At 32.3% G+C, this 62,308-nt stretch overlaps 3 protein-coding genes and 1 pseudogene across 4 annotated transcripts; 1 reads left to right on the top strand and 3 right to left on the bottom strand.

Annotated features, from left to right (window-relative positions):
* Positions 1–3,238: 3,238 nt before the first annotated feature.
* Positions 3,239–5,411, bottom strand: LOC11432474 (probable disease resistance protein At5g43730; annotated as a pseudogene).
* Positions 5,412–22,239: 16,828 nt separating this feature from the next.
* Positions 22,240–40,142, bottom strand: LOC11431978 (uncharacterized protein At3g06530). Of its 2 annotated transcripts, none has more exons than XM_024784194.2 (39): positions 39,784–40,142; positions 39,444–39,657; positions 39,254–39,349; positions 39,046–39,166; positions 38,796–38,957; positions 37,666–37,833; positions 37,477–37,532; positions 37,281–37,370; positions 37,045–37,193; positions 36,698–36,780; positions 36,477–36,608; positions 36,275–36,349; positions 35,313–35,481; positions 34,286–34,419; positions 34,055–34,135; positions 33,447–33,630; positions 33,209–33,306; positions 32,954–33,112; positions 32,525–32,660; positions 32,099–32,232; positions 31,849–31,915; positions 31,601–31,760; positions 30,692–30,761; positions 30,344–30,508; positions 30,194–30,259; positions 30,003–30,107; positions 29,597–29,686; positions 27,566–27,777; positions 27,282–27,480; positions 26,990–27,172; positions 26,715–26,810; positions 26,545–26,612; positions 26,117–26,462; positions 25,223–25,438; positions 24,253–24,900; positions 23,774–24,165; positions 23,199–23,454; positions 22,746–22,916; positions 22,240–22,629 (listed from the first exon to the last, which is right to left on the bottom strand). In XM_024784194.2, the coding sequence occupies exons 1-39, from the start codon at positions 39,941–39,943 to the stop codon at positions 22,414–22,416; spliced, it is 6,327 nt and encodes a 2,108-aa protein (XP_024639962.1). In that variant the 5' UTR covers positions 39,944–40,142; the 3' UTR covers positions 22,240–22,413. The 2 variants fall into 2 exon arrangements, with proteins under 2 accessions (XP_024639962.1, XP_003617510.2); XM_003617462.4 differs by having other exon boundaries at positions 36,477–36,605.
* Positions 40,143–43,119: 2,977 nt separating this feature from the next.
* On the top strand, positions 43,120–46,241 carry LOC11442267 (purple acid phosphatase 18). The gene is made up of 5 exons (XM_003617461.4): positions 43,120–43,401; positions 44,216–44,884; positions 45,335–45,523; positions 45,614–45,702; positions 45,839–46,241. Exons 1-5 carry the CDS (start codon positions 43,249–43,251, stop codon positions 46,056–46,058), a joined length of 1,320 nt encoding a protein of 439 aa, XP_003617509.1. The 5' UTR covers positions 43,120–43,248; the 3' UTR covers positions 46,059–46,241.
* Positions 46,242–46,319: 78 nt separating this feature from the next.
* On the bottom strand, positions 46,320–58,851 carry LOC11433021 (uncharacterized). Its single transcript, XM_024785037.2, has 4 exons — positions 58,756–58,851; positions 56,244–56,364; positions 54,190–55,779; positions 46,320–48,173 (listed from the first exon to the last, which is right to left on the bottom strand). Exons 2-4 carry the CDS (start codon positions 56,245–56,247, stop codon positions 46,552–46,554), a joined length of 3,216 nt encoding a protein of 1,071 aa, XP_024640805.1. The 5' UTR covers positions 56,248–56,364; positions 58,756–58,851; the 3' UTR covers positions 46,320–46,551.
* Between the last annotated feature and the right edge of the window lie 3,457 nt (positions 58,852–62,308).

Genomic DNA, 62,308 nt, shown 5'->3' with positions numbered 1-62,308 from the left:
CATAGAGCATGGTATCCTTAAAGGATTCAAATGATCTCGGTAGAGCACACAACAAGAGTATAGCCTTGTCTTCGTCCTCAAGTTGCACCTCAATGTTCTCCAAACCGTCGAGGATCTTGTTGAACTCCGCCAATTGCTCCATCACGGTCTTTGACTCCACCATCTTGAATGAGTAGAGTTGTTGCTTAAGGAATTGTCTATGAGCCAACGACTTGGTCATATACAACGATTCCAACTTAGACCATATCGATGCCGCGGTTGGTTCCTTCGCGACATCCCTCAAAACTTTGTCCCCGAGGCACAAGACAATGGCGCTCCTCGCCTTGTCCACCATCTCGGTCTTCTCCTCTTGTGACATGGTGTCCGGCAACGCACCTTCACCCTTCAAAGCTTTCTCACACTTTTGTTGAATCAACACCGCTTGCATCTTCACCTTCCACAACCCAAAATCGTTGAGCCCGGTGAACTTCTCAATATCTCACTTTGAACCCATGGTACACACTAAACCAAATCACTACCGTTGCCCCACGGTGGGCGCCAATTGTTGTGAATCCCCGAGCCTCCAAGGCCGGATCGAACCACACCAATACAAAGAATAATGATGTGTGGAGCGACGGAGAGTGGTAACCACCAAACAAAGTTTATTGTGCAAGCAAGAAACAACAAAACACCACCTAGATCTAATCTAGGAACCAAGTGTGAAACACAAAGCAACAATCACAAGATAAACAAGGAGGGAAGAAGAAAACAATAAACACAAAGAGATTGTTCACCCAGTTCGGTCCAAACTTGACCTACTCTGGAGGAGAGTTTGAACTCTCCAATCCACTATCAAATGAGTTCTTTACAAAAGGGATACAAGAGGTTACAAGAAATTAGTTTGACAAGTTCACTATGAACAAACCCTAATTTCTACCCCTTTCCCAATCTCACCAAGACACTCAATGATTCTCTCTACAAGGTGTTTCCCATGTTTTCAACCCGAGAGATACTCTAATCAAAGAACCCTAAACCCTAGAGCTTCCCCTTTGATTTCCCAAGTCTCTCTCTTCCAACCTCTCTCTTCAAATCTGCACAAGAACACTTAAGTACTAGTCTTCCTCTGTTCCAATCGTGTCACGATTTTCCCAATCGTGTCACGATTTGCGTCCGTCCCAAGGAACGACCAGTCCTTATCAAGGATACTTAACGAGCAAGTTTCACGATCGTGTCACGATTTTCCCAAATCGTGTCACGAATTTGCACCCTGCAACCCTAGCTCACGGCACCTCCAATCGTGTCACGATTCCAAAATCGTGGCACGATTTCCCTGTTCTTCCAGACCACAAATTTGAAGACAATCTCAACAATTCCAATGGTGATGAAGAAGAAGATCTTGAAGCTTCCGCATCAGAAATTTCACGTTCTTCCGCTTCTCAAGAATTCGTTTTCGGTAGTTTTGGTGGTTCAGTTTCCACCACTGCTCCTTCCCCGTGAAATTTATAATATTTACCTTTTTGAAATAATATTCTAAATTTAATATCATTAAAGACCCTTATTTTAGACCAAGAAAAGAAGACCCTTATTTTATTACATGATGATTCTTCTTTTTTTTTTTTTTTTTTTGAGGGATTTACATGATGATTCATGAAAGTGTATTTATTTTTTATAAATGGGAATAATTCAACCCAAACCCAATTGTTGTTCTTAATTGAATAATACAAATCCAATTAGCAATAAAAAAAAGTTGCAAGTTGTGAGACAATTACGGATCACTTTCATTTGGGAAATAAAAAAACTATAATTATTGATTCTAGAAACTTAATTCCTATTGGACTTACAAAACTTTAACCCGTTTTTACTTCAGGTTTTTTTATTGTAAAATTTTGAAGTTTTTACTAAACTAGTCCATAAAGCAATTTTGAAGTTTTTACTAAACTAGTCCATAAAGCAACGGTGTAGCTACATAGATGTTCACATTTGGGAGATTTATATGCTATCGAATAGGAACCATGATATTTGAACAATATTTTATGTATAGTGTATTTTACAAAGTTATCATTCATCTGTGTTAGTAGAAAAATAAATTAGAAGAAATTGAAAGGGAGAAATTGCACTAATTGAAAGAGAGAAAAAAAAGCATTAACGCTTCGTTAATATAGTAAAATTACACATTAAAATGAGACATTCTTTTGGACTCAGATGAACCTCTACCATCTCTTGCTGATTCTAAATTTGTTGGCTGGAAAGAAGAAAAAAATAAGTAAGACAATGATTAGCAATATCAAAGTACTCAATCATAACTAACAACATTTTATTTCATTTTTAATCGGCTAATAATTTTATTAGCTTCAACACCACAAGATGTGAGTAGTCGAGGAACAAAGTAACAAGATACAAACAAAAGAACAAAATACAACATTATATGTCCAACTCCAGCTATGGACTAAAACATAAAAGCAAAAAAAAAAAAAAAAAAAAGGCACATTTGACATTTCATAGGTTATTTCTTTTTTTTGTGGTGTTTAAGATTTGAAACATGCATTGTCCTTATCAACTGAGTTAAACTCACGGCAACAGAACATAAGTTATCTCTTTAACGAAAGATAAAACAAGCCAAACTGTATTTCATATAAGTTATAAGCTGCTATCATAAACTAACTTGGAGAGATTATGGAAATTTGTTGAAACAACTTATGACACCAAAGTGCAGGGGATGATATGATGACAGTCATGGAGCCATTCCTTTATGCTGCCAGTGTTGATTTAGTTCTTGCTGGTCATGTTCATGCTTATGAACATTCGATACGCCTTTTATAGTTTAGCCTTTATTTTAATCTCTAAGCCCGATTTAATGGAAATTTAATGAAAGATTGGATCCTTACATCATTGTTGTTTACAGGTACATAAATCCACAAACAAAATGTTCAGAATTCCGTGAAGCCAGTTTCGATCACGGTCAGCAGAGGATTGTAAACGGTACTCATGCCTTCAGGAGTTGGGCATAGGAATGATAATGATGATGAGTCTCTCTATTAAGGGTCAATATATTCTTTCTCGATGTATAATTTGGTAAATCTATTAACTTACAAGAGGGAATTCAATCATGTAATAAAAAAGAGGCAATTTAATCTGGTTGCAAGAGAGACTTTGTTTTTTTTTTTTTAATGGCAAAATATATATTATATATATATAAGGAGATTAAATCCCAATATTACACCAAAATGAAAAAATAAAAACACCAAAAACCCTTCAAAGAAAAACCACCAACACCGCCAACAGTGATCAATTAGGTCCTCAATAGTGATTTTACTTCAAACGTTCAGGTTCCACCACCACTCAAGATCCGGTCTATCGGAGGAGACATCACAACAGCCTAAAAGGACCTGAGTCACAAAGTTACAAGAGAGACTGTAAATGCAAAACTGTACAATTAACAAAGCAAATTTACATCCAAAATAAGGACCACCGTTAGATCCTTGACATAAGAACAACTTTTAGATCATTCGAAAATCCAAAAACGATTGCCAACCAAATCAATTTTCTATATGTTTCGTATTTGCAAACGACTTTTAATATTATTGGCATCTTCCACAATCTTTTGGATAAATTCATATTCATATCCAGTCTCGTAAGTCATTCCAGACAAATTAGAAACTTCAAGCAAAGCTGACTTCCATTTTTGTACTCTCTCCGAGTCTATTCCAAACTTTTTTTCATGTTGAGCCATGTCTTTGCCATAACCTTTTCTCAAATGCCTTATGTCTGATGGCTCTACTTTGTAAAAGATTGGCCAAACTAATTGATTATTCCATTTCTTACATTCAAGAATCTTCACAAGTTCATCAAGACACCATGTGGAATTTGCATAGTTTTCAGACAAAACAATAATTGAAAGTCTTGTTGCTTCAATTGCATTTCGAAGAGAATGTGAAATTCGGTCTCCAGTGTGCAATCCTTTATCATCCATGAAAATCTTGAATCCCCCTTGGGATAAAGCTTGAAAAAGACTACCTGTAAAGGAGTAGCGAGTATCCCCCCCTCTAAAACTGAGGAACATCTGCCATTGATCCGTTGAATGTCTCAAATTGTCTAGTGATTTTTCCCATTCTTCCAATGATTTACTTCTTAAGGAAGACCCTTCCTTAATGATTTTTCCTGGTAACCTATCACATTCAAAAGCAACTTCACGTGCCACATTCAATAAGTCAAATGAGGAGGAGTGATCCTCTTCGAGAATGCCTGAATGTTTTTCAAACAAAGTCGAAGCTTCCTCTGTAGATAATGAATCAAGTAAAATCTCCCTTTGACAATGCATTAAGTCACAATATTTTTGGCTACGTGCGGTCAAAAGAACCTTGCATAGATTACTAGTACAAGGAATTCCTACATCCCGTAGGTCAAATCTTGCCCGAACATCATCAAAGATCACAAGTATAGGATGATCCATATTTTCTATTGTGGATAATATTTTTCTTGCTCTTTCAGCTTCACTGTTTCTATCAAATCTTATATTCAAGGAGTCAGCAATTTCATCTTGCATTGCTGTGATATTTGGGTTTTTGGTCACATTGACAAATAAAATCTCATCAAAAATATTTAAAAACATGACTTTCTCACCCATTACTCTCACCAATGTAGTTTTACCAGAGTCACGCCTACCGTACAATCCTATTATACGACAATTATCATCTTGCAGTGCTTCCAAAAGTTCATCTGAAGCCTTCTCTGTCGACTTGAAACACTCAAAATTATTTCCTAAAGAGAAGTGTTCTAAACTTGGAATTATAATTGAAAATGGATCAAAATTACATTTCTTATTTAGTGCTTTAATGTTTTCCTGCAAATTATTAAATTCAATCCATGATGGTGGTTTTGATTGTACTGCAAGATTCTCCACTTCTTGTATGATTATGTCTGTTTTTTTTAGCCACTCAAACACAACATCTCTGACCTTTTCAGTTTTAGGATCAATTGCTTCAACTTTTGCATGCACACGATCGCGATTTGAATAGAGTTTGTTCTTTTGTCTTTCAACTTTCATATAGCCTTTGCTAAACCAATCAGATACAGATTTATTTCCATCAACTTCATCTACCACCTTCTTTACAGCATGATTTACAAGAAGACAACCATACTGAGCAACAGCATAGGGGTTTTTTCCTGCTGCAAATTTATATTAATAGAAACATCTAAATCAGCATAATTTCAGCTTTGTTTATAGATTAACTTATGACAAAATAAAAAATTCAGAGTTATGCTTTTACTTCTTTTGAGCATTATATGAAACAAATAAAGAAAAGAGTTGAAGTGAAAGAAATTGAACTCACACATGTTTGCAGCAAGCAGAAAGAATTAGCTTGAAACTAGAAAGGAGTGAAATTTGAATGATTGTCTATTAGCTTGAGTTAGCTTTATCCATCTATATATATATACTTGACAATATCATAAAGTCCACGTAAGTTTTGGTTAAAAAGTGGCCAAGTGGTTCTTAAACATTACGATGAGTTGAACAATTCAATTGTTCCATCACATTAATTACATCAACTCAACTATTAAAGGAAAAACAATACAAAGTTGCAAGTACTATCCACTTTCATTTGGGAAATAAAATAAAATTCAGACATTGCATCCCACGGCATTGACTGGGCTATATAAGTACATAATTTCTTATAGCATCATCCTTTTTGTGCGCTCTTTAGAAACTCAAAATTCAGTCTGAATTTTTTTTTATTTTAAAATTTGAAATATGTTTTTCCGTCATTTTCAAAGAGAAAACAAATAATCATGATTGTTTTAGCTGCGGTTTTACGGTGACTAATTGTCTTTCTTCAGAAATTTTACATGAATAGAACAAAAGTTATTCGAAAATAATTTGAATTTTATAATATAAACTCTTTTTACATGTTTCGAATCTCTCATATGCTAGTAATTTATGGAGAGAAAAAAAACATATATAAACCGAGTCATTCAAATATTTAGATTTGAACACGTCATCTAAATACTTCGAACCTCTTTTGTGCTAAAAATTTAAGAAAAAAATATGAAATTTATTTTTGACTCAAGAAAGGTTTGAAGCATGTAAATAAGATGTTTGGATCCTAAAATTTAAATGTGTGGCAACACTTGTTTTCGGTTTGGATTCTAGAATCCAAAGATGTTAAAATCTTGACAAATTAGCTAACCACATTTCAACGTGGCTAAACTTTCTCCCTAAAATTGTGGAAAAATTTAATCTACAATTTCCCATTGAACCAAATAGACTTGTTATCTCTTCAATTGCAATATCAAGAATAATGCTATTGAATGATCATGCACCAATAACCATTGGAAATCTAGAATGAAAATAAAAATAGTGAATAGCAACGAACCAAATGTGAAATGGGAAATGCGAGATATATATCCTGAACAGTTCAGCATTCACCAAACAGACATTTGCAAAATAAACAAATAAGTGTATGAGTGTCTTGTGTTCATTGTTGTTTTCTTATAGGCAGATAATAAAGGTTAGCTGGGATTAATGTTTGAACATTCTTTATCATAATTCCACGTTGTTGATAACTCTTTCAATTAAAGTTTTGAAGTTCACTTTGTTAATCAAGAAGGAATGTTAAGGTACATAAGAGATGTCAAGTAGGTATTTTATCTGAAGGTAGATTAAGTTTTGGTTTTCGGTTTTAATCCAATTCTGTATTTTTTTTGTGTGTAAAATAACTCAACCCCATAATCCCCTCACATAATTTTAAATTTTTTCAAATAACAAGTAAAAGACTCCTTCATTCGCACAGCTCGCATAAATATAAAAAATAATTACATTAGTAATATTGTGAAATGTTTATAAATGAAAATTATCACCATTAATGTAATGTCTCTATTAAAAAAATATATGCAAAAATTCGGTAAATATTTGCGATGCACAAATTGTAGATTTTATTTAACTATATCTACAAAAACAAATTTTTATGAAGTGATATGAAATGCATAAAAAATGTATTGGTATGAGAAATTCGATATGATAAAATTTTAAAACTATGATTATTTTCAAAAAATCAACATTAATGTAGTGCTTTTATTAAATATATTTTGTTATTTTATATGCAAAGCACTGTTACATATTTAAACTGCGCCCGTTGCCAATCTTATGTGTTTATATCTACAGAGGTAAATTGTATGTACCAACATGATAAAGTTTTGAAAACTCGTCGTTATTTTCAAAATATCAAAATTAATGTCGAGTTTATATTAAATATTTTTTATTTTATTTGCAAAACACCGTTACATATTACAACCGCACCCGTAGCGGATTTTATGTGCTTATATGTGCGGTAGCCATTTTTTATGTGTCAATATGAGAAAGTTTTGAAAACTTATGACTATTTTCAACATATCAACATTAAATTCTTCAACAAAAAAGATTGGCATTAATGTAGTGTTTCTATTAAATATATTTTATTTTATATTCAAATCACCTTTAAATATTTGCACTGCACTTGTTGCAGATTTTATGTGTTTATATTTGCGTAAGTAAATTTTTATGTTTTAATATGATAAAATTTTGAAAACACATGACTATTTTTAAAACATCAATATAAATATAGTGTTTATATTACATATTTTTCATTTTATTTTTATATGTGAATTAGTGAGATTAAAAGAGATGAACATAAACTGTTTTCCTATATCTATGACATAAGAGATGAGAAAAAATGGTTGTCCTGTGGGAATAATTAGTTTTTCTAAATTTATTTCATAAAAAATTAATTAAACTTATAATGTTCTTAATTTTATTGGCCTAATGGTTATTTTACAAATAAAAAACTAACGAAACTTTTAAACAAACGAACAAACCTTTAATAGCGAGCAATAAAATTTACTAATAGTCATATGGTGAAACACTAAACAAACCTTTATTTTTTTTGTTTATCCTTCAAAGTCTAAAACTAATTCCATATATTTTCCAAATAAAAAAGCCAATTAATTTCCTCTTTCTTCTCCTTATTATTCAATTCCATTTAATATATATATATATATATATATATATATATATATATATATATATACATAATTTATTTTGTTTATCACTTCCAATCATAAAACTAATTCCCTTTCTTTTTTTCAATTAAAAAAGCCATTTTGTTTCTTTCTTCTCCTTATCATCTGATTCCCTTCATTTTATATACTTAATTAAAAAAAATAGTTCACCACTTCCAAGCCTAAAACTAATGCTCAATATTTCCACTACTTCCACTATAAAAAAACTAACATATTCCTTTTTTGAAAAATAATTATTTTTTGGTTTATATACCAAGCTTAACTAATTCCCTTTATATCATGATTTTGCATATTTATCACTTCCAAATCTAACTGATTCCCTATATCGCCATTTTGCGTTTACCACTATAAAAAAATCAATTGCCAGCAAAATTTCATAATTAATCTCAATTTATTCGTAACTTCAAAAAAAAAATTGCAAACAAACTCATCGATACTCATGTTAATAAATTGGTTTGTTTATTTTAAAAATATAGGAAATTAGTTAGGATTGGAAGTGATTAACAAAAAAATTAAAGGTTTAAATATGACAATCGTCCTTGTGATTTGGCCTAGTTTTGATTTTGGTCCCTGTAAAAAAAAAAATTGAAATACATCCCTGTAATTTTTTTTTGTTTGAAAAAGGTCCTTGGCCCCACTATTCAGCTGATTTGGCATGGTTTTGGCCACGTGGGAATTGTTGACTATGCAACTTTTGCCACGTGGCGCTGACGAGACATGCCACATAATATTAAATTTTTTAAAAAATAAAAATTCTGAAAATTGTTTTTAAAATTAAAAAATTGGTGGATTCTAGGGTGAGGGTTCAATTAAGTTCCTCACCGGTGGACTATGAATAAAATAACGTTAGATTTAATTAACGTTTAGATTTTGTTGAAAATTAAAAATGAGAACAAGTTTACCTTGCTACACAAAATCACGTTCCTTTCCTTTTCTCTTCCCCATCTGGTTCCTTTCTAACCAAAACTTCTGCACAAGATGGTTGCTGCCATAGATTATTTTAACCAAGACACACTACAACATAATGCTTTAAGCATTAACTGAAGGTGTGTAATGGAATATGGACTTGAAATAATGCGATTGTTCCATATGTTTCTTCTTGTTAGTTTGTTTTAATTCAAGTTTAGTTTAGTGATAATCACAATCAGAGATTAATCACATTTTGTTTTAGTTTGTTATGAAGATTGTTACAAGTTTGTTAGAGGCTAGTAGATAAGATCTAGAGTTTATTACATTGTTTGTGGTTAGATATTGTATATAAGCTACCTCCTTTGTACATTTTCATATGTAGAATCAATAAGAATCAACTACAATTTCATCATAATTTTCTTCTCTCTCAATTCTCTCTCTAATTCACAAAACCTTAGAATCAGAAACTGCTTCTAAAACTGCTTCTAAACAGAGCTTCTGAACAAGCTTCCGCTTCTGGTTTTCTGCGCTATCAAATTGGCATCAAGTGCCTTTGGTTTCGTTCTAAGGGGTTATCAAGATCTTCAATCACGCAATTTGTAGGAAGAAACGCTGAAGGAAACACCATGAATGGTAGCAGCAGTTTCAACACACATCTTCCAATTCTTGAAGCACGCAATTGGGAAAGATGGAGTGCAGTGGTGAAGAATCTGTTTGGAGCACAAGATTTGCTTGAAATTGTGCAGAATGGTGTAGGTGAATTAGCTGCGAATGCCACTGAAGTACAAAGGAACGCACACAAGGAATTGAAGAAGAAAGATTGCAAGGCTCTGTTCTTGATTCAACAAAGTCTTGATGAAGGAAACTTTGAAAGAATCTCAAAATCACTGAGTTCAAAGGAAGCATGGGACATTCTTTCAAAGTACCATGAAGGTGATGATAAAGTGAAATTGATTAAGCTTCAGTCACTGAGAAGGAAATTTGAACTGATGCAAATGGAAGATGATCAGAAGATTTCTGAATACATCTCTAAACTCATCAATCTTGTGAATCAGATGAAGGCTTGTAGTGAAGCAATCACTGATCAACAGATAGTTGAAAAGATTATGAGGACCCTATCTTCAAGGTTTGATTTCATTATGGTAGCAATTCAGGAATCAAAAGATGTTAAGACATTGGAGATTGAGGAGCTGCAGAGTTCATTAGAAGCTCATGAATTGATGGTTTCAGAAAGAAGCAATGAAAAATCAATTCAACAAGCCCTGCAAGTTCAAACTATCAAGAAGGATGATTATGATAGGAAGAACTTCAAGAAAGGGAAGAAAAACTCTAAGGGAGGAAACTGGTCTAAAGGCAAGAACAATGGATCTGACAAAGGTGAATCTTCAAAGGAAGGAAATTCTAATCAAAAGAAGAAAGTTGATAAGAAGAAGATTCAGTGTTTCAAATGTGAGAAATTTGGACATTATGCCTTTGAATGTTGGTCTAGTAAAGGAAAGCAATCAAAGAATGATGAAGAAGAAGCCAAAATTGCTCAAGATGATTCAGATTCTGAGTCATTATTCATGATGGTTACAACAACTAGTAATGAGAGCTCCAATTCAGAAAGTTGGTTCTTAGATACTGGTTGTTCTAATCATATGACTGGAACTCAGACATTGTTAAGAGAAGTGGATTCTAGAAGAAACACAAAGGTGAAACTTGCAGATCATAGAGTCTTAGTTGCAGAAGGAATGGGGAACATTGCTATTGAAGGAAAGAATGGGAAAGTGGCAATAATTGAAGAAGTTCTCTATGTTCCTGGAATGCAGTGCAACTTGCTGAGTGTAGGTCAATTCATTCATAAAGGATACTCAGTTACTATGAAGGACAACACCTTTAAGTTGTTTGATAATCATCAAAGGTTAGTTTTGAAAACTCCTCTTGCAAAGAATAGAACTTTTCAGACCAATATGAAAGTTGTAGAATTGAACTGTTTATCTGCTATGGTAAAAGATGAAGATAGCTGGTTATGGCACTATAGATTTGGTCATCTCAATTTTAGAGGTCTTAACCAATTGGTTGATAAAGAAATGATTCTGGGAGTGCCTAAAATTGAGATATCTAACACAGTTTGTGATACTTGCTTGTTGGGAAAGCAACCTAGAAGTGCATTCAGTTCAAGTTCAGCAAGTAGATCAAAGGAGCTACTTAATGTTGTATATTCAGATGTGTGTGGTCCTTTAGAAGTTCCTTCATTAGGGGAAACAAATATTTCATCAGTTTTGTTGATGAGTTTAGCAGAAAACTCTGGTTATATTTGATTAAGGCCAAAAGTGAAGCATTTGATATGTTCCAGAAGTTTAAAATCTTAGTTGAAAAACAAAGTGGTAAATCCATTAAGATTTTAAGAACTGATGGTGGTGGTGAGTATACCTCAAAGGTGTTTGAGAAGTTTTGTGAAGACAACGACATTGTGCATGAAGTCACTGCTCCTTATACTTCACAACATAATGGTTTGGCTGAAAGAAGGAATAGAAGTCTGCTTGACATGACCAGAAGTATGCTAAAGATGAAGAAGATGTCTAATACATTTTGGGGAGAAGCAGTAAGAACTGCAGCATACATCTTAAACAGATGCTCCACTAAGAAACTTAATCAAATTCCTGAAGAAATTTGGTTAGGATGCAAGCAGTCAACAAAACACTTGAGAGTTTTTGGTTCATTGTGCTATATGCATATCCCTGATGCAAAGAGAATGAAGTTGGGGGACAAGAGTGAGCCTATGATACTGGTTGGATATCATGAAACAGGTGCATACAGATTGTATCATCCTCTAAATCACTCTATAGTGATTAGTAGAGATGTAAAGATCTGTGAAAATGAAGCATGGGATTGGACTAAGAAAGAGAAGAGTTCCAGTCACACAATTCCCACAATAATTGAAGATGATGATCAAGTTGAACAAGTTCAACTTGATACTGAAGTTCAACCTGAAGTGCATGTTGAAGAGAATCAAGTCACTAGAACTTCAGTGAGACAGAGATTTGCTTCAACTAGATTAGCTGGACATGAAGTCATTCCAGATAATATAGTTAATGAAGAAGGAGAATTTGTTCATTTTGCACTATTAGCAGATGCAGAACCAATCAACTATGAAGTAGCATTGAATGAAGATGTGTGGAAGAATGCTATGATTGAGGAGTTGAACTCAATCAACAGAAACAACACATGGAAGTTGACTGAACTGCCTGCTAGTAAGAAACCAATAGATGTGAAGTGGGTTTTCAAATTGAAACTGAAGCCAAATGGTGAAGTAGCCAAGCACAAAGCAAGATTAGTGGTTAGGGGATTCATGCAGAAGGCTGGTATGGATTACTTTGAAGTATATGCTCCAGTTGCTAGATTGGAAACTGTGAGATTGATAGTTGTTATAGCTTGTGGAAGAAACTGGCCAATGCATCATTTGGATGTAAAATCTGCTTTTCTAAATGGTCCTTTAGATGAAGAAGTGTATGTGACACAGCCGCCAGGTTTCAAAATCAAAGGGAAAGAGGATATGGTGTATAGATTACACAAAGCTCTCTATGGATTGAAACAGGCACCAAGAGCTTGGAACAAGAGAATTGACAGCTTTCTTGTGCAGCAAGAATTTGTTAAATGCAAGTCTGAGTATGGTGTATATGTGAAGAAAGGAAGTGAAGGTAATCAACTACTCATCTGTCTTTATGTTGATGATTTGATAGTGATTGGTAGTGATATGAATGAGATAGAAGCATTCAAATCACAGATGATGAGTGAGTTTGAAATGTCAGATTTAGGAAAATTGACATACTTTCTAGGCATGGAATTTACTGAAGTTGTAGAGGTATTGGTGATGCACCAAAAGAAGTATGCATCTGACATATTGAAGAGGTTCAATATGATGAGTTGCAATCCATCATCATCACCAGCTGAGACAAATGTAAAATTGGTGATGAATGAAGATGAAGAACCTGTGAATATGAGTATATTGCAGGGTGTATGGCAGCATGTCAGGCAATATGGCTTGAAAATATACTCAAGGAGATGGAGATAGAGGTTAGCAGACCTATAGAATTGCTCATAGACAACAAATCTGCTATAAGCTTAGCAAGAAATCCAGTTCTGCATGGAAGAAGCAAGCATATAGAAGCCAAGTTTCATTTTCTAAGGGAGCAAGTGAACAAGGGAGCACTGCAGATTGTTCATTGCTCTACTAAGCTGCAGCTTGCAGACATATTCACTAAGGCATTGAAGGTTGACAGATTCATCAAGCTCAGAAGCTTGATTGGAATGAAGGAAGTGGAAACTTGAATTAAGGGAGGATGTTAGTTTGTTTTAATTCAAGTTTAGTTTAGTGATAATCACAATCAGAGATTAATCACATTTTGTTTTAGTTTGTTACAAGTTTGTTAGAGGCTAGTAGATAAGATCTAGAGTTTGTTACATTGCTTGTGCTTCAAGCAAACTTGGTTAGATATTGTATATAAGCTACCTCCTTTGTACATTTTCATATGTAGAATCAATAAGAATCAATTACAATTTCATCATAATTTTCTTCTCTCTCAATTCTCTCTATAATTCACAAAACCTTAGAATCAGAAACTACTTCTAAAACTGATTCTGAACAGAGCTTCTGAACAAGCTTCTGAACAGAGCTTCTGAACAAGCTTCCGCTTCTGGTTTTCTGCGCTATCACTTCTCACCATGTTTGGTTAAGCAAATGTGAGTTACAATTTGTTGTAAGTAAACACCCCTCTCAACAAAATTGATTCACAATCCACCTTGATTTCATTCAAATTCAATGCATAATGATTTGATAATTTAAAAAATAAACTTTTATCTTCATAATTTCAATGAGAATAATGAAGCATGAAGGATTTTTAAATCGTAAATGAATCAAAACCTCTCTCAACAACTTCATTCTCTTCATTATAATCTTAAAGTTGGAAGGATGCACAACCAATGAACTCCCAAATAATTATACGAAGAAGGGAGATGGGTTTATGTAAATGCGGTCACTGAGGAATGGGAAAAGGGGAGCAGAAGATGGGAGAGAACATACAAAAAGATCTAGTGCAGATAGCCTATAATAGAATCTATGTGCTTGATTGATCTAATGGCTCTCAATTATTTAATTGAACCATCACCCTAGAATTCACCTAAAAAATATGAAGAAAAAAAAATTAAAAAATTGAAAAAATCAAAATATAAATTTTAAAATAATTTTCTGATTTATTTTTTTGTATAATTTTCAAAATAAAATTAATTTTTTTAATAAAATATATTCTGAAATTTCTGAAAAAAAATAATTTTTTTAAAAATTAAAATTTTCGTAAAAGAACAAGAAATTAGAATTTTTTTTTTAAATTATAATTTATTTTCAAAAATTTTAAATTTATAACTTTTGAAAATATAATAGTCATTATTTTCGAAAAAAATTTAATATATAATTTTCAAATTAAAAAAAAATTGTTTTTTCGAAAATTTAATTTTCAAAATTTATAATTTTAACATTTTTTATGTCAAAAAATATAGTTTTCGAAAATTTTAATTTTCAAATTTTTTCTCGGAAATATTTTATGTTTTTTTAAATTTAAAAAAATAATTTTTAAAATTTTTAATTACGTGGACTGCCACGTGGCAAAAGTTGCACAGTCAGCAACTGCCACATGGCGAATTACATTCCAAGTCAGACATGAAGTGGGGTCAGGGACCTTTTTCAAACAATTTTTTTTTACAGGGAAGTATTTCAAAGTTCTTTTTTTACAGGGACGAAAATCAAAACTGACCCAAATTACAGGGACGATTATCATATTTAAGCCAAAATTAAAATACGGAATTAGCAAGGTTTGGAAAGTGATAAACACAAAATCACGATAAATGTGCAAAATGACGACATGTAGGGAGTTAGTTACACTTAAAAGATAAACAAAAATAAATAAATTTTCAAAAAATAATAAATTAGTTTTTTATTCTACAAAATGACGATTGAACCCATAAAATTAAAAAGATTATAAGTTTAACCGATAATAATTATAAAATTTTGCTGAAGTACGTTTTTTTTTTATAGTAAGATATATATAGTAGAAGTCAACACGAGCAATGCCTAAATCCAAATAGGAAATACTCCCTCCGTCCCTTAATATTTGACCCATTTGGAATTTTTTTAATTTTGACCTAACTAACTTTGACCGTATTTTTCAACTAATATAGTACAAAGATAAATAACATCATATAAGATGTCGTTAGATTCGTCTCAATGAGTATTTTCAAAATATCAAATTTTCATAATTTTTCCTAATATATTATTCAAAATATTTAAGTTCAAAGTTATGCATTGACATGCGTAATAAGGTCAACTGAATCAGTTTTAAGGGATGGAGTAGCATTAAACAAGAAAAAGTTGCTATTAGCGAGAAAACAATATAAAGTTGCAAGTACAATCACTTTCATTTGGGAAATAAAAAAGTTCTTACATTGTGCCATTGACTAAGTTATATAAATACATACTCCCTCCGTTCCAAATTGTATGTCGCTTTGAAAAAAAAAATTGTCCCAAATTATATGTCGCTTTACAATACCAATGAAATATTAATGTTATTTTTCATATTATATCCTTAATTATTAATTACTCTCTCTTCTTTTAATTATTTCATTTATCTTTTCCATACCATTTATTAGGGATAATTTTGTAAAACAACTCATAATTTCTCTTCCCCATACAATATTAATTACATTTCTTAATATGTGTGAAATAGCCAAAACTTCTTACAATTTGGGACGGAGGGAGTAACTTCTTTAGCCTCGTCCTTTTTGTTGGCTCTTTAAAAACCCAAAATTATGTCTGGATTTTTTATTTTAAAATTTGAAATGTGTTTTTTTTTGTCATTTTCAAAGAGAAAACAAATAATCATGATTGTTTTAGTTAAATGTGGTTCTACCGTGACTAACTATTTTTCTTCATATTTTTACATGTTTGGATTCTAGTATCTGAATGGAACAAAAGTAATATAAATTCTATAATATGTACACTTCTTTTTATCGTATAGTAGTAGAAGTCAACCCAAGCAAAGATGACTTGTTCTTTATTTGAATAACAAGTCCAAATAGCATTAAACAATAAAAAGTTGCTATTTGTAAAAAAACAATAAAAAGTTGCAAATACTATCACTTTCATTTGGTAAATAAAAAGGTTCTGACATTGCATCCCACGACATTGACTAAACTATATAAGTACAAAATTAAGTCTAAATTTTTTATTTTAAAATTTGAAATGTGTTTCTCTGTCATTCCAAGGAAAAAAAAATAGCCATGATTGTTTTAGTTAAGAATAGTGTTATTTGAACATCTATTTGCTTGACAATCAAATAGATAACCATGTTTTTAGAAAGAAAAGTATACATCGGCACAAAAATCAAAGTAATAGAGAGAGAAAGTAGAAATATAATGTGAGTATGAGAGAGAAAGTTGTCATAAAAGTTGTTATAAAATAGCTGTACAGATATCATTTCTCTTTAGTTAAATGTGGTTCTATCAGGATTAACTGTTTTTCTTCAAAATTCTTACATGTTTGAATTCTAGAATCCGAATGTAACAAAGGTAATTTAAAAGCAATTTAAATTCTATAATATGAACAACTCTTTTTATAGTATAGTAGTGGAAACCAACCCAAGCAATATTGGTTTCTTCTTTATTAGAATAACAAATTCAAATAGCATTAAACAATAATAAAAAGTTGCTATTTGCAAAAAGAAAACAATATAAAGTTGCAAGTACTATCCACTTTCATTTGGGAAATAAAAATGTTCAGACATTGCATCCCACGGCATTGACTACGCTATTTAAGTACATAATTTCTTATAGTATCATCCTTTTTGTGGGCTCTTTAAAAACCTAAAATTAAGTCTGAATTTTTTTATTATAAAATATGAAATGTGTTTTTCTGTCATATCCAAAGAAAAAAACAAATAACCATGATTATTTTGAATGTGATTCTACCGTGACTAACTGTTTTTCTTCAGAAATTCTACATGTTTCGATACTAGAATCTAAATGGAACAAAAGTAGTTTAAAAGTAATTCAAAATTTATAATATGAACACCTCTTTTTACATGCTTCCAACCCCTCTTATGCTAGTAATTTATTGATAAAAATATATAAAACCGAGTCATTCGAATTTTTGGATTTAAACACCTCATTTACATGCGCCTCGAGCCTCTTTTGTGCTAAAAAATCATTAAAAAAAATATGAAATTTATTTTTGATAGAAGAATGGTTTGAAGCATGGAAATAAGATGTATGGATCCCAAAAATGGAATGCGTTAAAAACACTTGTTTTCAGTTTGGATTCTAGAATCCAAAGGTGTTAAAATCTTGAAAAAAATAGCTTACTTTTCTCCCTAAAATTGTAGAAAAACTTAATCTGCGATTTCCCATTGAACCAAACAGACTTGTTATCTCTTCAATTGCAATATGAAGAATAATGCTATTGAATGATCATGCACCAATAACCATTGGAATGCTAGATTGTGGAGTTAATGATACAACCCCTGCGCTGCTACAATGTTTTTATAAGTTTTTGCAGGTTGGATATTTGTTGCTCTTTTACATGAATTATCTATCATGCTTTTCATCGTGAGGGATTCAAAATCGTCATGGATGATAAGGGATTGGATGGTGGAAACCAAGTTTCACTAACTCTTCTCAAAGAAATCGAACAATCAAGGCTTTTCAATTGCTTTTTTTGGGTAAACTACGGATATTCCAAGTGGTGTCTTGATAAACTTAAAGATTATGAAGTGCAAGAAGATCAAGAGCCAACTGGATCAGCCAATACATGGTAAAGCCATGACAACACATGAAGTTCAAAAAATAGATAATGCCAACTCTAAAAGAACTATTTAATGATATGACATTTATGCGCTCAACCATTACTTGCAATTCAGGCAAAATTACAATAGCGAAAATATCACCATTCCTTAACTCCCACGATACTGAGACAAGTGTGCCAAATGAGCAAAAGACCCTTCCTCCCTCTACCTTTTACGAGGAAGGAAGTAAAAACCATACATACCGAAGATTTCTTCTAGTTATCATTTGTGCAAGGACTAATTGGTATCACATTTGATATTTAGCTTCAATGGCCCTTTCCACTATCTTTTTTATGGATTCATATTCGTGCCTACAAAAGCACAACACCATTTTTACTTCATTCTATTAATCAAATTTTATTACATAACTTGATCTTTAATAAAACAAGATTATCAAATACAAAACTTCACTAAAACCAAAAACAGAACTGCAACAACACATAATACCTTTAATTTGTCTATGGCCAAGAACAGTTTCTCATTAAAAACGTTAATGCAATCTAAAAGTAATCTATAGTATTCATTAAGGCAAGTTCTGACAAAGTTGATTTCCATTTTTGCACATTCTCGGATTCCTTTCCAAATCTGTCTTCATGTGCTTTCATGGCTTTACCATAAATTTTTGTTTGGTAGCTTATTACATCTGATTATTCTATTTTGTAAAATACTGGCTAAACCAATTGATTATTTGTCTTCTTGCACTCCATAATTTTCAGACAAAACAACAATTGAAAGCCTTGATTTTTCAATTGCTTTGAGTAGAGTTTGTGAAATTTGGTTTCCACCCTCCAATCCCTCATCATCCATGAAGATCTTGAATCCCTCACGACACAAAGCATGATAGAGGAATCCCGTAAAGGAGTAGCGAGTATCTTCCCCGCAAAAACTTAGAAAAACATAGCGATTGCTGTTAACTCCACAATCTTTTGGCTTGTTCAAAAAACTCCACAATCTTTTGGATGAGTTCATATTCGAATCTATGAATGCAAAAATCCTTTTAATTAGCAAAGTCTATTATTGTATTCGAGCACATTGACAAACATAAATAAAGTCCTAAACAAGAGTTCTAAAGCCTAACAAACAACACTCCATTTTGTCCTTACGGTTGAGACCTAATTAATGTATGTTTGTTTGACCAATAAAAAATATATGAGTTCAGTTTTCATATGTGAATATTTTGTTCTCGCTTATTTTGGTTTAATTTATCGGATGAAGAGAACTCTGAACTTCTACTTTTAGAAGCATCTTTTCGGTTATGCCAAAATTCAAATATTTAATCCTTCCGTCCTTTTACTAGTAGTATAATTTTATCAATATGACAAAATTAGATGATTCATGAAAGTGTATTTATTTTTTATAAACGGGAATAAGTCAACCCAAACCCAATTGTTATTTTTGATTAAAATAACAAATCCAATTAGCAATAAAAAAGTTGCAATTAAGTTTATTAAAATAACAAATCCAATTAAATGGTGTAGCTACATAGATGTTCATATTTGGGAGATTTATATGCTATTTTACAATGTTATCTTTCATTAGTGTTAATAGAAAGAAAACAATATCCGTGAGTTTAGCTCAGTTGGTAGGGATATTGCATATTATATGCAAGGGTTGGGGTTCGAACTCCGGACACCCCACTCTCCACGTTTAATTGTGTGAACTCTAACCACTAGACTACTTGAACAAAAAAAAAAAAAAATTAGATAAATTGAAAAAGGAAAAAAAAAAGTAATATAGTCGTTAATATAGTAAAATAAACATACTAAAATGAGACATTCTTTTGGACTAGACGGAGGAAGCAGTGATATTTTGTCCTCGGTTTGAAGGTACCTACCCAGGAGAGTAACCCATCATGAAGAAGGGTAGCCTTGGCTACCTTAAAAAAAAAAAGTTGGTTGATATGTACTTATATTCCACTCTCTCAAATAATAAACATTCAAATATTTCAAACAAGTTTAGTTATCGAAAATTAGCATAAATAAGATTAAAAAAAAAAAAAAAAAATTACTGTGTGATTGATAGATTTATCTTTATCGGTTTGGTACTTCTGGTCTCAACAACATTTATAGAGAAAACTTTTTCAACAACAAAAATTATCAACAAAATAGTCAGGGACATTAAATAGGAAATGAGTTTCTTGCAAATAACCTATTTGTTTAGATCATAAAAGACATTATTAATCTATTTTGTAAACAGTCAATTATGGATAAAATTGATCTTGAAAAGCATTTTGCCCAAATTTTTTAAATAACTATTTTCAATTTTTATCATTTGTTGGTTCTCTAAGATAATTTTCATGTATTGGCTAATTTTCAAATTATTTTGTTTTTAGTCTCTAGAACACTTGCAAATTTTAAGTTAAGTTCATAAGATTTTGTTTAATTTTAGTCCTTAACTTTTTTTAGGGTTAAATATGTTTTTGGTTCCTATAAATATACCAATTTTTGTTTTAGTTTCTCTAAAAAATTCCTTCAACTTTTAGTCCCTGTAAAATTTTCAATCACTACTTTTGGTCCCTACTTTTAAGGAATTTTTTATATTTTTTAATGAAATTGTGCATAAATGTATAGAATATTGTAAAATTTACTCAAAAGAAAATTAAAATTTTTTAACAAAACATAAATTAAATATGATTTTTTATCGTCAAAAATATAAAAATTCATATATAATTCATGTATTGGTAAAATAAAATCTAATTTTTTTGGAGAGATTCTTATAATATTATATATTTTTCTCGAAAGTTTTATTCAAAAATATGAATTCTACATATGAGTTTACTTTAAAGGATAGATCAAAAGTGAAGATGAAATATTTTTGGAGGACTAAAAATTGAAGAAATTTTATAGAGGGACTAAAGCGAAAAGTTGACATATTTATAGAGACCAAAAATATATTTAACCATTTTTTTTATAGGGATTAAATCCTAGACTAAAAACACTTATCAAGACAAAAATTGATTTTTTTTTGTTAAGAGCTTAACCTAAAAATTTATAATTTATAGGACTAAAGACATATTTTAAAACAAATTTTAAAAAGGTCATATTTTCAACAACCAAAAAAAAAAATTAAAACATTTTTTCCTTAAATTTAATATGTTGGTTTTTAAGCCTCTATTTTAAAATGAAGGCCGTTTTTTCAACCTCGTTGAGTTCTTAATCCTATACTCTGAAGGATCGACATCATTAAAGATTGGGAAAACAACTTGGTTTTTCGTCTCTTACACTCATGACTCAGGTATGTCGACAAGTTCATCAAGACAATATGTAGAAGCTGCATAACTTCTGGACAAAATAACAATTGCAATCCTCACCTTTCCAGTGCTTTGAAAATAGAGGCTATAATTCGGTAGGCACACTCATGAGTTCATCGTTATCCATGAAGGTTTTGAACCTTTCCCAGCACAAACGTCAAAGAGATTTCCTGTGAAGCCGAGTCGGGTGTCGGATCCTCTAAAACTCAGAAAAACATCGTAAAGCAGATGTTCGTGATCATCATGTACATGTTCATGCTGACCATGGTTTTAGGCATACCGCCATATGAGACAGGTAGAAGACTAATTAAAACTAAACTATTATTCTCTGTAAAAAGGAACAAAACTATTACTTAGTACTCCTACTACACTATCAATTAATTTAACGTCTGACCTAGGCTCTTCATTCCTTATCACTATTAATTATCATTGACACATCTAGTAATGACATTAGTGAGGGAATATTATCTACAAAATGTTGAAATTACTAGATCAGATGTTATGATCGAAGTTTGAATCCCAACTCTTTACTTCCAAAATTAAGTTGTTATTGTTATTTTGTTTATCTGCTAAAAAAATAGGACATTTTTGGTACACAGGGTATTTTATTTTAGTCTAAACTGGTACTAATTAGTATTTTTTTGGTAAACTAAATCTCGTTATATCTAATGTTTCTTGCGTAATTCAGGTATCTTTTAAACAGATCCGGTAATGCACGAAATCAACAAACATACAATTTCTCCGTCCACAAGAGATCGAAAAAAATAATATCATTTTCAATGTATTAATGGAGACTGGATACAAGATACTATAATAAAAGTAAAATCAATATTAAACAGTCAATTTACTCTCACTGATTTAATCATCCCAAGGCTATTAAAAACCTCCGAACTATTCTCACATCTAACTATTTAGTCCCTCAGCTAACAGAATATTGTTGTTTTTCATAAGCCATTAATTGAGGTATCTTCCATAGGTTAAGAACATTTTAGTTTATTAGAAAAGTTCGGAAAATAAATTGGTGAAAGAAAGATAGTTTGAAGACTAGCAAAGTGACTGTATTCATAAAAGAAATGCCATGAGATATAACGAGACTTGGTTTAAATTAATCGGTAATAAATCTGATCTCTGATTCCATTTAAAAAGGATTCACGCTTTTAATGATCGGCACTTGTGGAAGAAAAAATAAACTTGAAATTACACAAGAAAATAATTGAACTTTAAACTTTTATCAGTATCAAAAATGCCACCTTTCCTTTAAATGACCATAATATGTTCATTGGTCTACACAATAAATTTCCTATATGATTACACAATTCTAGCTCAACGAATCTAACATCATAGGCAGTCTCAAAGGCTCTTCCCACTCAAAGACTCCATTTCCTGCAGAATTTCTTGTGCAAGAGATTTAACTGAAAGTTCCACATCCTCAAGCAGTTCACCGAGGATGGGAATTGTTTCATCTAACACTAAATATTCTTCTTTCAAGTTATCTACAAGGTATTTAACAATTCTAAGGCCCAATATTCTAACTCGCGTCTTCTCGGTACGTGTCTGCATCAAAACCTGCAAAAGAAAATTAAGGCAAAAAAATTGTAAGCTGCATGAGGATGGCAATAACTTAACATGATTACTTAAGTGTTACTCAAAATAGGAGAATAGGAAAATATCACAAATTATACTTCGTGGTTCAGAGATTGCCACAAAAGGTCTGAGCCAGCTGTGACCGCCATTTGACCGATGCAAACAACAAGTAGGTCATCAAATTCATTCACGCTAGGTATATTCATGTGGTCATCTAAGGAAGCAGGTGGGTCTAGGTCAAGTTGAGAAACAATAGGTTTCAACAACATCTGCAACAAGCATCATATGAAAGTCAGTGAAGTGATATGTGACAAGCAAAATCACTGCTGAGGCTCGCTGTTTAAAATGAATATTTATTTATAAGGTAGATAGAAAAAATGAAGATAACATCCAAAGTAATATTAGATGGAATGGAAAACTTCACAAACTAAGATGACAAAAATTCACTCGATGAAAAGGGTCATTCAAACAACATGAAACAAATATTGGCAAGATTTTAATGACAACTCCATATTTTTAAAATAAATAGTGCAATGGAAAAATATACTAGCCTGGAAATTTGACGAGTCAAGAAACTTTGGGCTCCCGGTGTCATAGAGGAAACACTTGTGTAAGGATGACAAGACCAGTGTCCTGAGATGCCAGCCCTTGATAGACAAGACATCTGTTTCTTTTACATCGCCGTCACCCAAAATCTTAGCCTTCTTTTTCTTCTGACTCGAACTAAACAATTTAAGGTATCCGCCATCGCCAAGATGATGAACACAGCTACTAAGCAAGTATTTGAAGTAAGGAACAAACAATGACCTAGAAATAAGAAAAGGATATGGTATGATTATTATTTCCAAAAAAAATGTCATAATAATAAATTATATACCCATGTTTAAATTTTCAATATATATTGTGAGCAAATTGCATCGCAACTGTGACAAGAATTGACATAAATATGTTCAATTCAATACACTACTTTATAAACTATTCTCCTAAGAATGAAAAACAAAATACCAAAAACAAAATCTAGAGATGCCTAAACAAAGTGTCTTTTGACTTTCATAACCTCATAAAGCACGCTTATTTCAAATAACATTATCTAACAAGGAATATAAAACATTAGGCAATGACTTACCGATGGTTCTCAGCAAGCTTATTTACCATGCCATAGAAAGATATGGCCCTATCCATGCTTCCTGAAGATACAGTTTCATCGACAAGCCACTCAATACTCCTTATAAAAAGAGGCTTGAACATGCTCTCTGTAAGTTTTAGGGTCAGTGCCAGCATAGCATTCTTCACACCTTCTTCCACTAAATCAATGTTTTGAACTGAATGAGGACTTCCACGAAGATCAAGAGCAACCAAACAAAAGTCAAAAATCCTTCCATGGAATGCCACAATAGATGATCTGTCCATTGTACCAATAAATGTTGCCAACATATCAAACAAAATTGTTAAGCTTGTATCCCCAGCCTCAACAGCAGCAGGGTATAGTTCTATCAATGGCGGCAGGGCAAGCCGTACCTGTAATAAAATGATGTTAAGTTAGAAAAATAGGTACTCATTTCACACTACCTCCATCAAACAATACATACTTTTAGCAAGCCTTACTGGAATTTTTTCCGCAAGAAGCTTTCGTAATCCATGAGCTCGGGATTCCACTTTGGCATCTATTCCTGAGACATATTCCGGACGAAGCACCAGAAGCTCCATGATATTTTTTAGATCTTTAGTTAGGAATCCACCAAGTTTGTCAACAACTGCCTCCAAAGTAACAAGAACAGAAACAAGATGGGGTGCATTTGAGGCTGGGGAAACATCATTAGCTTTTGGTTCCAAATCCTTAGAGGACTTTATCACGGCCATGATTTGATCAAGTTTAGACAGTGCTTTTGGACCAAGAACTTTGATCAACGCAGAAGAGGTTCGAAGGCAACTAGAAGTCATGGCAGAGTTCTGAGATGTATTGCATCTTGTAATAATAGATTCAAGGCATACAACAAAGGTGGAACTATTCGAAGGGAACCTTTCTGCAAGAACTTCCAACGCTGAAACTGCTGCCATTTTCAAGGAGTTACTTGATGAATCGTCATCAAGTACTTTACAAATTTCTACACACATATTATCAAGTGATTCTTGAGAACTTTCATCCAATTGAAGCCAACGAGAACTTGATCTTGACCTTGAACCTTTGTTGCCTTTAGACGTTAAGCTGACTGTTGCGTGATTTCTTGCAGCATCACATAACAGCCCAAGAGCCTGGAGTACACGCAATGCAATATCAGATAACAGTTACCAATGTCTTGCTTCCAAACTCTTAATTTGTTTACCAAGATATGTATTTATTACAAACTAACTAAAATAGAACTTTCCCTATATATAGTAGATCCAATGGCATAGATAAATTATGTGAACTATGATCTTGTTTTAATACCTAATATAAAGCAATATATATCCTAAATCCAATGTCCTGGTGTCTAAAACTAGGACAAGAATAAAGACAGGTTCACATATTATCTCAATAATGCAAGCTTTAAATAAATTTTCATATATTTGGAATAATCTCATAAAAAAATCATACCTTTTCTCCAACATCTTTATCTGAATGATGGAGCAAATTAATTATGCACTTGAAGTATATTGAAGGAATCATGACCATTGTTATATTCCTCACAACAGCGCGCATAGTTTCCTTCAACTCTTTCCTCATGATGACAGGGAAATTTAGTTCCTTTTTTCTTGCATCTACAAGATGCAAGAGGAAAACAACATGTTCCATAAGCTCTCTGAGTTGACTCTGCAATATTAATGCCCCATCACATACATTTTGAATAAGAATATGAATCTTTTGGTTGGAATGAACATAAATGTTAACAGACTAATCAAAGAATAGAACATTCAATCAAATAAAAGCATGCAAGACCACCGATATCACACTGAGTAACCAAAAAGAGCATCACAGAAAAGAAAAAAAAATACAAAGAAAAATCTAACAATTAGATGTACATTAAATATTTCAGTTCATAATGCCAAGACTGCTTCAGCATTAATATTAGCCAAAGAAAGACGAGTACCTTGCTAAAAGTTACACCTCTGGACACTATTATAAGCAAAAACTCACATTTTTGGTTCATTGAATAAGCGATGAATGTGGTCTATAATATAGACCGCATGCATCATTTATTGAATGAACCTAAAGAACAAAGCTTTACCTACAATAGTGACCGAAGGGTGTAACAATTTCACCATGCAATCCATCACATTTTATCAACTATGAGATATCAATCTCTCGATTATGTTGATGAGATAAGCTACCACATCTACTACCATTAATTTGCAGTGGTCATTCAACACTGATGCGTTTAAAAAAAAATCATGATTTAACTACCATCAAGACTTTGCCCAATATAATTGAACAAAGTAAGAAATTAAAAGGCATAAAACTTTGTTGCATAATTTGTGATCAGGATAATACCTGAATGACAACAGAGTCTACTCCTGATTCTAGTTTGAACAACAATTCAGGATCTTGCAACTTCTGCAAACAAAAGCGCATTGCCAGAAACAACTCCAGAAACATTGACTGGTCAACATTTTTGTTTCCTCTCTGTTCATAAAAGGAAACTAAAGAAGGAAGCCAAGTCATACTTGCATACTGTTCACAAATCTGCACTGCTAATTTATATTCCCACTCTATAGTACATAATGTTAAAGCATCTGGCGTCTCAATATTGAGAAAATAGGTGACGTTCCTTGAAACTAAGGAAGAGAACAACAATCTAAGTAATGAGGCCAAGCATTTTTTACCCTCGCCCAAAGTTCTGCAAAATAGTCACCAATGTAAGACGCAGATCATAAAAAAATGGTTAAGTTACAATACTAGGATAATCATGTATAAATTACCGTAGGAGATATAAAACAATTGATAGCCTTCTGTGCTCAACAATTTCAGGAAATATATCTATGAAAACCTGAATCAAGAAAAAAAAATATCAGAAGATTGATCTACTAAGTTACTTCCACTCGTGTCGGAGAGTCATGAAAGCCCAAAAGTATTGTCTTGAAAAACCAACCTTCAGTAATTTCTCCACATCATCTGTCTTAGACAGCCAACAAGGAACAATCGCAGATATAAGATCCTCAAATACATGCTTTGAATGACTGTCGATCTACACGTACATAAACACATAAGTGGTGATACATGGTTATTTTGAATATTCAAAACTCAAAACTTGCAAGTAAAAGTTTACATAAGTTGGAAGATTTAATGTGGACCCAACCATGAAAATCAAGGATTGAAAAAAAGCAGGGAAACCAAAAGATGGGGTAAGCGAGAGCATTTACAAACCTGTGTGACAGCTGATTTTCCAATAACTGGAAGAATATCAATTAGATGCCCAAACACTTTTTCTGGTAAGACTCTAATGACAGCAGAAAGCAGAGAAAATATATGGTTGCGGGTGACAACAACATCGGTAGTCCGGGCACAGTCTATCAGTAGCTTAATATTAATCTCATTAGTCATTTTTTCCTGTCACGAGTGAAAAATTAATAAAAAGAAGCAGAAAAAAGAGTGAAGAGGTAGTATAAATTTTCCATTACTATATAAAATATTACAGCTTCACGTGTAGAAAGCATACATTTAGCACAGCCATGCTATCATGAGACATGATTATATCCTCCAGGATAATCAATAGAGTCTGTTGAATATGATTTACAGTTTCGAAAAGACTTGATGGCGGTTGGGATGATCCTTCCTCAAGGGAAAGAGTGTAATTTACCCATTCTTCTGAAAATACCATGCCAAGAAGTTTAAATAAAGGGTCTAAGAGAGAATGCCTGCAAGAATCAAACGGCAAATTTAGCACAACGAAATGATGTGTCCAACTTTTCTGGCATGGTACTAACGTAATAACCAAATTACCTGTTTGCTATGTCTTTCTTCAGTAACAAAACATCAAGAAGGGAACTAAGACTGTCGACCAGATTATCTATTCTGCATATGTCATCAAGTTCTTCTTCATGATGTGTTGTCAATTTCTGTCTCTTTTTTAACTTTTCATCTGCTGACCTAATTTTGCCATACTTTGGGGCAATTATGGGGTCAAGTATGCGGCCAACAGTTTTGAAATCTATCTGCAATTCCATTAAAACACCAATTATCCTTAGTTCATTCTTTGAAATGGAAGTTCTATAAAACTACCAATTATTCTCAGTTCATTCTTTGAAATGGAAGCATGAAAAAAACAAACTGAAAATAAAATCCATAATGCAAAAAAACGCAACGCATCAACCCAAAATGTTATGGTCATTGAGCGAACACGGACTTTAAATCATTAAATGTTAACTGTAAAGATTTTCAAAAGAAAACATTTATCCTAATATTTCATTTTAAAAATTAATAGTTGGCAGGCGCAGTTGACAGAAGGAATGATGTAACATTATTTATCACATTTAAAATATAATACCAGAAAAACAGGCATTGTCCAAAATGAAAACTAACATAATCCAAGAATAGCATGGCTAAATATAAGATCTACCAATTTCTCATGATGTATAGTTCCCAACATTTACATGTTATTGTCAACCCAATTTTCCCGGCATATTTTCACATTTCATTAATATTCAGTTATATTTTTACTCATCGTCCAAGCCATCTCAGACTTCCTCTACGAAAACATATTTGGAAGTTCAAAATCACCATAGTCAATTGATTTGTCAGAATAACCATACTCTGTAAAATTGATGATAATGATTTACTACTTTATTAGTACTTATCCGGTCTAAGGAAGATATTCTTATAGATGTCTTGCTAAAGGAACTGGAAGCACCCATTCACTTCAAAGAAGTATAGTCTTAGAGGGTCTTCACCGCCCTTTTTCCTCGGCCTGCTAAACTCTTAACAATCTCCATCTCCCCAGTACGGAGCCGCATATTCACCTGCGCTGCCTCTCTGAAGGCTTAGAAAAGAACTATGAGTTCCCTCTCTTTAGAGGCCTTCCTTGAGTTTAGAAGCGGGACCAAGAGAAGATTGTCTGAACGCTGCACCTTCTAATAAATCTTAGTTTAAGGACGTCACGCTCTTTCACGATTTGCATAGCTGGATCCGGTGAAGCATTGTTGCATGTTAAAGCGCCCCTCACAGCGGTGGCAGTGAGCGGGGTCTCTTATGAGTAAGGAATGACCTTGTCGCTACGTTATCGGACAGGAATGAACTCGTAGCATCCCAACCAACTATTCACTTCTGCCCTTCTTTCATTCTTTGGGGATATCGATTACAGGTCGTAAGGGGCGGGATATCTGGTTCAGCAGCAGACCCTAATTACCCTTCTGGATGGCCTTGGTCTCTTAAGTCTCACTGCCATATGACTCCATCATCTAGTGCTTAGGACATCTCTCTTTCAAGGAGGCAACGGGGATTCGACTCCCCTGGGGGTAGGGTACTAGAAAAGGAAATTGATCAGGTATTATCCATAAAGACTAAAATTGATTCTTTCCGGGTCGTTGCCCGAGCGGTGTTCTCATGGCACTACTTGGGGCCCTTCATGAGCAAGCTCTAGAGGTGCCCTGCTTTGAAATAGTTTCTAAATGCTTGATCTAAAAATTGAAGGCAAAAGAATTTGTTGCAATGCGCAGTCTACGTCGATTGTCACCCTAAGGGCATTGGTTGAAGAACTTGTCTGCAATTGGATTATTTTAGGGTAGGACTATGTCTACAGCACTCTAGTATAAATATAGTTTAAGCAAATGAGGTCCATTTAGAAAAACATTGAGATGATTGTGTGGGTGCCGCACTTTTCTATAGTAGTTAAGAGCTGTATTTTGCTGTCTTCTTTTTAGATTGCAAGAACCACTAAAGAAATACAAAACAGGCACCAAAGTGGAAAACAAACAAAAGAACCTTAATTGAGACAAGACATGTTGGATAAAAAATAACCAAAAGCAAGAAACTCACATTTATACGCATCAAGGCCTCTCTAGTTGCAATTTGTACATCACCATTAGCATTACGGCACAGAAACACAAGTGCAAGACATAATTGCTCCTGACATGCAAGAAAAAATCAATAGTTTAGGTCACACTAGAGACTATTGGTAATAAAAAAAAGTCATTTAACAAATTAAAAAATCATAATTCAATAGCATTGCGGCACAAAAACACAAGTGCAAGAAATAATTGCTCCTGACATACAAGAAAAAATCAATAGTTTATTTAGGTTACAGTAGAGACTATTGGTAATAAAAAAATTTCATTTAACAAATTAAAAATTCATCTTAATTCATCACACCAAGAGATTGTACATGTCTACTTATCATGAAAGAGAACAGACTCTAGAAATAAATAATTGATGCAAATAAGACCTTTGCTTTATCCTGCAAGCCCGTGTAGAATTGACTATTAAGCTTTTTCAAGACAGTGATGCAAGGCTCTACATAAGCAGGGTTGTCTGAAGTCATGCCATCCAACTGAAAAAGGCAATGACCAAGGTTAGTAAATTCAAAATAACAAGCAAGGGAATGACATATGAAAAGCATGTAGCTACATATCTCACCTGCAACACTTTCAGTAAAGAGTTTTGAAGATCATCTCCACCTGAAGGAGAAGACATTACACAGTTCTACATGGAGAAAAGGAATTAGCTCACCAAACCTCAGATTGGAAGTTTCATCAGAGCTAAGACATAATATTGAAGTACACTCACCTCCAACAAAAGACACAGTATCCTAGTTTCAGTGTTCGAAAATTTCTGGAAAGAATTGCCGTGTTTATCATAGTATCTCTCCATTAAATTAGACAGCATTGATGCAATTTTAGGATGCATTATAATAGGATTCCCAATTCCCTTGAGCAAGGAGAGAATCATTAGCTGCCATAGAAATCAATGCCCAAAGATAAGATACTTTCTTACAATATTGGCTTTGCATAACAACCCACACACTAAAGCTATTAAATCTGGAAATGAAACAAAACTACAAACTGTATTGCTATTACCACAATTAAAATCATATTAACAGAAACATAGAAGAGAATCAATGTGAAGGCGTCAAACCTTCCCGTAGTTGGAGAATTTCTCAGTATAACCCAAAATGAACTCAAGTATTTCTTCTTTTTTAGCAAACCTGAAAATTATGTCCAAAAATAAAGCAGGTAAAAATCTCTGAAGTAAATACAAATGAATGTTCACTTTGAGTCTAAGTATTGATAAAGAGGATACATTTTTTTGGTGTGGCTTTTCTTCCGGTCAAAATTAACCTTCAACAAAATGCCATTACTTTAGGAAATTACCCTTCAACAAATTCGCTATTATTTTAGGAAATAAAATTTAATTAATCGTTTAAGTTTTAACTCTACAATAAGTTTTAACATGCAAGTGGGAGAGAGAGAGAGAGAGAGAGAGAGAGAGAGAGAGAGATAAAATGATACATCCTATTTTATTATTGGCAAGAGTCTGAAATCATATAAAATATTTAAATAATTTATCAATTAAAATTACACAAACAAACTTAATAAGATATACTCAAGTTAAAGCAAAAAAAAGTGGACCAAAAATGAAAAAAGTATAATTAGCATAGAAAGATATCAAACATGTCATATAAATTTGCATTGATTAATATGGAGTCGATCACCACAGAATATCCCTAAACCCTAATCTATACTTTCTTAGCGAATCGAAGCAACAGCTCAAATACTTTAAAAAGCCAGGACACACAATCTATGTCAATATTTTACACATTATAAGGAAATAAAAAAAAGACCTATCCAAATTCCCCCTCTACACATTTGAAAGATCTGGCAAATTCCAATAACAGAAGCAGCTAAGCAAGTGAACATATCAAATAGTTGTGTTGTGATATAAAGTGGAGCCATTCAGATGAAATAGTCCCAGTAACATATCAAATAGTTGTGTTGTGATAAAGTGGAGCCATTCAGATGAAATAGTCCCAGTAACATTATATACCTGTTTTGCATATTTGGAGGTAATAGGATATTATGATAGGACGAGCCCGGTGTGGACCCCAGTGAGGACGTGAACAACGCTGAGAGAATTTTCTTGTCAGACAATATAAGTTTTTTTATCTGAACCAACGCAGTTAGAAGTTCATCCAGAAACTGGAACCCTGTTGTAACCAGTTTAGGAAGTTATGAAGGTAGAAAATAATTAGGCATAAAGGGTAATTAAATACATCTATTCTGACAATGAAATACCATGTTCAATACGACCCCACAAGGCGTGTAACTTAACAATACACTCCAAGGAAGCATCCCTTACAGACTGCAAAGAATTTCAAAAGAAGAACATATATCATTTGAGCAAACCAGATTTCCTCAAAAATCAAGAGAACATCCATCATATGATTAAGTAGCATAAGAAATACAAAACAAGATAACCATTTGTCCACAACCATATATATATGCAGCAAGCAGATAAGGATAAAATATACACACAGACTCGTACCTTATCATCACTGGCCAATGGAACAAGAAGAGAAGGAAATTCAGCCAAAAGATCAGTTTGACATTCATTTTGCTGCAGAGTACAAAGAGATCCATAGCACTGCAGACTTTCAACTTGGACTACAGCAGGAACACCTACACAGGAAAAGATTCAAAAAAGAATCAAGCCAATGTGCAATGCTTCAGAACCATAAAATGTTAATTATAGAACATGTCACCTGGAAAATAAGAGCAACATAAAGCTTAAATTCGTAGTTAAACAAATAATTTATTTAAATGTACTGATTATGTATGATGTGAGATCTTGACATTTACAAAGAAACAGTATATTCTATCTCAAAAGTAAGAAATTCTCAGTACATGTAAACAGTGTTGTCCCATTTAAGATATGGAGTACATCAAGCAACGGGGAAACAGTACAGTGTACCTTCGTCTGTAAAAAACTTGGATAATAGGTGGGCAGATCTGAACTGTGCTGCTAAGAAATGGAGGTGTTCATGGAAAGCATTTCCGAACTTTGACAAAGCAAAAAATACAAACAGATCCTTTATCTTGCTATCATCCTGCATATTGCAAAAGGTTCATTCGTCCAACTAGGCAACAAACAGTGCACAGAGGGAGGCTAACAACATTTGAAGAACATAAGAGGATATATGAGAAATTTCCTCTGCTTATTCACTTTTAGCAATAAACATAAACATAAACATAGTTTACATTTGCAAGTTAATGATATTGCTGATTCCTAAGTGCATTATGACATTACCTAGGTACATAGCTAACTATGTACTGACTATATTTGCGACAACTCCAATAAGACAAAATTGAATTCCAAACAAATACGGAAGGAAGTACTAACCAGTAGATTGCCTGAAGATTTTTCTGACACTAGTGCTTTAATCAGCCTCCAAAATATGCAAGACATAACTTTTGCATTTAGAGGTCCGAGTTTGGCATACAAAAGCTGATCAAAGAATGCACTACAGTCCGAGTTTAAGTCTAACACTTCAGAATTGAACTACAAACAATTCCAAAACAAACAAAAAAGGTTATTTTTCACCAGAAAGTGAAAAAATAAGAGAAATAAAAGAAACCATATGAGATATCCCCGTACCTCGTCCAAAAGAACATCACCAGCATTCACTGAAGATTCCCACTCAGCCTTCAGAATAGGAAACACACTTTCAAACAGTGCAGAAAAGTCATTATCACCTTTGATCAAAATAGAAAGTCAGCATTCATCATTCTCTAACCCCGTTTTTAAAAAACAAATATGACCTAACTAATCCATTTGTTTGTGTCGTTATGTACTATTTGAGAAAAAATGGGATTCAGAATGACAGAAAACAAACCTTTTGGTTTTATCAGCACAAGAGACTGCAATAGAACAAAAAAGAAGAGCGTCTTTGACAATTTTGTATCATTGCAGCTTTTAACAAACCAATCTATATTATCTTCATGGTGGACCATGAAATTGCCAGCCAATTTTTCGATAACCTTCAAGTTAATTGAAGATAAACATCCAGGTATCGATGTCTGCGATTGAACTTTAAGAATTAGTGAATTGAAATGTAATGATGACTGGCTGTAATTAACAATTTAGAAGTTAGTGGAAGCCAAAACATCAAGATACTCGTGGTACTCGACAGGGTCCTATTCGGCCATTTCTACAGTCAAACTTATAGTATGTCAGGAAAAAAAAATGTAAACTTCCAATTTTTGAAGTTTTGTTTTTTCAAAGTCTACTGGACTTCCTGACTGATTCTATATTCATCTCGGCCGATACTATCTCATCAATTTGACAAACTTAACTTTTTGAACAACAGACGTTGGTGTTTTCAATACAAATTAATCAATATATGACAAACTTGGCTTTTCTAACAGACTTCGGTTTTTCCAATATATAAGTATACATTATAATGCAAAAATATTACAAACTGAATCCCATGTAGTTACTTACCGTTTCTTCAGCAATATTATCATAAAGTTGCCAGTTAATTTCTTTGACTAGTACCAGAGCTTTTAAATTTAAGTCTTGTGTCTGCAATAAGAGAAGTAATTGTCAGGTGTAAATCACCAAGACAAAGCATAAATCTGAATGCAACAATTAAGTAAGAACACGAAGTCAGGAATATGTTAAATCTTTCTTTTCAAGAATAAAGATTAAATATGAAGTCCAGTCCAGTGCAACCTGTGGCATAGCAAGGAGTAATGGATAAATCATGGCAGCGATGCTTTTCAATTTCTGATCATGGAAGTATGATATGGCTTTCTTTAGACAACTGACAGCAACTTCGCAAGTAAGACTAACATTATCGGTTGAACCTGCATAAGAGAATTTGAAAAATAAATCACCAATTGTATGCAGGGCAGGCCCAATTTATATTTAGGCCTAAATCAAATTCTAAGATGAGGCGTTTTTTCCCAAAGTAATTATAAAAATTGAAAAGTATAACTGAGATGTAGCAAAAAAATTGATTGTTTTTCTCCTAATGTTACATGTCAATTGTTTCGTAACTTCCTTTGGGTTTTGTTAGGGAATATTAATAAAATAAAAATTTCAGAGGTAAAAAGCAAGAGCTTAACTACATTGGGCCTTGGTCCAACAATCATTTATTTCTCAGAAAAATTAAAGCAGCATAACAAAGTTCAGAGGCAAAAAGCAAGAGCTTTACTGAATTGATTGTCTTTTTTTCTTCCATTCTAATGAAGGCACTACCTCTCTTTGTAATTAACTGTAAAATCTAAGATGGGTTTAATTTCACACCGCAGTCATCAATTTGGTACTAATTAAACAACAGATTATCTCAGAAAAATATAATATATGGGTTTAAGGCTATATATTTCACGATAAACAATTTGATATAAAATAATAGAATTGGACGACCAGACATTCATCAAAAAGAACAGGAAAAAATGTAAGCTCAGAAGAGCTAATCAAACTCTATGAATATACCACACTAACAGTTATCATCCAACAAGAGTACATTCCGAGAAAAATAAACATATTCCCAACAGCTGATCAGAAGTCAATCGGTAAGTGTACTGTCTATCTTCTTTATTACAGAATGCATGCTTTTACTTGTATTGCTATCGTTTACCAGTCACCATATTCACTTTGGAACATAACATGTATGTTTGTTTGCGCTTTAATGTAACATTTAAACAAAAGAGGAAGATGAATTTCTACCAAATTATTTTTAATATACCACACTTACCAGACAGCATCTTGCCAACACATCTTCTTAGCACATTTTGCAGTGCCTCGAGAAGCTTAGAAGAATCTGGTACATTTTCCACGCCATCGACATTTAAAGCTGCTTGAACAACTGTTAGATCTTCATCATCAAACTGTCTCAATATGGCCTCTAGGATGTCAATAAGACCCTAATCAACAAAACATTTTGGGTAGAACGGAATAGTTAAATGGTTGGGGATTTAAAATATGGAATAGGAATCGGTTATGCACAATAATAATGGCAAAAAGATCATAACATAAGCAATTTTACATATTCTCGTATGTAAAAGCACACAAAACAACTAGTAGCATCCATCCAACACAACTAAAGCTTTGACCAATTTATGAAGATTACCCCATGTCAACTTCAAATCAGCTCAGACTCTCGTATCAGAAAAACAGAAATCACAATCTTTTTCTCAAATTGAAAATACTAGCTTTAAAAAAGTTATATCACAAATTCAATTTTTCAAAACTTTGAACAAGGGAGTCCATAACCCCCCCTACTTTGTACCTCCTAATCAAGTCTTCTATCAAAATCAAATAACCCCCAACCCAACGATTATGTGGAATGGCTTTAACACTCTCTCTAGTCAACAATATACATATTAGATTACAAATATAATCAGTTCAAATCATTTGAAATGGAACTCAACATATAGAAGAACAGTTTTAAACAAAAACACAGTAAAAAAAATGTGAAGCAACCTTTTCGGAAAAAATATAATCAAAAATAGGCAAGAACTTTTAATCAATATGCCCCATGATCAGAGATTATTGTAAAGTATCTTCAACATAGGTAATTAACCAAATTTAGCAAAAAATAAATAAACTTTTCAGCCCATAGGATAACTGTCGAGGATGGTCTTAAAACAGTCTCACACATGAAAATATAAATCAGTATTTTGGGAGGAGAGGGAAAAAGTAGAAAAGCATAGATACCTCTGAAACAAATGCCTTGTTTTTCAAGATCCCCGAAGAATTTATATCAAGCAGTGTAGTACGTCTAATATCAGCCTACAACATTATCAAATAAGAATGAAGCTAGTACGTACTAACAGAAAATAGAGGAACATTGAACAAGAGAATACACACTTCAGGATAATAGACAGTGAATATTCAATAGAAAGTCAGTGTGTGGTACCTTTGGATGATACAAGCCAAACCAAACTTTTGACTTCGAGATATCAGATGATGAATCCAAATTGCCATCCAACATCTTACATAAAATCTTATACAATGAATTGTCTTTCTTAGAATGTGCTGTGTTATGCTGCTGAAGTTGAACAAGTTCAGAGTTCAGACAATTCAGACTTTCTAAGAATAATTTGCTAACAAAGAAAAGCGTAAAGTTCTTCAGCACACCTGAAGAAAATGATGAACTGCTGCACGGAGTTCAGAAGGATACTTCATATCAACAATTTTCAGAATCTCTTTTGCCCATCCAGCTAATTGACATTTGAAAGAAAAAAAGAGTTGTGAGGATAATAAGCTAGGCATCAAATGATATTTGACCAGGTTACAACTATTGCATTAACTATATAGTTTGGTCGTTAAGCCAAGAACTGAGCTGTGTACAGTGGTCAAAACTAAGTCAGTTGTTAATTAGAGCAGTCACACTAGTATAAAAAACAGTTCCCTTCATCAGATCCATTTCCATTCTTTTTAAATTTCTCTCGTTCTCAAATTCTCTGAACTATCACAATACATACCTGACATTGAAGATGTTGAGTCACCAACTTTTTCTGATAGTTTCACACAAGTTGATAGGATCTTGGTAACCACATGATGAACAGAGTCATTTATGGGGACCTTTTCTATCAAGGACAGCAAAGCCTGCTGGCAGTCTTCATCCTTAGAACTGTGAATGTTATAATCAGCACAAAGCACAAGTTTTTAATAGTATACTGAGCATTGATCACCAGAAAGAGAATCATAGAATTATCACCTGCAGATAATTAGGGAGTCCAACAGAACAACGAGAAACTTTTCAATGTTGAACTCCTTAGACAATTCTAATAAAACTCCAGGCAAATCCCTATAAGAAAAAGGATTCATAAGTCATGCATATACATATTAAAAACAAATGGCAACAGTGAAACTACAAGGATCATCAAAAAGTTGAGTAGTTTGAGATAGACTACCTTAGTTTCTTTAAAACATCCAAGGCCTTCGTTGGAAGTGTGTCCACATTTTGGGACTAGGAAAATTCAAACACAACAAAGAATGAAAGTATAGCCAAGTTAAAAAAAATAGGCATGACACAACAAGAAAATAGGTTCAATACCATTAATCAAACAGAAAAAATTAAAAATTCTGTCACAGCATAGTACCTGGACAAGATTGATTAAGGCAATAAGTGACAACCGAAACCAATGAAGATCTTTAGCCTCCTCACAAGCACGAGCAATCCCGGCAACTGAACGTATCAAACCATTCAAAAGTGATGGAGCTAATGTTGTTTTATGTCCAAGCAAGCAAACTATCATCAATGAACTGGCCTGAAATGACAATAGTTCAACAGAAGGTGGCACAAACATACTTAAAATATATATATATATAATATAACGTCAATTACAATTATATAATATATATGAAACAAAAAAATGTAACATCTGAAACAGAATCTAAGAACAAGATTGGTGATCCTGAATTAAATCAATTACAGTTATGCCCAGCTATACCTCCAAGCTTTACTAACATAGACCTTCCTAATGGGAAGTTTGCAAGCAGAAACTTAGTCCAAAAAGCAAGGTGATAGATATAGAATAACAAGTTTAAAGCGGTACACAGTGAATGATGTTCTTTGGTCTATTTGACGGGAGAAAAGTCTTAAATAGAGATATATTTCCTTAAACATGTGTGTTTGAGAAACGGTTGGTTTGTGGTCTTTGTTTGGTGCTAAGTGCATGTTCTTTTAAAGAGAGTTTCGTCCTCACTAATATTTCTTTAATATTAGTGAATAAATTTCATTTCTATTGCGATTAAAAATAAAGGGTAACAATAAATAATGTAAGGAATGACCTTCATAGCATAAATTGTACAGGAAATATACTCAGCAAAGCAACAACCTCTCAGCATTATCCAACTATGTGGATTTGGTTATTATATACTTGTGTGGTATTGCTATTCCGGTGTTTGATGACTTAAAAAGTCATATAATCAACCGCAAAATCATGCAATTAATCGATTGAACAAATCACAGTCTATATAACATGAGAATGTCTATATATTACAGTGAATCGCACTTCTTTTCTTAACAAAAATGAATATTAACATATCAATTGATCTTGACATGAGGGGCAAAAAGGAAAAAGGTGAATTCATTTCACATGGTCCACCCATTTCAGAGTAAGAGGGACCAACTAAGCAAAAGGTCGTCAAATAAACCACCAAATGATGCCCATATACATACATAGATACATATATATTACATACATATATATATAAGTTTTAATCTAACCTTGTGATCTGAAAGATCCTTCTTATCAGGCTGAAGACCAGAATTCACGAAAGGATGTATTATTTTGACAATATCTTCATCCACCCTCACACCCAAAACTTCAACAACAACAGCGGTACAAAAGCCAATTACATTCCTTGAAGGATTTTTGGATGGAGATGCCTGCAACAAAAAACATAGTTATCTTATTATTTAATTAACTTAAACATCTGTCAAATTCACAGCTAAACACACGGGTATTTTTACTCACATAGTCGCATAAAGATTTTAATAATTCACCACCATCTCGAAGACATTGTTGCACTACAACCATTCTAGGTAGTGTTGCACCCGAGTCTTTCACACCCTTAAGAAACTCCCATATACGATTCCTTAACAGAAACCAATAAATACATCAAAAAACCATTACAATTCACAACACAACCAAAGAAAGTAACAAACAATCATATTTTTCTAACCGTATCTTAAGTATCTGTACTACACGAACAAATGCATGTGTGTCGTGGTAAGGCAATGAACACAAAATCAAATCCTCAACATTGTGCTCATGTATTCTGAAACACATAACAAATCAAATCAAAAACCAAAAACCACAGAACACAATCACAGTAAAAAAAAACAAAACAAATCATCAAATAGAGTTCTCACTTGTATACACGTATCAAATACTCGAGTGTTTGAAGAGCAGCCGGAAGATTAAAATATCCAGAAATTAATCTCAAGTACGGATTAATCAAAGAATTAAGTTGTTTATTCTCGTCTTCTGTCTTTAATCCTCTATCCAATTCTTTACTCTTGGGACTGAACAAACTATTCTTATAATTCCTAAACCGTTCATCGGTGCTAATCAGAACCTCCAATCCTGAAGCACAGCCAAATATACAATTCATATTCAAATTCAATTCAACAATCGAATTCATTCAGTTTATTCAAGTAAGCTTATGAAAAATAGCAAAAAATAAATAAAAATTGTGAAAAATGAAATTACCTTGAGCAGCAATGGTGTAAATGGATTCAGTACTCTTATCAGCAGCTTCTTTAGGATCGAACAAGATAGAAGGACGAGTGAACGGTCGCTTTTGAGGTGCGGAATCAGTAAGTGCTATGGATCTGATAGCTTGTAATTGAGAAGCTAAGGAAGTTGCCATTGCTAGAGTTTTGAGATGAACAAATTGAGAGGTTATGGTTAGGGTTTTGTGGCCTCGTGCTCTTCTTCTTCGTTTTGGTTCAGGGCGAGGTTGAAGAGAGGCAGAGGTAGGGAAAGAGAAGTGTGATGTTACGCAGTAGGGTTTAGGGTTTTGTATTTCTAACCGCCAACCAAAACGACGTCGTTCATCTCACAAACAATTTCGACTTTTATATACAAAAAAAATATAAATGGGTGTATTAAAAGGGAACTTTTATGGTACACTCACAATTTTGAGTGTCCCGGTACTCTTGTTTCATAAAATATATAAATTAAAGATTACTTTAATGAAATAAAAATGTATTTGTCAATATTTATATTTTGGAAAACATCATTTCATAAGAAAAACCATCATTTCATTGTTTATAAGGATCATATTACAAAATTTACATTTTATCATAAAAAATAATCAATATTCATCGTTATGAGTAGTAAAAATTCTTTAAAATTAAATTTTATTTCATCGAAGCTTTTGGTATATAAAATTTAATTATCTTAGTTGTCAATGATAGAAAATAATTATTTTTCTTCAAAAAAAACAACTCATTTATTATTAATTTTATGACTTGGTGTAACGATACACCCAAATTTATTGGGTGTACCATAGAATTTACCGTATTAAAAACAGTGTTTTAAAAACCGGTTGGACCAGGAACCGGAGGGTGACCGGTTCGGTCCAACTATTGGATCGGTTATGCAGTTAAACCGGCATGACCCGGTGTAAACCGCTGAAAACTGGAAAAAACCGGTAACCGGGGGTTTCTACAAACCGGCCAGGTCAATACTAGTAAGATGAGGAGGCGAAAAAAAAACGGATCTGGATTGATAGAAATGGCGAAACAGAGAAGAAGATGTAAAGAAAGGAAAAACAAACGGCAGCTCTAGATAAATACACTTGATAGGAAGTTGTTATATTGTCCCATAAATCTTCTTTTTTGAGATACAACCCATATATTTTTTTTTTTTTAAATAACAGCCCATATATATTTATCTTTGTTTTTTTTTTAAGGAATCTCTTTGTAAAAATATAAAACACACAAATATTTTTTTTTTTATACGAATAAAGCACACTTGTGTTATATATATACAGAAAAATGATATTAAATTAAATAGGGAAAAAGATACAAAAGTAAAATTGATTGGAACGTGTTGTTACTAAGAATTTTAGTGTATGATATGATTTGAATTCGTTAGTGTTTTTTTAAGGGGTGAGTTTTATTGTATTTGAGACCGAGTTATATAATCGAGTCGTCCAGTTTAATTCGATTCAGTCTTACGGTTTGACCAATGACCTACTGGTTCAACTTGTGACCCAGTACTCTCATCGGTTTGATGACCGGTCCGATTTTTAAAACTAGGACTAAAAATGTTTGTAGCATATTTAATTTGGGTTCGGGTTAAAATACTTTATTTGGGTTTCTTCAAGATAAATTATGATTATATATTTTTGGGTTAATAGGTTTTACCCCCTATAATATAGGTCATTTCCGGTTTTCCCTTGTAAAATTTTTATTTTGATTCACCCCTCTGTAAAATATTTTTAACAAAAACGAAAATTTCTTGAAAAATAAAATAAAATTGGTTTTTGTTTGGCCTATTAGGGGGTAAATCAAAACAAAAATATTTTACAGGGGGTTGAATCAAAATCAAAATTTTACAGGGAGAAAATCAGAAATGACATATATTACAGGAGGTAAAAACTTATTAACCCTATATTTTTTACAATGGTTGAATGTGCTTATAATAATAATAATAATAATAATAATAATAATAATAATAATAATAATAATATTTCTAAAATGAATTAATTGATATTTTAGTGTAGTAAAAATATTTTTGTTTGTCCCGTGAGCATAGCTCAGTTAGTAGGACAATGCATTATTATATGCAGGGGCCGGGGTTCGAACCTGGACACCCAATTTATTCACCTTATAAGGTGAATTCTAGCCACTAGGTTACGAGACAAAAATAAATAATTTTTTTATTACGCTCTTGGCTATAGCTCAGTTAGCAGGTGTCGGTTTTAACCACTATGTTATATGACAAAAAAAACTTATTTCATTTTTAAATCAACTCGTGTGTACACTTATATTTTTTGATGAAATTGTGCGGAATATTGTTAAAATCTCTTAAAAAAAAGTTGAATCTTTTATCAAAACAAGAATTGTATATGAATAAAAACCGCAAAAAATATAAAAATTCATATTTAATTAATGTTTTGTTAAAACAATCTAATTTTCTTTTTAGAGATTTTTATAATATTATTACAAAAAACTGCAAAAATTTATTCACAAATACGAATTATACTTATGAATTTACATAGTATGTGTTTGGTTTCCCATTTCTAACCATAGATGCACGTTTGATCACACGTTTCTAGGCATTTTCACTGCAAAATTTAAACTCTCCAAATCCTTGCTTCACTTTTCTGTGTGATTATAGAAATATTCAACACAAATCCAAATGAGCTATTATAAGGATAGACCAGAAATAAAGATGTAAAACATTTTAACACTGTTCTCAAAAAAAAAAAAACATTTTAACACTAAAAGTCAATCAAAAAATTTAAAAAGACTGAAACAAAAAGTTCAAATATTCATAGAACCAAAAAGATATTATCTTATAGCTTGTGTACCGGTATATAATAAACATTTATATGCTGTTTCAAATATGGATATGTAGACTTTGTATTAGATTCACATCATATCATGGATTCCTTTCATGCAAGGGTAGATGATGATAGTGAACAGGAGCGGAGGCGGGAATTTAAAGCTAGGGGGACCGAGTATATGAAACATAATTTGATTAAAAAATAATTGTTTAAAAACAAAAGGTATATAAGAAACCCGATACTAATATTTTCGTTTGACCTTAGCCCAATATTTATGATGATGTTTTGTCATGTATTTGATATCATTCAACTAATAAAATGCATTAATTTGTTTATTTACAAAACAAAACAAAAAAAAGAAATGTGAAATTGCTAAAACGATGTAAGGGTTGAAATTGAGATGAATTCCTAGCTATTAAATTATTACAAAATATCCTAAAAAAAAAAATTATTAAAAAATGGTACTATATTTTTTGTTTTGTTTTTACGGGTAAAGCAATAAAAACAAGGAGTTGGCGACACGCAGGACAAGAATGTGGTGACATCATCATTAAGATGATGATAAAACTATAAGATCGGAAGTGGAAGTACTTTGTTGTCGTCCTCTTCCTTCCTTCCACCAGTTACTGTTACACCCCAACTTTGACATCATCACCATGGAACTCAAATTCATTCTTCTTCTTATTATTAATCTAATAATGCTTCTCTCTTCGACCGTCACTGCTGATCAATATGTTCGCCCTTTGCCAAGAAAAAACTTAAACATTCCATGGCCATGGGATTCTAAATCCCAACCTTACCCTCAACAGGTCAAACTCTCTTTCTCTACTTTTCATCAATCCTATTATTATTATTAGTTTCTTCTGTATTTGTCTTTGTTATTTTTTTTTGAATCTGGAATTGTTAATTAAGTAACTATTGTTTAATTGCTTATATTATCTACAGTCATTTGTTTAAAATTAAAATACAAGTTATTGTTAGAAGAAATTATACAAGTTATCTATAATTTCCATATTTTTGTCTAGAACTTTTTTTTAGGGGAGTCAAGCTAGAACTTATGATATAGTATGTGATTGTTTGTAATAATAAAAGTACTTTTTTAATAATTCTCCCAGCTAACACACATTTAAATGAGATTTTTTATTTATTTTTTTACCAAAATATGAAAAAAAATTCAGAAGCTACTAAAACTAGCTTATAATAAAACCATTATTTTTTTATTATGATTAATTTAAAAATATTAAAGAAGCAATTGTGCTAACACTCTATGTATGTTTATTTATTTATTTATGGTACCTATTAAATTTCAGATTCTTAGACTACAAAATCTTGAGTGGTTTTCTGTCTTGCGTTTTGAAATTTTCAAAAACCAAAAGCAGTTATATGAATTTCAGTTATGAGTTTTGTATTTCAAATCTAAGTTATGTTTCAGTTTTTGTTTTTGAGTTAAGTCACTATGAACTGTTTGTGTACATAGAATCCAAACATAATTCCAACATTTCAAATATAGACACTCATAAAAATCCAAACATGAACAAATAAGCATTCATTTTGGGACTGTTTCCGTACATCTAAGCAGAATGGTTGTCTTGGTTTGAGCATAACATAGTTGTGATATTTCAGGTACATATATCTTTGGCAGGAGACAGACACATGAGAATTACATGGATAACTGATGACAAACACTCACCTTCATTTGTAGAATATGGAACATTACCTGGTAGATATGATTCAATATCTGAAGGAGAGTTCACCTCTTATAATTATATGTTATATAGCTCAGGAAAGATACACCATACTGTAATTGGACCTTTGGAATATAATACCATGTATTTTTATCGATGCGGCGGACAAGGTCCCGAGTTCAAGCTCAAAACTCCTCCATCTAAATTTCCAATTACTTTTGCTGTGGCCGGCGATCTTGGTCAAACTGGTTGGACTAAATCAACATTGGATCACATTGATCAATGTAAATATGATGTTTACCTTCTTCCGGGTGATCTTTCATATGCTGATTGTATGCAGCATCTTTGGGACTCGTTTGGTAGGCTTGTGGAGCCGCTTGCTAGTGCGAGGCCGTGGATGGTAACAGAAGGAAATCATGAAGAGGAAAATATACCATTGTTAACCGATGAATTTGTATCGTATAATTCTAGATGGAAAATGCCGTTTGAGGAAAGTGGATCAACTTCAAATCTCTATTATTCATTTGAAGTTGCAGGTGTTCATGTTATCATGCTAGGGTCTTATGCAGATTATGATAAGTACTCGGAGCAATACAGATGGCTAAAGGTTAGTCAATCGCCGTATATTTCGATAAGTATAATGGGATGCATCATACATGTGCTAAAGGCTTAGACTAGGGTTCTGTTTGGATAAACAACTTAATTATGTGCTTATAGCATGAGCTCCTGTCATATAAGTGCTTATGCGTATGTTATTTCTTTGACAAAAGATAAAATAAGCCAAATTGTTTTTCATATAAGTTATAAGCTGCTTTCATAAGCTATCTTGGAAAGCTTATGGAAATTTGCTGAAACAACTTATGAAAAGTCACAAGCTCTTTCCATAAACTCTACCAAACAGTCTCACAAGTGTTTGTGCGAGTAGATAAACTCAAATAAGTCAATCCAAACAGGCCTTTGAATTTTGATACAAACATGGACGAGAAATCTATTGTGCCGTTCTTTTCTTTAGACACGTTTACTGTCTCTTTAAGTTTTCTTCATTTCTCATCTATAGGAAGATCTGTCCAAGGTGGACAGGAAAAGGACACCTTGGCTGGTTGTGTTATTTCACGTGCCGTGGTATAATAGTAACAAGGCTCACCAAGGTGCAGGGGATGATATGATGACAGTCATGGAGCCATTGCTGTATGCTGCCAGTGTTGATTTAGTTCTTGCTGGACATGTTCATGCTTATGAACGTTCGGTAGGCCTTTTATATTTTAGCCTTTATTTTAATTTCTAAGCACAATTTAATGGAAATTTGGTCTTAAGTGGTGCTTTATCTGATTGACAGAAACGTGTGTATAATGGAAGATTGGATCCTTGTGGCGCTGTCCATATAACTATTGGTGATGGTGGAAACCGAGAAGGCTTAGCTCATAGGCAAGTAATATCTGCCAGACACATTATAAAAATTTGTTATCTGAATTGGTTACTGTCTGAAACCTGTCCATATAACTATTAAGATTGTTTATCGGCATGCACGCAGCCTGTATCCTTACATCATTGTTGTTTACAGGTACATAAATCCACAACCAAAGTGGTCAGAATTTCGTGAAGCCAGTTTTGGTCATGGTGAGCTGAAAATTGTAAACTCAACTCATGCCTTCTGGAGTTGGCATAGGAATGATAATGATGAGTCAATTAAGGCCGATGGTATCTGGATAACCTCTTTGATAAGCTCAGGATGCGTTGATAAGAACAAACATGAGCTCAGGAGCATGCTTATGACACCCTAAGAGATTCATGTCATGTCTGCTACAGGCATTACTTAAGTGTCATAAAAGCAAGTAAACTTGAGCATTTCTGTACTACTTGTTTTTTTTGTATATATACTCTATGGACTTGGAATTTTATGTAAATGGAGTGTATGTAAAGCTGATAATTTCTTTGGAATAGAAATATTGTTTGTTTTGTCTAAACTTACTTAAATAAATCAGCAATGTTTAACTAGAACTGTAAAACCAGAGGTGGATTATTAAACATTAAGGGTCAATATATTCTCTCTGAATGGACAATTTGGTAAATCTATTGACTTACAAGATTCAATCAAGTTACAAAAGAGAGACTACAAAGGAAAAATACACAACTTACAAAGCAAATTTACATAAAAATAAAAAAATAAAAAATAAAAAGGACCACTGTTGGATCGTTCCAAAATCCAAAAACGATTGCCAAGCAAATCAATTTTCAATATGATTGGCATCTTCTATCTACGTATCTAACCCAAATCTATATGCTTTGTATTTGCAAACGACTTTTAATATGATTGGCATCTTCCACGATCTTTTGAATAAATTCATATTCAAACCCAGTCGTGTAAGTCATTCCGGACAAATTAGAAACTTCAAGCAAAGCAGACTTCCATTTTTGTACTCTCTCCGAGTCTATTCCAAATCTTCTTTCATGTTGAGCCATGTCTTTGCCATAACTTTTTCTCAAATGCCTTATGTCTGATGGCTCTACTTTGTAAAAGATTGGCCAAACTAATTGATTATTCCATTTCTTACATTCAAGAATCTTCACAAGTTCATCAAGACACCATGTGGAATTTGCATAGTTTTCAGACAAAACAATAATCGAAAGTCTTGATGCTTCAATTGCATTTCTAAGACAAGGTGAAACTCGGTCCCCAGTGTGCAGTCCTTCATCATCCATGAAAGTCTTGAATCCCCCTTGGGATAAAGCTTGAAAAAGACTACCTGTAAAAGAGTAGCGAGTATCTTCCCCTCTAAAACTGAGAAACATCTGCCATTGAGCTGTTGAATGTCTCAAATTGTGTAGTGATTTTTCCCATTCCTCCAATGATTTACTTCTTAAGAAAGACCCTTCCTTAATGATTCTTCCTGGTAACCCATCACATTCAAAAGCAACTTCACGTGCCACATTGAATAAGTCAAATGAGGAGGAGTGATCCTCTTCTAGAATTCCCGAATGTTTTTCAAACAAAGTCGAAGCTTCCTCTGTAGATAATGGATCAAGTAGAATCTCCCTTTGACAGTGCATTAAGTCGCAATATTTTTGGCGACGTGCGGTCAAAAGAACCTTGCATAGATTACTATTACAAGGAATTCCTACATCCCGTAGGTCAAATTTTGCCCGAACATCATCAAAGATCACAAGTATTGGACGATCCATATCTTCTATTGTGGATAATATTTTTCTTGCTCTTCCAGTTTCACTGTTTCTATCTAATCTTATATTCAAGAAGTCAGCAATTTCATCTTGCATTGCTGTGATATTTGGGTTTTTGGTCACATTGACAAATAAAATCTCATCAAAAATATTCAAATATTGGACTTTCTGTTCCATTACTTTCACCAACGTAGTTTTACCAGAGTCACGCCTACCGTACAATCCTATCATACAACAATTATCATCTTGCAGTGCCTCCAAAAGTTCATCTGAAGCCTTCTCCGTCGACTTGAAACACTCGAAATTATTTCCTAAAGAGAAGTGTTCTAAACTTGGAATTGTAGTTGAAAATGGATCAAAATTACATTTCTTATTTAGTGCTGTAATTTTTTCCTGCAACTTATTAAATTCAATCCATGATGGTGGTTTTGATTGTAATTTAAGATTCTCCATTTTTTGCATGATTATGTCTGCTTCTTTTAGCCACTCAAACACAACATCTCTAACCTTTTCAGTTTTACGATCAATTGCTTCAACTTTTGCACGCACACGATCACGATTTGAAATGAGTTTCTTCTTTTGTCTTTCAACTTTCATGTAGCCTTTGCCAAACCAATCAGATACACATTTATTTCCATCAACTTCTTCTACCGCCTTCTTTACCGCATGAGTTACAAGAAGACAGCCATACTGAACAACAGCATAAGGTTTTTTTCCAGCTGCAAAATTATATTAACAGAAACATCTAAATCAGCATAGTTTCAACTTTGTTTATAGATTGACTTTTGTTGAGCATCATATGAAACAAATAAAGAAGAGAATTGAAGTGATAGAAATTGAACTCACACATAATTGCAGCAAGCAGAAAGGATGTACTGTACGTATGAGTGAAGTTTGAATGAGGAATTGTGTATTAGCTTCAAAGCAGAAAGTCAACTACAAAGAAAGAGATAATGTAAAGTGTGATGTGAAGCCATTAGTTTACTTTATCCATCTATATATACTTGACAGACACTAGCATAAAGTCCACGTTAATTGAGTACTATTTACATACTAGTAGATGCCAGATGGAGTCAAATACACGTTTTAGTTAAAAAAATCCGCTAATAGTACAAGAATGTGGTTGGATGGTTGGTAAAAGTAGAAGGATGTACCGTTGAACAATTCAATTGTTCCCTCACATCAATCACATCAACTACTACTACCACTTTTGGTTTTAAATATAAAAAGTGGATAGTTGGTTTGTATACATTATGATGAGCTGACTTTTTTTTTTATAGGTTATTTGAGGAGCTGACTTATAAGTACAAGGAATACCATTCTTTAATGACCAAACCAGCCTAGTTGTCGGTTTGAGTTTGTCGTGTTTACTGTTTAGCTGGGAGCATGTGAATACGTTGTTGCTAGCTAGTACATCTAAATCGTTCGATCAAGATTGGACGGATATTCTCAATTTTAAAATCAAATTTCAGATTTAAACACAAACAAATTCTGAGCTTAAATCTTAATCGTTCGATCATAATCGAACGATTCAGATGTGTTAACTGCATATAATTTTCCATTTTTATTATTCAAACTAACATCAAGATATTTACTAACGTGCTTGTGTCTTTCTACTTTTAACCATAAAAATAAAAATTGAATTTTTTTTATCAGATTATTTAAGATATTAATACTCTTGAACATAACTCAGTTGATATAAACATTGCATTATATATACAGAGGCTGATGTTCGAACCCTAAATTTCATACTTATTCATCTTAATAGGTTATATTCTAGCCATTGAGCTACTTTTTTTGTGAAGGATAAATACTTAAACATGCTGAGTAGTAAAAAGGTTGCTATTTAAATTTGAGAATCAATAAATGAGAGTTAACAAAGACATATTGTTAGTAGTTATAAAAAAAACATTTTTAGCAATTGAATCATAACTCATAGGGGTATTTTTGGTGCGGTTTAGTTCGATTTTGAGATTTAAAGTAATCTGAACTGCAAGATGAAAAAACACGTGGTTTGGTTTGGTTCGGTTGACTTTTAAAATAAAATCCGAACCAAATCATTGCAGTTTAAGCTGGATTAATTGATACGGTTTTTTTAGACAATACAATTTTTATTTTCAACATCAAAATCAAGTTAGAAAGCTAAAGCACGACAATTTTTTGGCAATGTTTCCAACAATGTTTTAAATTCCTTCCAATGTTATAATTTCATTTTCATCCAATAATATTTCTAACAACATGACCAAATAAAAAATGTGGATAAAAAATAATCTTATTTTTTAAGAAATGCAAAAGACTAAGATTTTATCATTCTCTAAAAGTTCAAGTAGCACATAAATACATTTTTACAATAAAAAACAATGAAGAAACTTAACAGGAGAAAAAAATATGTCATTTTAAAAAAAAATTCAGTGAGTTTCTGAGTATGGTCTAAGTGACATATGTTTAATTAGTGTTTTTTTATGTAGCGGTTTGGTTTAGTTTGATTCTGTTGGTAAAATAAAAACCACAAACCGAATTAAACTATACAGTTGAGTAAAAAAATGATCCAAATACATCCGAATTAAATACGGTTTTTCGCGGTTTCGGTTTGTGTTGGTTCGGTTTGCGGTATTTCTATTGGGTTGATTCGGTTTTGAACACCCCTAATAACGCATACTCCTCCCGTTTCAAAATGAGTGTCGTTTTAGCCAAAACAATTGGTTCAAATTGAACATCACTTTCATTTTCCAAAGCAATAATAACTTCTTTTTTTAAAACTCGGTATCCGATTTCAAGGACCGACTAATCCGAAAGGATCAATCTCGCTGTCCACTTGAGGGGACCCCATTTAAAGGACTTGCCCAACGAAATTAGCACCATAGAGAATTGAACTTGAGACCTTGAGAGGAGCAAACTCCAAGATCTCAAGCTAACCACTAAGCCAACCTCAAATGGGTGCAATTATAACTTTTTCTTTTGAGTGAATCATCAACTTCGTCCCTGAATTTTCACGGGTCGGCCAAAATCGTCCCTCAATTATGCGAAATATCAATTTAATCCCTGAATTTGTTAAATGTGAATCAAGTTAGTCCTTCTGTTCAAACGGAGCGTTAACGGTGCTGACGTGGCCGTCAACCTCTCACATGTCAGACGCCACGTAGGCAGAGACTAATTTGGCCGATAATAAAAAACATTTCAAAGGACTAAATTGATTGATTTGCAGAAAATGCTTTGGCTTTCTTCCCAAACAGATCTTTTATTCCCCTACGACTCTTTCTTCTCCTATTGTATAAAATTGGAACCCTAATTACACAATATGCAATCTACACTCCAAAATCACAAAAATTTCCTCCAATAATAAGTGGTCCAGCTCTTCCCCAATTCAACAAACTTGAAACCCTAATTTTTTCCGTATTGAATATGAAAGCCAAAATCTTGAAAATTTCTTGAAGCAAAACTATTGAAATTGATTCTGAAATGATGGGGGGTGGAAATATGGGAAAAAATAGTTATGAAAGTCGAGCTTCATCTTCAATTTCCAAGTTTAATGGTGATGTGAGAGTGCTTGAATGTTGGTGTCCTAGAATTTGTGTTGTTAAAAAATCCAATACTTCAAAAAACCCAGGAAGGCCATCAAATTTGCTTGTTTGAGATTTTTAACATGGTATTGTATTGTTCTAGGCGTGTGTAAAGTTCTAATGAAAAGAGGATGAAGATGATTTAGAAATGTCACCTTTCTGTAATAATATTTCGATCAAATTAGTCCCTAAATTATTTCTCTATCTATCAAATAGATTCATACGTTATATTAAAAACTTTCCAACCAACTAAACTAAACTCACGAGGACAAAAAAATTACATATATTTTCGCAAAAACTTAATATGAAACACGCGTTAAGATTTCCCTAAAAAAAAAAAATTATCAATGCTTCATGCAGATCCAGTCTCACCCACTCTGAATTCTGGACACTCGAACATGCTCTCAGTAAAATTTCAATTGTGAGTCGACTTCTCTTTTTCTACAAGAAGTCTAAATTGGATAGAAAGGGGAGGTCAAAATAATTAGCTATTTGCATTCATAGAGTCGAATCAAAACTGATTTCTTTTTTTCATATATAGAAAAACCAAATATTAGAAAATTTAAGCTAAATCATTGCAACAAATTAGTTCTTTAATTTTTTAACGAGTTAGTCCATATAATTTGTAAAAGTGTAAGTTATTAACCGTTTAAACAAATTATGTTACAAAACAGTTGATGTGCTTGTTATTTGCTCTTTGTGACTAGAACATATATAGTGTGTAGCTCATCCTACTTTTTTATCCATCAAGAACTATGGTCGGTTTACATGAAGAAAATATGTATTGATGTCTTGTTTGTTACCAAAATTGTAAAGAATTTGTGTTTACGTATAGTGGGTTTTAGTAGGGTAGAGCATCGGATGGATTCAGGCCCGAAAGAGGCATACCAGATGAAACCGATCATTCAATCTTAAGACCCAAATTTGACCACTCATGTACTCGGTTTGCTCGGGTTCGGGTTCTTTGGTTGGACGGGTTCCACGGGTGGGTTGGGTCGTCTATGAACCTGAACAATGAAAAAAATACCGAGAGACACCGAAGAAGCATTGAACAAGAGAGGTGGATGGATTGCATCAAAGGAAAAAAAAACAGAAAGTGAAAATAGGTATGATCTAAAGCAACTCTTTGGTTCTCAATTAAAGTGATTCCCGCCAAGCCAACTAGAGTGACGACGAGCGAGGACCCAAGTCATGTAGTAGAGTGATTCTCTCTGTGTAGGTGGCAATGGAGACGTGGTGGTTTTATTAGTCGTGACTTTGGAGAAGATAAGCATGTTTCTTTTTTTACTGGAGATTGAAAGATCTTTGGTTTGTTACTTAGTTTTGGATAATAATGACCATAATAAAAAATTATAGCAGTAATATTTATTATTAGGGTCTTACTAACTTGTACTCTAAGGACATAAGTTAAGGAAAAAAAAAAAAAATTTTGTATTGAAAATATAAATTATTAAATTTTTACAACATTAAACTAACAAGTTCCATGAGAATAATTCTATTTTTAGTTTTTTAACTTGTGCCTAGGTACAAGTTAGAATTTCCCTTATTATTATCCTTCTACTTTCACAAGTCACGTGCACTGTCTTTTATGGAGACCTCTCATGTCTTGTGAGTATTTAAACACAAATATTAAATTAGTGTCTCAGTGACCGTGGTTGGTTGGTTTGTGTGTACAAGACTTTTGAGATTGTGTGCCTACTACTCGGTCGGTTACAACTACCGATGGTTTTTAATTTCAAGAACCGCAACCGACCATTGGACCTCGTATATACTCGAGTTTTTTCAGTTTCCAAATCCGACAACCGACCCGATCCGCCCGTTTAATTAAAACATGTGGCAGTTTGGACGGGTTTCGGGCGGGTCCGATTCTAATGCTCAGCCCTAGGTGTTAGGACATATAGATCAGTCATAAGATTTCATGTTTTTACATCACGGTGAAGTAAACACATAGAGTAGGTTTCATGTTTGTGTTTTAACAACTTACACTTTTATGAACTAAAATGAGTAAGTCATTACAAAATAAAATCTTATAAAGTTAACTTATTATAAACATCTAATTTAAAGAATTTATATTACACAATGAAGATTCAACTAATAAGAAGCATGAGAATGCAGTACAAGAAACTAACCTACATGTAGTACACTTCATATTTGATAGTACATTTTCATATTGTATATATACCTTGATGTAACACATTCACAATCTAATGAATCATTTCTCATTTTCAATCTTTCTTAATAATTTAGCCCCTAAAAAAACACGGATCATGTTTTGATAAAGTTTCATATGACCGTGTTATACAAAATATATTTATTGTGTTTATCTTATTCTTCATTAGATGCAGTCATATCAAAACTTGTGCATATATATTTATAAAAAGACGGTACTATACAATTTCAGAAAACAAAATCACCGAAAATCTTAAACTAATTATCGATCAAGGAACATGAAACGTGTTGAAAACAACTTATAACACTTACAACTTCACATGATTCATGGAATATTTATCATTTCCTTACATTTTAAGGATTAGATAGAAGAAGGAGTGAGATACTTGAAGATTGAATTTGACACGATTAAGTTTGGCTTCGTATTCTTTCCACGATCTTTTGGACTAGTTTATATTCGTACCTGCAAAATCAAAGACTTGTTAATTCATGTATTGCACAAAGTTTTCATATTATCTATTAATCAAAGTTCATTCGGTTAAAAGAATATATAAAATTAAAATTAACCTTCACAAAATTGAAATTTGCACTTGAACTGAAAATAAAACTTTCACAATATACAATTTCTCATGGTATAACAACATTTTAACAAATCGCACATAAGACAGCTCAGTTAATATTGATAGCTGCAAAGACAAAATTATACAAGAGTTGAAATTCGAAATCCAAACTCTTAACTACTACGTTTAAAATGTGCGGATGTTATTTGACAAAAAGAAAGTCAACCTTTAAAGGATTCCTGTTCATAATTTCATTGACCTTAAAAAATGAGGTACTAAACAATCATTACCTCACAAAAAAATCCACAGCAGATTTGAACTAAAAGTTAAAAGAAGTTGGAGGTTTTGAATTTAAATTAGGACAGATGAGTAAATATTAAATGATAATATTTTTCATAAAAAGGAGTAAACATGAATTGTGCAACTAAAAATATTTAAAAGCATGCCACATACATACCCATATTTGTGATGTTCTCCACTCAAGTTAGCAACTTCACATAAAGCTGACCTCCATTTATTCACCTTTTCAGAGTCATTTCCAAACTCTTCTTCATGCTTAGTCATGGCTTTTCCATAACTATTTCTCTGATGTCTTACCCAAGATGGTTCTATTTTGTAAAAGATTGGCAAAATCTGTTGGTTCTTCCTCTCCTTGCACTTTAGCATAGTGACCAATTCATCTAGACACCAGGGAGAATCTGCAAAGTTTTCAGAGAAAACAACAATTGAAATCCTTGATGCCTCAATTGCTTTGATTAGAGATGATGAAATTTCATTCCCACCCTTCAATTCCTCATCATCCATGAAGGTCTTGAACCCCTCTCGACACAGAATATTATAGAGAAAACCTGTGAAAGAGTAGCGAGTATCTTCTCCTTTAAAACTTAGAAAAATATCATATTGAGACCTTGAATATTTCAGATGGTCTAACGATGCTTTCCACTCCTCGATAGGTTTGCTTCTTAAGGAAGATCCCGCGTCTATAATTGTTCTAGGTAACCCTTCACATTCAATAGCAACATTGTATGCCACATTTTTCAGGTCGGATGAAGACTCATTATCTATCCCTGAATGTTTTTTGAACAAAGTCCAAGCTTCCTCTGTGGATAAAGGACTAAGTTGAATCTCCCTTTGACAATGTATAAACTCACAATCTTGTTGGCGACATGTGGTCAAAAGGACCTTGCATCGATTACTATTACAAGGAATGCCTACCTTTTCTGGATCAAGATTTTCCGAAACATCATCCAAGATCACAAGAATTTGGCGATCCATATTTGCTAATGTCAAGTATATTTTTCTTGTTCTTCCAGCTTCAGTATTTACGTCGAATTCCAGATTCAACTCGTTAGCAATTTCATCTTGAATCCTTTTTATGTTTGGGTTTTGGGACACATTGATAAATAAAACTTCATCAAAAAACTTGGAGTACTTGGCTTTCTCAGCCACTGCTTTCACTAATGTTGTTTTACCAGAGCCGCGTTTCCCATACAATCCAATTTTATATGAATTATCACTTTGCAGTGCCTGCAAAAGTCTATCTGAAGCCTCTTTGGTAGACGCGAAACACACAAAATTTTCAGAAGAGAAGTGTTCTAAACTTGGAATAGGACTGGAAAATAGCTTGAATTCACATCGGATATTCAATGCCTTTAATTTGTCTAGCATTTTATGGCGATGTTTCACTGCACCATCATTCGTCAATTGCCTATGTTTTTCTTGTCTTGACAATTGCCCAAGTTCATCCACTACTGTCATATTCCCCACCTCTTGTAAAACTATTTCTGTTTCTCTTAGCCACTCAAACACATCATCATTCACCCTTTCGGTTAAACGATCAGTTGCTTCAATTTTTTTCTTAACATGATCTCGGTTTGAAATCACCTTCATCTTTTCGCTTTCCACATTTTTTATTGTTTTGCGAGCCCGATTGTCACGTCGTTCGTCGATTTGGCTTACCAGAATACAAGTTCCGACTAAGCAAGTAGCAATTATGGATTGTTTGTAAGTAGTAATAAATCCAGTGGGAAGATAATCTGAAAATAATCAATATAAATTTCAGTGGTAGATTTAATAAAGATAAATTACTATATAAATGGAATTTAGCTATGCCTTCAGTGATAATTGTTTTGCTTTTTTGGTGGTGTCTGGGGTTTGAGTCTCATATAATATAAGCAAGTAGCAATTATGCATTGTCCTTCCTTACCAACTGAGTTAAGATCAGATAGACAAATAATTGTTTTGTTTGATAAGGGACATAATTGAAAAATTAAAAAATAGTTAGGAATTGGAAAAAGAAAACATAATTTATATAAGGGACATATTGAAAGAAAAATTACTACACCAAAACTATGTATCTTTTGTATATAGCTAGGATATTAACTTAAAAAAAAATCATTAATATCTTGCATGTATTAACAAAATTTGCACAAGACTGGCAGCAGTAGTAGTGAATGAATAAAAGGAAGAAATTTGAAGTGAAATAAAGAAGAGAATTTACCCATAGAATAGAATAGTAGTAGTACAATTTAAGTTGCAGCTGCAGCAGGCAGAAACGATGTATCCGTGAACTTTGAATAACCGTCGTTTGGAGGCTGAGTACTAATTGCAATCAAGGCAAGCTAGTGTAAAGTGTGAACCCATTAGTTTAATTTACACATTGAATAGAATAGTAGAAAGTTGCGCAAAAAAAAGAAGGTTAATTGCAGTTTTGGTCCTCCTATTTTCATCTTTTTTTGTAAAATTAGTCTCCCTATTTTAAAATTCGACAGTTTTGATCATTCTATCTAAATTTTTGTCTAAAATATGATGATATAACAAGTTTTAAATGGTGTTTTCAAGAGAATTTTCTTATGATTTCATCGATGTTGATATTTTCTCGTCTTCCGATCATATATCACGACATTTAAAATCTATCACATCACTTTTATTTAGTTAAAAAATATGATAGAGGGATCAAAACTATCGAATTTTAAAATTGAAGGCCAATTTTATAAAATGATAAAAATAGAGGGACCAAAACTGCAATTAAGAAAAAAATAGCAGATAGATATTAATTAGAAAAGTTAGATGACTTAATATATAAATTGAGAGCATAAGTTGTTAAAAATTATTAATATTTTGCTCTAGCTTAATGACTAAACATTTTCATAAGGTAAATAATTGATGTGTCTGGATTAAAATGTTGACCCATACATATATTATGGAATGACTTTGTCAACCAAGCTAAATCCACATGAACTTTTTAGAAAAAAACTATTAATATTTTATGGGTCTTGTTAACAAGTGTTCTAAGGGGATTAGTTAAGAATTTAAAAAATGAAAACAATTGATAATTTTTATGCAAAAAAAAAGTTACTTTTTGATGTTTTAATGTGTTCAATACACAAGTTTCAAGATAAAGTTTCCATTTTAAACCTATTATCAAGTGCCATAAGGGCATTTGTTAACATTTCTCATGCTTTATTCATGTTTAAAAATTGGGAAATGTTAACCGGTGTTCTCAGGACACTGGTTAAGAGCAAATATAACATGCACTGCGTTGGAAATTGTGTTATCAATCCCTTAAAAGTCAATAACCAATGTTCCGGAGGCATCGTTTAACATAACCCTTAAAAATATCATCAAATATGAGATATACAAATAAAATATCCAAAATTTTGAGGAAAAAAAAAGTGTTTTTTGACACAACAAAAAAAGTTAAACACCCAATATTTAGGAATGGGGAGACTATTGAATACTCATATATGCACATTGCAACATCAACCCATTCAATAACCGTGATATGGAATAAAATATTATAAAAATATTGGTCTATGATGGACCAATTTTTTGTACCATTAGATTATATGAACTCACCAAATCTTATCATGGTCTATAAACATCAAATCTTACACATCTACTCTATAACTCTCATTTTCTCTCTCTCCTTTTCCTTTTTTTTATCAATTTTTCTTTCTTTCCATTTAGCAATACAAGTATCAAGATAATTAATCTCACTGGACTAGTTCTTTCATTAATATTTTTGTTTTTAATCTTATGGGTTCATTATTTTTTGTTTTGGTTTTAAAATAAAATTCTATACTTAAATATTAATGACAAAAATCTGATACACGTAAAATAAAACTTAAAACTGAAAATAATTTATTTAATTGAAACTGAAATAAAAAATTGAAATGAATTAAATTGAAAATATAATTTAATTAAAAAATTAATTAAGTATTTTGACCAAAAAAATTAAAATATTAATTTATTAATATGTAAAATATATATTAAATTGATTAATTTAAATTATTAAAAATCTTAAATATTAATTGATTTACATTTTATTATGAATTACGAATTACGAATGTCTATTTATGTCATTTATATTTTATTATGTAATTGATGGGTTGTATTTAGTGTGGATAGACCATGATAAGAATTGATAGTTGATTCAATCTAAAGGTTAAAAAAAAATTAGTCCATCTTAGACCAAAACTTCATGGATCCAAGTTAAATGGCACCTATATAAGAATAGGGAGACTATTGAATACTCATATATGCACATTGCAACATCAACCCATTCAATAACCGTGATATGGAATAAAATATTATAAGTATGTAGGAACTAAATTGATGAAAGAACAATAATCTAGTTTTCATTTTCCACTTCGTCGAAAGTATTTACCTCTTCATGGTATTGCTAGTTAATACTTAATACCCCATAACAAAAAAATATGGTGCTACAAGTTTTGTTTCAATTTATCTTTTCGCTTGAAAAATCAGAAAAGTATTAATCATGGTTTTTCAATTTGATCCCCTAGTTCGTTTGTTATCTCAATCAAATGAAATTATAGAAACCATTAATGGAGTTATGGAAACCATGGGTTTTAATTGAATTCAATTTTGACAGGTAAACTATCTCTTTCAACTGTAGTGAGGATTTTTTTTTTTTTTTTACTTTTACATGCTAAATATGCGAATTTAAAAAACATATGAAAAAAAAATAAGTGAATGGAATTTTAACTCACTTGAAGACGGAGAGCAAGCAGAATGCTGAGATTTCCAATCCAATTCAACTGCAACTATATCCTATCAATTAATGTGATTGAATTTGCTTAGGGATGTCAAACTATGTAGGGAAAAAGAAGAATATATATATATATATATATATATATATATACTTGTAGAAATTTGTAGGAAGGAATATATATATGTCAACACGTAAATATGCCAAGTTGCCAACAAAGCAGTAGTATGTCAACGCGCAAATATGCCAACACGCAGTAAGAATCAGTCAAAGCAGAAAGCAATGGCTCTACCAACCTTTGCCTTTGGACACTAGTGACAGTGTGTGACACCATTATACTGTTCATTTTATTTAATGCAAGTCAAGGATTAAATTTGAAAAAAGAAGAAGATATATATATATATATATATATATATATATATATATATATATATAATGAAAGTATTACCTGAAATTAAATTTAAGTATGAAATATGTAATTTGAGTCTAAATTTTGTCACTCAATATAAAATATTATGGAGAATAGGAAAAAATTTCAAGTTGGCTAACATATTTGCGCATTGATATGCTTTCCTATAAGAATTCCTCACAACAACTTCTCAATCCATTGCTAAAAGAATCTGAATTTTCGCAACCAAGGCTTTATCCATATGACTATCATCATTGTTACGTACTATTAAGAACATGGGAAATTCTATGGTGAAGTTGTTCAATTGACTTTTTCGATGAAGTTATCCTACATCCAATAATAATGCGCCACATGTCATGTGTGCAAATTGTGGAATGGTATGTACCGTGTACCTGCTCAATATGTTCCACCGTAGACTAACTTTTTTGAACCATCAGATTAAACACATCACTAATGTTATCGTGTTGCCTTTCACACTATATTTATTCCCTTTCTCCTGTTTGACTTTTTCTTACTTCTATTTCAACAACATATTTATTCCAATTTATTTATTTATTTATGGCAAAATTACACTATAAATCCTGTCATAAATCCTTTGTATTAAAATTTTGTTTAAATTGAAAATTCATTATTTTAATAAAGTTTAAATTCATTACTATTATTTAATAACGTTTAAATTTGTTTTTGGTCATTGCATATTTTTTTCATAGCAATTTTGATATATATCTTAAATCATTAGTTTCAACCATCAAAACAATCTTATTATATATCTCAAATTATGATTAGTTTGTATCAAATTATAAATTTTCATATTTGATTATCAAAACTATAATGAATTATTTTTCCTATTATCTCTTGATATAGACTATGTTTTTGTAACACATAAGTCCTTTTTTCATTTTTTTTATTATAAAAATGCTGAAATAATAGTTTTTTTTTTTTTGTTGAAAGGATGCTGAAATAATAGTTTTATTAATAACCTTATTTGTTAAAATATTTTTAATTAAAAAGATAAAGAAATTCATAAGTCATATGAATATCTTCATCATCTTCCTCCTTGATTAAAAAAAAGTACACTTAAATACACATCTAAATTAAACATCTCTACTTTGATCTTCTTATAATCTCAAAATCCCTAAAACTCAATTAACCACAAATAGTTCAAGTAATTTAGATGCTAACAATGGTTTGAAGAGAAACCCATAATTTTCAATTATCATAACAGAATCTTCAGATAAACTCAATTATAAAACTAGATACAGTTAGATTAAATGACCAATCATCATAATTAGGGTTTCGGAACAAGAACGATTGAAATTAGATAATATAGAATCTATGTAGTGAACGAAGGTGGGTAGAGTTGTCTCGGTTCGTTGGAGAAATGTTGAGTAACTTTGTGATATTCCATGTTTTGGAGATGGCGGTGATAACTGTGGCTGAAAGGACCAATGGGGTGTATGGGTGTTGTTTGAGTGTGTGAATAGCAAAGGGTATTTTGTAGATGCAACAGTCACTGATTGTTGTCGGTGATTCTACTTTTTTGGAGCATCAAATTCATTAAATTGCTTCTCAATTAACCTTGGTTAACTTCTAGTTCATGGTTTCATGTTTTGGGTTATGTGGGTCTTCAACCGGGTCGAACTGACCCATATAAAGGTTGAAGATGAAGTTAAAAAAAAAAAATTGAAAAGAAAAAAAAAAAAAAAAAGGAATAAAAAGTGTGAAAAAATTAATTTTGGTAATTGCTCAAGCTTTGACTTTAAGATCTTCGTAGAGAAATTTCAAATTTGAAAAAACTAAAGACAACATGAATCGAACCATGTACAACGTTGCGCAACATTGAAATTGTAACTATTGTGTTATCTATCTTTTTATGTTTAGAATCGAAATATATTATATATGTAAGTATGTTATATCTACATTTTTTTTTTTCCTTCAAAACATCATTATTAAATATAATATTAACATAATATGCAAGTATTCAAAAAAATATTTTTTTGTTGAATTATATATATTTTTTATTTGTATGCAAAACACCGTTAAATATTTACACTACATATTGCAGAATTTATATGTTTATATGCACGTAGTCAAAAAAAACTTTACTACAACTGTTTATATGTTGACTAACTATGTTTCTAATGTGATAGTTCATCAGATTGACTTACATCGAAGATTCTGATTTTTGAAAATTCAGTTCATGATTCGTTCTTATTCCATTAAGGACATATTCAATGGTCCGATTTATTATATTTGATAGAGTTGGTCGGTTGTGTCCGTTTTGATTGTCAGAACAATGTCGTCCTTCCAATGTGACTATGTTTATAATGGAATAGTTCGTCAGATCAACTTACATCGAAGATTCTGATTTCAAAAATTTCAGTTCCTACCTTGTTCTTATTCCAATAAGGTCATATTCAATGGTCCGATTGATTATATTTGATAGCGTTCTTATTCCAATAAGTCGATATGTTTTTTTTAGACAATAGTTGATATGATAAAATTTTGAAAATTAATTTACACAACACCCATTGTAAATATTATTATTTTATATGCAAAACATAGTTAATTATTTGCATCGTGTCCATTTTGATTTTAAGTGTTATTATGATCGGAATTGAAATTCAAGAAAAAAGCACATACTTCTTTTGCTAAGTCCTTTTTCTCATTTGTTTTTAAAAAAATACATAATTTTATTTTTTAAAGTATATTTTTATTAAAAATAAAAAAAATCCAGAAATAAGATGAACATGTTCATCATTTTTATCTTCTTCCTTTCAATCTTCATATTCTTCTTTCGGATCTTCATCATTTCCTTGAATCAAAAAAATTTCTACACAAATATATGTCCAAATATCATGATTTTTTGTTATGTTCACCACAAATCTTCTTCTAAACACAAAAATCAAAACTCAACTTCTAAATAATTAAATTAGGATCCAGAAGTCATAGCTCAACTGGCAAAAATGCCGAAATTGTTAGGCCGGATACCATGACCGGGGTTCGAACCCCGATACCTCCACTTGTGTGTGTGAGTTTATAATGGCTTTGCCATTTCGTCTATCTACTAAAAAAAAAATTAAATTAGGAACAACTTCCTTTCAAAAAAAAAAAGGAACAACAACTTCAATAAATTGATAGTTGA

Source organism: Medicago truncatula, chromosome 5 (assembly GCF_003473485.1).
Source record: "Medicago truncatula cultivar Jemalong A17 chromosome 5, MtrunA17r5.0-ANR, whole genome shotgun sequence".
NCBI classification, from domain to species: domain Eukaryota; kingdom Viridiplantae; phylum Streptophyta; class Magnoliopsida; order Fabales; family Fabaceae; genus Medicago; species Medicago truncatula.
This window is presented reverse-complemented; position numbering and strand designations above follow the sequence as displayed.

Coding starts and splice junctions, on each gene's coding strand:
- LOC11431978 (XM_024784194.2), bottom strand. CDS start 39,943: ATGGCAACTTCCTTAGCTTCTCAATTACAAGCTATCAGATCCATAGCA. Junction 39,350..39,443: donor TATTTGATACGTGTATACAA/GTGAGAACTCTA, acceptor TATGTGTTTCAG/AATACATGAGCACAATGTTG. Junction 36,781..37,044: donor CTCAACATCTTCAATGTCAG/GTATGTATTGTG, acceptor AATGTCAATTAG/CTGGATGGGCAAAAGAGATT.
- LOC11442267 (XM_003617461.4), top strand. CDS start 43,249: ATGGAACTCAAATTCATTCTTCTTCTTATTATTAATCTAATAATGCTT. Junction 43,402..44,215: donor CCCAACCTTACCCTCAACAG/GTCAAACTCTCT, acceptor GTGATATTTCAG/GTACATATATCTTTGGCAGG. Junction 45,524..45,613: donor TTCATGCTTATGAACGTTCG/GTAGGCCTTTTA, acceptor TCTGATTGACAG/AAACGTGTGTATAATGGAAG.
- LOC11433021 (XM_024785037.2), bottom strand. Junction 48,174..54,189: donor CAAATATGGGTATGTATGTG/GCATGCTTTTAA, acceptor ATAATTTTGCAG/CTGGAAAAAAACCTTATGCT.